The sequence below is a fragment of the Amblyraja radiata genome, chromosome 20 (assembly GCF_010909765.2).
Source record: "Amblyraja radiata isolate CabotCenter1 chromosome 20, sAmbRad1.1.pri, whole genome shotgun sequence".
Taxonomy (NCBI): domain Eukaryota; kingdom Metazoa; phylum Chordata; class Chondrichthyes; order Rajiformes; family Rajidae; genus Amblyraja; species Amblyraja radiata.
This window is the reverse complement of record NC_045975.1, coordinates 19,634,130-19,706,218: the sequence shown is the minus strand read 5'-3', so window position 1 is coordinate 19,706,218 and position 72,089 is coordinate 19,634,130. Positions and strand designations below refer to the sequence as shown.

At 42.6% G+C, this 72,089-nt stretch overlaps 1 protein-coding gene across 7 annotated transcripts; it reads left to right on the top strand.

The window, feature by feature from the left end:
- Nucleotides 1-15,158: 15,158 nt before the first annotated feature.
- kmt5b (lysine methyltransferase 5B) lies at nt 15,159-61,303 on the top strand. Of its 7 annotated transcripts, none has more exons than XM_033038941.1 (11): nt 15,159-15,282; nt 16,789-16,857; nt 29,470-29,714; nt 31,542-31,695; nt 35,463-35,628; nt 38,175-38,284; nt 40,772-40,938; nt 47,083-47,102; nt 47,208-47,344; nt 48,941-49,128; nt 58,795-61,303. In XM_033038941.1, exons 3-11 carry the CDS (start codon nt 29,552-29,554, stop codon nt 60,417-60,419), a joined length of 2,730 nt encoding a protein of 909 aa, XP_032894832.1. In that variant the 5' UTR covers nt 15,159-15,282; nt 16,789-16,857; nt 29,470-29,551; the 3' UTR covers nt 60,420-61,303. The 7 variants fall into 7 exon arrangements, with proteins under 7 accessions (XP_032894832.1, XP_032894833.1, XP_032894830.1 ...); XM_033038944.1 differs by lacking the exon at nt 15,159-15,282 and adding an exon at nt 15,616-15,871 and having other exon boundaries at nt 31,542-31,686; XM_033038938.1 differs by lacking the exon at nt 15,159-15,282 and adding an exon at nt 15,617-15,871.
- Nucleotides 61,304-72,089: the final 10,786 nt, after the last annotated feature.

The window sequence follows — 72,089 nt, the reverse complement described above, 5'->3', positions numbered from 1 at the left end:
GGTGCGGCATGGACTTACCATCACCCCTGGAGGGGAGCTTCGACCGCCGGCCCTGCGGTGCTTCTGGCTGCGGCGGGGACTTTAAATCTTGACCGCCGGCCTGCGGCCTACAACAATCTAAAGCCGCGGTCTCCGGTGAGGAAGAGCCGATCCTGGACTGGCTGGACTCTGGTCCTGTACACGGGGGGGGAATGGAGGAGGACTGGCCAAATTTTTGTGCCTTCCACCACAGTGATGAATGCTGTGGTGGATGTTTGTGTTACAGTTTTATTGTGTGTTCTTTATTATTGTACTGCTGCTGACAACCCAAATTTCCACCAACCCTGGTTGTGTGGCAATAAATTATATCTATCTATATCTATCTATCTATCTATCTATCTATAAACATCCACCACAGTGGATTCCCCACATTCCTCACTGTGATGGAAGGCCAAAAAGTCAAATCTTCTTCCTCCTTATTCTCCTGCGGTTGGGGCAGTCGAACATCCGTCGGGGCGATCGAAGCTCCCGCAGCCAGCTGTCGAAGCCCCCGCGTCGGGGCGATCGAAACTCCCGCATCGGAGCGATCAAAACTCCCGCGTTGGGGCGGTTGAAACTCCCGCGGCTTGGAGCTCCCGAATTCGGCCTCTGACCAGAGACCGCGGGCTCCGTGATGTTAGGTCCGTAAGCACCCACGGTTGGAGCTCCGAGGTCGACCCCTAGCAAAAGGATCGCGGGCTCAGCGATGTTAAAGTGCGTAGGCTCCTCGCGGTGGAGTTCTCAAAGCCGGTCTCCACCAAAGGCCGCCCACTCCACGATGTTAGGCCACAATGCGGACGGAGATACGATACAGAAAAAAAATCGCATCTCCGTCGAGGTAAGAGATTAGAAAACGTTTCCCCCAACTACCCCCCCCCACATAAAACAAGGTAAAGAACACTAAAAACATACATTTAACATACAATTAAAACACAAAGAAGGAAAGGACAGACAGACAGTTGGCGAGGCAGTCATTGCTGGCACCACCCAGTGGTCTAGGTGTAAGGTCAAGTGTTACATCCCCTGTGGTTGCATGTGAAAGTCCTATAAAACTGAATGGTGGGCAAGTAGAAGCATTTCATAGTTATTCCAGACCCACTGAGTTCCTCCAGCGGTTTGTTTTTTACTCAGGATTCCAGCATCTGCAGTCTCTTGTATCTCACTTTTACTTCCTGGTCTTCACTTCCCTCAAAATTAGCTGTGGGAAAAAGCTTACTACACAGGCATCTATGGAAAATTTGCAGTCCCAGTGAAATTCTGGCAGCAAGTTAAGATAGAAGATCCTGCGAAAAGATGAAATAGCGGTACATTTGGATAGCAGTAACAGGATCGGTCCAAGTGAGCATGGATTTACGAAGGGGAAATCATGCTTGACTAATCTTCTGGAATTTTTTGAGGATGTAACTAGAAAAATGGACAAGGGGGAGCCAGTGGATGTAGTGTACCTGGACTTTCAGAAAGCATTTGATAAGGACCCAAGTAGGAGATTAGTGGGCAAAATTAGGGCACATGGTATTGGGGGTAGAGTGCTGACATGGATAGAAAATTGGTTAGCGGACAGGAAACAAAGAGTAGGGATTAACGTGTCCCTTTCAGAATGGCAGGCAGTGATTAGTGGAGTGCCGCAAGGCTTGGTGCTGGGACCGCAGCTATTTACAATATACATCAATGATTTAGATGAAGGGATTCAAAGTAACATTAGCAAATTTGCAGATGACACAAAGCTGGGTGGCAGTGTGAACTGTGAGGAAGATGCTATGAGAATGCAGGGTGACTTGGACAGGTTGGGTAAGTGGACAGATGCATGGCAGATGCAGTTTAATGTGGATAAATGTGAGGTTATCCACTTTGGTAGCAAAAACAGGAAGGCAGCTTATTATCTAAATGGTGTCAAGTTGGGAAAAGGGGAAATGCGACGGGATCTGGGGGTCCTTGTTCATCAGTCAATGAAAATAAGCTGCAGGTACAGCAGACAGTGAAGAAAGCGAATGGCATGTTGGCCTTCATAACAAGAGGAGTTGAGTATAGGAGCAAAGAGGTTCTTCTGCAGTTGTACGGGGCCCTAGTGAGACCACACAGAGTATTGTGTGCAGTTTGTCCCCTAATTTGAGGAAGGACATCTATATAACTAAAAGTCTCATCTTGACCACTTCCTGTCTGCGCTGTATATTGATTTTAGAAAAAATGCTACCATATATCTCTATGATTTTTGGCCATCTTACTCACAATCCTCTTCCGCTGAGGCAGTCCCGAGAATTTTTCCGATCGATGAAAAATAAAAAAGTTATGAGTGTTTAAAAAATCTTGAGATCAGCTGATTGGTCCTCTCGCCTGTCAATCACCACGATGAAGGTAACGCCCCTTCCGGGGGAGCAGTATTAAATCCCGGATGCCTGGACGTGAGTCAGTTACTCTGGAAGATCGCAAGGAAGAGTCCACAGTTGTGATTCTAAGCTGTGAATCAACTGAACTGTGAGTCTGCAATATGCTTGCAATAAATGATTTGTTAGCCCTTAATGACATGCAATGAGTTGTTTGGCAATTTGGTGGCCTGCACTCTGATTGAAATGCTATGAAATTGAATTTGGTGGCCTACACTCTGCCTTAAATGCTGTGAAATTGAATTTGGTGGCCAGCACTCTGCCTGGAATGCTATGAAATTGAGTTTGGTGGCCTGTACTCTGCCTGAAATAATATGAAATTGAGTTTGGTGGTCTGCACTCTGCCTGAAATAGAAACATAGAAACATAGAAAATAGGTGCAGGAGTAGGTCATTCAGCCCTTCGAGCTTGCACCGCCATTCAATATGATCATGGCTGATCATCCAACTCAGTATCCTGTACCTGCCTTCTCTCCATACCCCCTGATCCCTTTAGCCACAAGGGCCACATCTAACTCCCTCTTAAATATAGCCAACGAACTGGCCTCAATTACCTTCTGTGGCAGAGAATTCCAGAGATTCACCACTCTCTGTGTGAAAAATGTTTTCCTCATCTCGGTCCTAAAAGATTTCCCCCTTATCCTTAAACTGTGACCCCTTGTTCTGGACTTCCCCAACATCAGAAACAATCTTCCTGCATCTAGCCTGTCCAACCCCTTAAGAATGTTGTAAGCTTCTATAAGATCCCCCCTCAATCTTCTAAATTCTAGCGAGTACAAACCGAGTCTATCCAGTCTTTCTTCATATGAAAGTCCTGACATCCCAGGAATCAGTCTGGTGAACCTTCTCTGTACTCCCTCTATGGCAAGAATGTCTTTCCTCAGATTAGGAGACCAAAACTGTACGCAATACTCCAGGTGTGGTCTCACCAAGACCCTGTACAACTGCAGTAGAAACTCCCTGCTCCTATACTCAAATCCTTTTGCTATGAATGCTAACATACCATTCGCCCTCTTCACTGCCTGCTGCACCTGCATGCCTACTTTCAATGACTGGTGTACCATGACACCCAGGTCTCGTTGCATCTCCCCCTTTCCTAATCGGCCACCATTCAGATAATAGTCTACTTTCCTGTTTTTGCCACCAAAGTGGATAACCTCACATTTATCCACATTATACTGCATCTGCCATGCATGTGCCCACTCACCCAGCCTATCCAAGTCACCTTGCAGCCTCCTAGCATCCACCTCACAGCTAACACTGCCCCCCAGCTTCGTGTCATCCGCAAACTTGGAGATGTTGCATTCAATTCCCTCGTCCAAATCATTAATATATATCGTAAATAGCTGGGGTCCCAGCACTGAGCCTTGCGGTACCCCACTAGTCACTGCCTGCCATTGTGAAAAGGACCCATTTACTCCTACATCTTTGCTTCCTGTCTGCCAGCCAGTTCTCTATCCACATCAATACTGAACCCCCAATACCGTGTGCTTTAAGTTTGAATACTAATCTCTTATGTGGGACCTTGTCGAAAGCCTTCTGAAAGTCCAGATATAACACATCCACTGGTTCTCCCTTATCCACTCTACTAGTTACATCCTCGAAAAATTCTATAAGATTCGTCAGACATGATTTACCTTTCATAAATCCATGCTGACTTTGTCCAATGATTTCACCACTTTCCAAATGTGCTGCTATCCCATCTTTAATAACTGATTCTAGCAGTTTCCCCACTACCGACGTTAGACTAACTGGTCTGTAATTCCCCGTTTTCTCTCTCCCTCCCTTTTTAAAAAGTGGGGTTACATTAGCTACCCTCCAATCCTCAGGAACTACTCCAGAATCTAAAGAGTTTTGAAAAATTATCACTAATGCATCCACTATTTCTGGGGCTACTTCCTTAAGTACTCTGGGATGCAGCCTATCCGGCCTTTAATCCATTCAATTTACCTAACACCACTTCCCGGCAAACCTGGATTTCACTCAGTTCCTTCATCTCATTTGACCCCTGGTCCCCTGCTATTTCCGGCAGATTATTTATGTCTTCCTTAGTGAAGACAGAACCAAAGTAGTTATTCAATTGGTCTGCCATGTCCTTGTTCCCCATGATCAATTCACCTGTTTCTGACTGCAAGGGACCTACATTTGTTTTAACCAATTTTTTTTCTCTTCACATATCTATAAAAACTTTTGCAGTCAGTTTTTATGTTCCCTGCCAGTTTTCTTTCATAATCTATTTTCCCTTTCCTAATTAAGCCCTTTGTCCTCCTCTGCTGGTCTCTGAATTTCTCCCAGTCCTCTGGTAGGCTGCTTTTTCTGGCTAATTTGTACGCTTCATCTTTTGTTTTGATACTGTCCCTGATTTCCCTTGTTATCCACGGATGCACTACCTTCCCTGATTTATTTTTTTGCCAAACTGGGATGAACAATTGTTGTAGTTCATCCATGCAGTCTTTAAATGCCTTCCATTGCATATCCACCGTCAACCCATTAAGAATCAATCGCCAGTCTATCTTGGCCAATTCACGTCTCATACCCTCAAAGTTACCTTTCTTTAAGTTCAGGACCCTTGTTTCTGAATTAACAAAGTCACTCTCCATCCTAATGAAGAACTCAACCATATTATGGTCACTCTTGCCCAAGGGGCCACGCACAACAAGACTGCTAACTAACCCTTCCTCATTACTCAATACCCAATCTAGAATAGCCTGCTCTCTCGTTGGTTCCTCTACATGTTGGTTTAGAAAACTATCCCGCATACATTCCAAGAAATCCTCTTCTTCAGCACCCTTGCCAATTTGATTCACCCAATCTATATGTAGATTGAAGTCACCCATTATAACTGTTTTGAATGCTATGAAATTGAGTTTGGTGGCCTGCACTCTGCCTGAAATGCTATGAAAATGAGTTTGGTTGCCTGCACTCTGCCTGAAATGCTATGAAATTGAGTTTGGTGGCCTGCACTCTGCATGAATGCTATGAAATTGAGTTTGGTGGCCTGCACTCTGCATGAATGCTATGAAATTGAATTTGGTGACCTGCACTCTGCTTGAAATGCTATGAAATTGAGTTTGGTGGCCTACACTCTGTCTGAAATGCTATGAAATTGAGTTATGTGGCCTGCACCCTGCCTGAAATGTTATGAAATTTTGTTTGGTGGCCTGCACTCTGCCTGAATTACTATGAAATTGAGTTTGGTGGCCTGCACGCTGCTTGAAATGGAATTTCAAGGAATAGCCGTGAGTGAACTGCTAGCCCACCAGCCCTGAGCAACTGAGCTGCCAGTCCACCAGCCCTGAGAAACTGAGCTGCCAGCCCACCAACCCTGAGTGGCTGAGCAGCCAGCCCACCAGCCCTGAGTGACTGAGCTGCCTGCCCACCAGCCCTGAGCTGCCAGCCCTGAGTGACTGAGCTGCCAGCCCACGAGGCCTGAGTGACTGAGCAGCCAGCCCAAGAATCCATTTGGCCCACAATATCCATACTAGCCCTCTGGAAACCAGTCCCTTCGGCCCACAACACCCACACTAGCACTCCAAAAGCACTGGCCACCAATATTGGAATTGGTGGAGAGGTGGAATATTGTGTTGGGAGACAAGCCCTCCCATGTGAACATGGGACCCAACCGGTCCCACTTTATCTAGTTCTTGCTATTGAGGGAGTGCAGCGTAGGTTCACACGGTTAATTCCCGGGATGGCGGGCCTGTCATATGCTGAGAGAATGGAGCGGCTGGGCTTGTATACTCTGGAATTTAGAACGATGAGAGGGGATCTTATTGAAACATATAAGACTATTAAGGGTTTGGACACGCCAGAGGCTGGAAACATGTTCCCAATGTTGGGGGAGTCCAGAACCAGGGACCACAGTTTACGAATAAGGGGTAAGGCATTTAGAACGGAGATGAGGAAACACTTTTTCACACAGAGAGTTGTGAGTCTGTGGAATTCTCTGCCTCAGAGGGCGGTGGAGGCTGGTTCTCTGGATACTTTCAAGAGAAAGCTTGATAGGGCTCTTAAAGATAGCAGAGTCAGGGGATATGGGGAGAAGGCAGGAATGGGGTACTGATTGTGGATGATCAGCCATGATCACATTGAATGGCGGTGCTGGTTCGAAGGGCCGAATAGCCTACTCCTGCACCTATTGTCTATTGTTGTTTTCTGCACTCACGTTTTGCCTCAAATTAATATCGATTTTGAGATATCACTTGTATCACTTACTTCCTTACTTTTCTTATGTTCCTCTATTCCCCCTTATTTTTACTATATGTGTAAGTTACATTTGTTTTTAAAATTAAATATTTTTTTTTAATACAGTATTATGAATATTTATCTTTATCTTTTAAGGACAATTATTTATTCTCTTTCATTGAAAACTTTTCAAAACATTTGTGTTAATTACAGTCGTCTGTGATAAATTTTTCTGGTGCAAATGCAGGTGAGTCTCTCTCTGTGCATTTGGTAAACCGTTGAACGTACAAACAATGACATGCAGAGGGCTCATAACAATACAGTGGCAGACATGTAGACACCTGATCATCCATATCTTGCATGAATGACAGCTGCATGTGACAGCAATTGTGCTTTGCAATCATCAGCAGATGCAACACTGGGAGACCAGCACTAAGTAGGATTGAAGATCTGTGTTCCATGAATTTTGTGATGCTCTTAATGTGTCAAAGTATGGTAAAATATAATTAATGTTTCCTTCGCTTCCCTTTCTTCATGTGCCAAAATACTACACATTTTGTGCTCTCTGTCTCCATCAAACTAATGAATGGAAGTGTGAAGCTCTTGTTCCTGTAGACCTATTTCCAGACAAAACTGTAATCCTCTTTAGCCAAATTGTTGCCTTGGGTGCTATCTGGTTGGAGTTGCTCCAATGCCCTCCCCCATCCCAAAATGTGTGAGTTAGTAAGTTTATTGGCCACTATAAATTGCCCCTTGTGCACACGTGAGTGATAGAATGTGGGGAGAGGTGATGACATAGGTAGAAGAATTTAAAAAATGGTATTAATGTTGATTTGCACGGGGATTTCAAGAGGAATCAAAAGGGAAATGATGGGCGTTTATGAGAGAGAATGATGCAGGGGTGCATGGAATAAAGGAGAGGGGGTTGGAAATAATGGGATTGTCCCTTGTAAAATAATGTAAACAGATGTAAAATAACTTGATTTTTTCCAATTCTATCACGCAATAAACCAACCTTCTCATGGTTTATTGGAAATATAAGGAAGCATGGTGGTGCTTGTAGTTCCTGCTGTTGCCTTACTGTTCCAGAGCTCTCTTTGTGGAATTTGCATTTTCTCCCTGTGACCATGTGAGTTTCTCTGGTTTCCTCCAAATCCCAAAATTCCTACTGGTTGACAGATTAGTTGGCTGTAAATTGTCCCTAGTGCAGGTGGAAGGTAGGAAAATTGGGAAGAGTTCATGAGCATGTGATCAACAGTAGGTTATAGGGGAAAATGTAGGGAATTGGATTGATAGTATTGCTCTGAGTGGTAGGCTTCATGATCTTCTATGTTGTATAAAAAGGCTCAGAACTGTAAGTATAAAAATAAGAGGATTCATAGATCAGCTACTTTATGTAAATATCTGGTCAGAAGCTGTTTATCCTGTTGAGAACATCTTACTTCATGACTCCCTGAAACATTACTACCATATTATACCTCACAAATGATGACATTCTCTCTATTCCCATGGATGAGTCATAATAGAGGATAATGGAGACTATTTGATTGGCATTGTAACCCTAATTATTCTTCCTCTCCATCAACAGTACACTGCAGCTGCAGGCAAACAAATGTATTGCAGTTGCTTGCCTTGACTTCTTTGATAACATGCATCAAAACTGTTATCTCTGTCTCTCAGGATATCATAAACATTATCTCCTGTTATAAACCTTCTAAAACTTGGAAATATATTGCCATTCCTGGCCATTTACAGGATGGATAGTATGGATGTGTGGGTCAATGTGGATGAATTGGATCTAAATCCTGGAATTCCCTCTCCAAACACACTGGGTGTACCTTCACAATAGGCACTGCAACTGTTTAAGAATGTAGTTTGCTGCCTCCACTTCACTTCAATTTACATTCCTACTATTTTTTTATTTTATATGCAAATCTAGCATTATTAACTCAATAGGTAAAGATCTGTCACCATTTGATGTATTCTTGATCTTGTTACTTTATTGGCTCCTGGGTCTGGTCCTGTCTGCATTATAATCATCTCCACAGCTTAAACCTTTTCATTTTGTTAAAGACTATTATCAACTCACCCTCATTTTTTTGTAGACAAAGAGCCTCATCTTGTTAATCATTCGCTAAAGATATAATCTCTAGTGTTATTCTAGTGAACCATTTATGTACCCTTTTCAGTGCTTTATACCAAAGATCTTTGCTTTATACCTTTTCTGCAGTAACAGAGAACAGACCCATCCATAATTTTCCAAGTGTGATCTTGTTCCATCAAATGTAAAATAAACTCTTATTTTCAATTATATCACTCAACTAGACTAAGTGGGACCCGTTGGGTCCCAGCATCACACGGGAGGGCTGGTACCCCAACGCAATATTCCATCTCTCCACCAATTACAATATTGGTGGCCAGTGGGGGAGGGGGGGGGGGGGGGGCTTTCTGGAGTGCTAGTATGGCTGTTGTGGACTGAAGGGACTGGTTTCCAGAGGGCTAGTATGGACATTGTGGGCCGAATGGATTCTTGGGCTGGCGGCTCAGTCACTCAAGCCTGTTGTGCTGGCAGCTCACTCACTCACGGCTGGTGGGCTGGCAGTTGACTCGCGGCTATTCCTTGAAATTCAATTTCAAGCGGGGTTCAAGGCCACCAAATTCAAGTGTTGTTTCTTACCACTTCAGGCAGGGTGCAAGGCCACCAAATTCAAGTGCAGTTTCATCCCATTTCAAGCAGGGTGCAAGGCCACTAAAGACAGCGAGTCATGACCTCTCCCTCCTCCATCTTACAGAGATTGAGCCACGTCCACACTTCTGGGTTTTATAGTCCCTCCTCCCCTCCCACCAGAAGGGGCGTGGCCTTCATGGCATTATTGACAGCAGAGAGAATCTCAACATTTTTTAAACACTAATAACTCTTTTATTTTTCATCAATGGGAAAAATCCTCAGCACCTGATGAGCGGAGGGGGACTGAGTAAGATGGGCAAAAATCACAGCCGTGCGTGGTAGTGTCTTTTCTAAAATCAATATAAAACGCAAACAGGAAGTGGTCAAGATTAGATTTTTAATTATATAGAAGGCAAGGCAACTTTAATTAGGCAAGGCAACTTTAATAAGGCAAGGCAACTTTAATTAAGCAACACAGCTTTAGCATTACCAAACCAAAGGCAACACAACTTTAGCATTTCCAAACCAAAGGCAACACAGCTTTAGCATTTCCAAACCAAGGCAACACAACTTTAGCATTTTCAAACCAAAAGCAACACAGTTTTAGCATTTCCAAACCAAAGGCAACACAGCTTTGGCATTTCCAAACCAAAGGTAACACAGCTTTAGCATTTCCAAACCAAAGGCAACACGGCTTTAGCATTTCCAAACTATATTTTCAAATCACATTGAGGGCACTGACAGGTCAGTAAAACCACTCACAGTTTAGTAGACATGTGTTCAGTGTTATTCACAGCTCAGACTGAGAGACGTGACCCTCTCACTCCCCCATCTTGCAGAGACTGACTGAGGCACTCAGCACTTCCGGGATTTATAGTCCCTCCGGAAGGGGCGTGGCCTTCAGGGGAGAGAATCTCAACATTTTTTAAACATTAATAACTCTTTTATTTTTAATCGATGAGAAAACTCCTCTTGCCCTGCGCAGCGGAGGGGCTCTCTGAGTAAGATGGCCAAAAATCACTGCCGTAAGTAGCAGCATTTTTTCTAAAATCAATATACAGAACAACAGGAAGTGGTCAAGATCAGACTTTTAGTAATATAGATAAACTCCAGTGCTTTGTTACATTTTCCAGTTATGTGTATATTTCCACGAGTTTATTCATGTCTGCACGGAGTTTGCACGTTTTCCCTGAGACCAGGTGGGTTTCTTCCAGGTGCTCCATTTTCCACTCACATCCCAAGGACGTGCAGTTTTAATGTGCGGTAGACCTTAAAACAACAAGACCTTTGCTAGAAAAAAAAATACACAAAGTGCTGGAGTATCAAAGTGGGTCAGACAGCATCTCCAGATTCTGCATGACCTTCGGATCCAGTCCCTTCCGATCTACATCTGAAACACCTCACACTCTTCAATAACTCTTCAATAGGTTTCAATTCCTAGGCCCCCATCGCCTCAGCTTTACCATGGGTGTTAATTCTCTTTACACCTCCAACCCCCACCTAAACATTAATCATGCAGGTACAACAGGCAGTGTGAGTGAAGAAAGTTAATGGCATATTGGCCTTCATAACAAGAGGAGTTGAGTACAAGACACAAGATACATTTATTTGTCACAGGAGCAAAGAGGTCCTTCTGCAGTTGTACAGGGCCCTGGTGAGACCACACCTTGAGTATTGTGTGCAGTTTTGGTCTCCAAATTAGAGGAACAACATTCTTTCAATTGAGGGAGTGCAGCGTATGTTCACCAGGTTAATTCCCGGGATGGCGGGACTGTCATATGATGAAAGAATGGAGCAACTGGGCTTGTATTAACTGGAATTTAGAAGGATGAGAGGGTATCTTATTGAAACATTAAAAAATATTAAGGGATTGGGCATGCTAGATGCAGAAAACATGTTCCCGATTTTGGGGGAGTCCAGAACCAGGGCTGCGCCTTTTAGAACTGAGATGAGGAAAAACCTTTTCACACAGAGAGTTGTGAATTTGTGGAATTCTTTGCCTCAGAAGGCAGTGGAGGCCGATTCACTGGATACATTCAAAAGATAGAGCTCTTAGGGCTAGCGGAATCAAGGGGTATGGGGAGAACGCAGGAACAGGGTACTGATTGTGGATGATCAGCCATGATCACATTGAATGGCGGTGCTGGCTCGAAGGGCTGAATGATCTGCTCCTGCACCTATTGTCTATGTACCTATGTTTTGTAAGTCAATTGGCCTCTGTAAATTGTCCTTGGTGTGTAAGGAGTGGATGTGAAATTGGGATAACAGAAGTAGTGTGAATGGGTGATCAATGATTGGCATGGACTTAGTGGGCCAAAGGGCCTGTTTCTATGGTGTATCGTCCAATCAATCTATGTAATCCTGTATGTCACATTATTTACTCCATTTGGTGTTATCTGCAATTTTTATGTGTTTCTGATGCCCAAGCCTACATGATGAACAATGTAGTGCCTGCCTTGGTCCTCTTGGAACACAACATTTCAACATTTGCCAATCCAAATAATTGCCTTTAATTCCAAATCTCCTCTTCTTCCTTTGTAGGAAACGTTATTTTGTTATTTTACAATATTGTCCTTTCTTTTCCCCGATTTCACTTGTGCTGCCCATGTTCATGAGTTCGTTGTTATACGATCAAAAAACCTTTCTGAAATCCTGAAAAATGTAATTACAATAAACCCTCATTTTTATGAACCTCTTTATAACAGATTTCAGTTATAGAGTACGGACCTACTGACACCTCCTCCAGGGTCTTCCTCGGCCATGCCTGCTGATACCACCCTCACCCACAGAGCTTCTTCGACTGTGCCTGCCGCTGCCACCACCTGTATTACTGTATTTATGTAGCTGTAGCTTTATAGCTTTGGGCAGGTATGGCTTTGCTTTAATGTTTCAGCTGAAATAAGGTACCTATGGCAGTTCTTGCTCAGCTATATTTTATTGTTGACTCCCTACACATGAAATGCCACATATTACACTTGGTTATCGTGCACAATCGGTGATAACAGACACCATCCCCCCCCCCCCCCCCCCTGCTATGGTCTGTTATATCAAGAGTCTTTTGCAACATGGTTTTTGTTGATCTTTTTAATTCGTGATATAGACTGAAAGAACTGAAGTCCTTCACCGTCTGATACAAATATGTCTAACTGGTGCAGAAATGAAACAAAGATGGAAGAATGTTGAACATCTATGCAAGCAGAATTATATAAACTCAGAAGAAATATAGTTTTTATTGTGCTCCAGTGAAACCCTTTGAATTCTGAATCAAGATCTGATCACCAAATATTAGAACCATATTTGGCAGAAGAGATTAAAAGTAATGATTCCAGTTCTATTTCATGTCTTTTTAGGAGGTCACTTGAACGCATTAGCTTTTGTTTGTACAGTGCATTCAGAAAGTATTCAGACCCCTTCACTTTTTCCACATTTTGTTACGTTACAGCCTTATTCTAAAATTGATTCAATTAATTAAAAAAAAATCATTAATCTACACACAATACCCTAAAATAAAAAAGCAAAAACAGGTGTTTAGAAATTTTTGAAAAGTAATTAAAAAGAAATAACTGAAATATCACATTTACATAAGTATTCAGAACCTTTACTCGGTACTTTGTTGAGGCACCTTTAGCAGCGATTACAGCCTCAATTCTTCATGGGTATGACGCTACAAGCTTGGCACACCTGTATTTAGGTAATTTCTCCCATTGCAGATCCTCTCAAGCTCTGTCAGGTTGGATGGGGAGCGTCGATGCACATCTATTTTCAGTTCCCTCCAGAGATGTTCGATCGGGTTCAAGTCCGGGCTCTGGCTGGGCCACTCAAGGACATTCACAGACATATCACAAAGCCACACCTGCATTGTCTTGTCTATGTCCTGTTGGAAGGTGAACCTCCGAGGCCCAAAACGCTCTGGAGCAGGTTTTCATCAAGGATCCCTTTGTACTTTGCTACGTTCATCTTTCCCTCAATCCTGACTAGTCTCCCAGTTTCTGCCACTGAAAAACATCCCCACAGCATGATGTTACCACCACCATGCTTCACCGTAGGTATTGGCCAGGTGATGAGCGGTGCCTGGTTTCCTCCAGACATGACGCTTGGCATACAGGCCAAAGAGTTCAATCTTGGTTTCATCAGACCAGAGAATCGTGTTTCTCATGCCTTTTGGCAAACTCTAAGCTGGCTGTCATGTGTCTTTTACTGGGGAGTGGCTCCGTCTGGCCACTCTACCATAAAGGCCTGATTGTTGGAGTGCTACAGATATAGTTGTTCTTCTGGAAGGTTCTCCCATCTCCACAGAGGAACTCTGGAGCTCTGTCAGAGTGACCATAGGGTTCTTCATCACCCACCCTGACCAAGGCCATTCTCCCCCGATTGCTCAGTTTGGCTGAGCGGCCAGTTCTATGAAGTGTCCTGTTCCAAAGGTTCCAAAGTTCTTCCATTTAAGAATGACAGAGGCCACTGTGCTCTTCGGGACCTGCAATGCTGCAGAAATTGTTTTATACCCTTCTCCAGATCTGTGACTCGACACAGTCCTGTCTCGGAGGTTTACATAAATTCCTTTCTCTTCATGGCTTGGTTTTGCTCGGACATGCACTGTCAACTGTGGAACCTAATATAGACAGGTGTGTGCCTTTCCAAATCATGTCTAATTAATTTAATTTACCACTGGTGGACTCCAATCAAGTTGTAGAAACATCTCAAGGATAATCAATGGAAACAGGATGTACCTAAGCTCAATTTTGAGTGTCATAGCAATGGGTCAGAATACTTATGTAAATGTGATATTTCAATTATTTCTTTTTAATTACTTTGCAAAAATAAAAAATCGCAAAATTTTATTTTTAATTACTTTGCAAAAACATCTGTTTTTTGCTTCTTCATTCTGGGGTACTGTATGTAGATTGATGATTTAAAAAAAATGAATTTAATCAATTTTAAAATAAGCCTGTAATGTAGCAAAATGTGGAAAAGGTGAAGGGGTCTGAATACTTTCTGAATGCACTGTATATGCTTACCTCATATGTAGCAATGAATTATACTTGGAAGGAGAAAACATGTTTAAGAAATTATTTTAAAGCTTTAAATAATAGTAACCTACTCACATTTAAAATATTTCCTGATGCTGAAGTCAGCATTTGAAAGTATAAAATGTGCAATATTGGGTCTTATTTCATTTTAGGTTATAAATGTAATCTTTCTAAACACAAGACATCAAGGATTATAGATGAGAATCAGATATATTGAGATAGTTGATCAACTGTATTGAATGGCAAAGTGGGCTTACGGGGCAAGTCCTGCTCCTATTTCCTGCTCCTTATTTTTTTATAATTACAATCCCCAATAGTTAAACAGGTTACAGCAATATAGTACTTTGCATATTAGCATGCAATGAACAAACCTCTCCTAAACGTCTGCCTTAGGCAGATAAACCTTTGGGCCAGTTTTCCTAAATAACTATTTTATTTGTTGATTTTGGTAATCTTCTCCTTCCATGTTATGGACACCTCTAGATCGCCACATGGTAACATATAACTGAGCTGAATTTTTGAAAAGTGATAGCAACTTTAAAAAGCAAATCTAAAATGTCAAAATGTATTATTAATAACCTCAAATAATCGTTTGGATATAATCTTGTTAGATGCAATACCTCTTGAATAAACATGATAATGCCATCCTAAACCCCACCATAGTTTGCCATCACAAGAGTTTAGTAATTTTCATATCTAGATTTATAACCTACAGTGGTAGATGGAAATGTGATCGTTAACTCGTTTATTTGAAATGTTCATACTTTTAGTAATTAAAACAATTTCCTGTTTTGTGACTGGTCCAAATGTATCTTACAAATTCTGGTTAGGGGTTTAATTTACTTTGCAACTGTACCAACCAGTAGTTGCTTTTGGGGAGGAGTGAAGAAGGAGGGGCAGGGTGGGGAATAAACCCACGAACAACCCTGAAAAAAGGGAGATAATAATCGACACCTTGTCGGTTTCCTGGCAATGTGATGCAACTGAGCGACGACGATACAAAGGTTTTTAAAAAGATTTCTAACTTATCCTTCTGAAATGCATTAATTGAAAGTAAGATGAGTTGGAGCGTGAAGCGCTGCTATCTTGTCACCATCGAGCGATGTTAAAGGGAAATGAATTGTTTGCAGAGGTGGGGAGGCAGGCAGGAACTTTTTTGTGTACATCCGCAGTTAGAACAGAGGGGATTTAAACATAATTATCTTTCAAAAAACGACTCCTCGTTGAAAATATCGGTCGGTGAAAATCTTTCCCATTGGCTATTTTTCTGGAGGAGACAGCTGGTTTTGGAGGGGAGCTGCGACGGTGTGATGGCGGTGGTCCGGGCAGGGGGCGGCGGACTATTTTCCGTGTGCAGCGGGAGCCGCTGTCCGCCCGCCCGCCCGCCGGCCGCCATGTTGGATTTTAATGTTAATTTTGTAAAAATTGTCCCAGAAATTGGGATCGAGAACCCCGGCTCACACTGAGCAATCAAGCCAACAAACAAACAAACAAAAACAAGCGAGTTTAAATTAAAACAAAGGAATAAAGGACGACTGTGCGTTTATGTATTTATGATTCCATCCCTACGGCCGCGGAAAGCAGCGAAGTTGGGTAAGGTGTGAGAAATGGTGGCCGGGCTTGTCTCTGTTTATAGATTTTTACAAAAAATTTAACTTGTGATTGTGCTGTTTCGTGAACGGGTGAGAATAGGGACCGGCTGAACGGGCGAGAAGGAAAGGGGAGTTGGCGCCTGCTGTCATGTGGATGGGTTTGTGGCGAGGCTTTGCTTTCGGCCTGAACATTTGTCTTTTTCCTCTCTGTAAGCGCACAAAATGGAACCGGCTTTAACTTCACTTTCTGTCGTTTGCTTTTACTGTGTTTTTTTGTACCTGTAACTTTTAAAAATCCTTCCCTTTTTTGTGTTCCCTAGAAGGCTATGTGATTTCTTTATGTTGACAGCTGTATGTTTATATTTCTGCTATCTTTTTATATATTGGTGATTTAAAGAGACGAGTCTCAGTTGTAGAATAAACGCACGCGCCGCCAGGTGGAGGAGAAAGGAAATGTATCTTTGAGTAGAATTAGATTAAATGTTGGCAATTTGGTGCTCAGAGCATTTTCGTACGTTAAAAAAAAATCGCTTTTTTATTCCTATGATGTGTCGATTGCCGATAAACATAGGCGATACGGATTTAATTCCCTCTGCGTCCTAGTGTTTCTTTTGGCTGGCTGCAAAGAATCTGGGTTTTAGGTTTTGTACTTGAGGTTTTGTTCAGTCGGAAGGGGGCAGTGAAAGATCGTAGGAGTTAGAAAAAAAAAGGCTGCAAACTCTGGCAGGCCTGACGTCTGCATTTCGTCTTTGAGGTCAAGGGTAAGAAATTATTCAAAAAATATGCATTCAGTTTGATTTGTGAATTTGTTTATTGCAATGGTTTATGTTTTATATTGATTTTTTCTTTGCAGTGGGTGGGTATTTTTTTTGTGAATTAAGGAGAGTATTTCCCTCTAACCTTCCCTTTTTTTCTTAGAGCCACTGTAATGACTCGAGCTTGTTTGAGAAGTAGGATTCAATTTCCTTTCCACAACTCTAAGAATTGGTATGTGGAAGTTTTGACTATTTTTGAAGGGGTGCTTCCTTAATATTTTTGTTCAAAATTTATTTACTCTGTATGTGGTAGGCACATAAGAGGTGATCCTGTTTTATGCAGACGCAAGGAACTTACAAAAAAGCCACAAAGTGCTGGAATGAGTTAAGCGGCATCTCTGGAGAGCATGAATTGGTGATGTTTCGAGTTGGGATACTTCTTCAGACTGATTGTAGTAGGGAGGAGAAAGTTGAAAGGGTGGTGAAACAAAGCCTGGCAAGTGACAGGTGGATGCAGGTGAGGGGGGTGATTTGATAGGCTTCACCTGTATCCACCAATCGCTTGCCAGGCTTTGACCAGCCCCCATTTCTCTGCTTTCTCCCCCTTCTGCAATCAGTCTGAAGAAGAGTTCTGACCTGCAACATTGCCTATCCATGTTTTCCAGAGATGCTGCCTGACCCTCTGAGTTATTCCGGCACTTTGTCTTTAAAACAGTTTTATGTTGGCTTTGCATTGAGAGAGAATACTTTTTGACAATAAAATTAAAATGTCTGTAGCATGTTTATTGGTACTTATGGCAATGGCTCAGATATTTATGTTTAAAAAGGTTTATATATTTGATGCTGGAGAGCTGTATTTTGGTCTGAGAAGAAGTAGGGTAAATCTGGATAACTGCCTCAATCAAAGCCAAAGCAAGAGGCACAGGTTCGCAGTACCAAAGGGGGAAACTTTAAAATTCTACAGGGAACAATCATAAATAACATTGGCTTTTTGAAAGGGTAACAGTACCTTTTAAAGGAGCATTATCCATGATAGAGGGAGGAAATTATGATATTTCTATATTAATACTGTTATGGATCAAATCATTTACTCTACCTACTTCTTAGACCTGGGAAAAGATGTCAACTTGGTTTAATGATAGCATGACTTTAGATTATAGAAGAAATATTTAGATTGAATACACAATCCAGATGTTTGAATAATTAATTTATGCGTAAACTGTATTGCAGTCGTGAGGGATTGCTTTGCTGGTGGTATATTCTGATTGAAATGTCATCCCAAGCCTGCCCTAAGCAGGTAACGTTAAGGTCCTACATCTCTGGACAACAGGAATCGGAGTGCCTTGACTTAAATAATTTATTGAGTCATTATCTGTCTTTCTGTTAACTTGTTGAATATAGTTCAGCTACTGTTTTTTCTCTGGAGAATATTTTTATTTGGTCACAAAAATTGTGAAAAATATGTGTTGTAATTGGCATTTTGGCTTACCCTAATTTCTCAGTTGCTAGCATTGAGATGGTTTGCGGTTCTGATCTGAAATCTTTTCTTACAAGAGTTGGATAGTGATGCAAACTGATCTGGTGGTTCAGCTAGATTTCAAAATTATAGCTGTTCAAGCATTTAAAGTTTCAAAGTAATGTATCAATAGACAATAGGTGCAGGAGTAGGCCATTCGGCCCTTCGATATGATCATGGCTGATTTGGTATCAATTGCATCAAATTGCCAGAACTTGCATATTCGTAAGTTAAACTTGGTCACATAAGAGATGAACGCTTGTGGGAAGTTTCTGACTTTCATATAAAATACTAAAATCAACAGGTGAGGTATCATTCATCTGCTGAGATGAATCACATTCAAAGTATGGAATAACTCTCCCAGTGACTTGGGAAGATTTTTTCCTTTATGCGGTGCCACCAGAAGCAGCATTTTTGTTAGACCTTGATGCAAATTCAATGCTGTATTTGCCCATAGTGCATATGTATATTACAAAAAAGTGTAGATGATTATTAATTTAGTTGTTGATATGTGGGATCAATTAGATTTTCGACAGTCAAGAACATAAAAGAATGAGTTGAGACAAATGGATAGATTAAAGATACAGATCAGCCATGGACTTGCAAAATTATAGAACAATCCTGAGGAGTGGAATGTCCTACTCCTGTTGTTTGTTTTTATCATTAAATGGGGTATGCAGTTTTGCTGAAATGTTTATTCAGAATAATGTCCATAAAATCATGGCATTTAATTTGAATTTACAATCCAGTGCTCAACTACAGAAACAACGTGTGCTTAAAAAGTACATTTGAAAGTAGATCAACTGTATCAGTAATCTTGCTATTTTTTTTCGTGAAGAGTGTGAATATTAACACCGTCCTATTCAAATTGTTATCAATATACGAACCATTAATCTAAGAAATCATATTTGGTTTTAAAAAAATGATTTCTAAAACTTTACAGCAGCATAATGAAAAAAACATTGAACTTATGAAAGTTTAATGACTTGAAATTGCGTTCTTTCAGCTACAGTATATGTTAAAGACAGTGCCCATCTATGACAACAATTAATATTAAACAAACTAGTGAAATTTTTTAACTTTAAAATCTACCCGTTTAAAATCATAGATTGTACATAGGTGCCTTCCTGAGCAAGTCCCATTTGTCTGCATTTGGTCCATGTTACTCCAAATCGTTCCTACCCATGAACCTGTAGGCACCTGCGCAACTGCTAATTTTGAGCCCTGATATAGCTTACCAAACAATCAAACATGCTGGTATGATGCTGCATAATCATGCAGGTGCTCTTGGTAAATGTCACATAAAAGTGAGTTGTCACATACAACTTTAAAAAAAAAAAAAAAAAAAAAAAAAAAAAATCACCCAGTGTTACTATTGTTGAGCCATGCTGACTAGCATGACTGGAACGAGTTCTTAGTTTAATGTCACTCGGCATGCTGGCATGATGCTGCAAAATCATTCAGGTGCTCCTGAATGTAGATTGCCATTTACCACTACTTCTACTAATGCAAGGGCATTCGTTGGCCTTAGCCGATATGCCATCCTTGGTTCCACGAACATACCACCTCAGACCGCTTTATCTAGCATGGCAGTCCTCAGTTTGTTAATGCTGTCAAAGCATGTGTCGTTCCGCAGTACACTGAAGTAGGTGGCCCTACTTCTACCTCTTCTTGCAGTGCCCCGTTTGGTCTCCCAAAGTGTGACTTTATCTTTCATGGCAGTCCTCAGTTCGTTAATGCGGTACCAGGCCTGTGTCATTCTGCAGCTAGTAGACTGATCTAGGTGGCCCGACTTCTACCTCTTCTAGCAGTGCCCTGTTTGGGCTCCCAAAGTGTGAGGGGATTAGCAGACAGTTCAGGGTTCCTCTCACAGACTTTGACAACACTCTAGGCAGACCAGCATATATTGCCATTTAGTCGTAAATCACATTTTCCAGTTCCATTTTCCGAGAATGTAACTGTGCAAACCTAGTCCCCACTTTGTCCAAGTCATGGGCAAAGTCATAGTGAATGTGCATTGAGGCAAGTGCAGACAGCCTGTCATTGCTCATGGAAGTCCTGGTCTTTGCTTCTTCGCGGATGTGAAAATGTATTTGTCCTCTTTGGCTGGGTCAAAGTAAGATGCCGAGCGAGATCGCGTCCACTGCAAGCATGCCGCCCGAGGCGAGCGTCTCTGCCGCTCAGGCTCCTGACCAAAGGTCCTGGCTACCTCTACAGTCAAATGGAGGGGGACAGGCAGGGTCGGCAGAGCACCGTGGAGAGACTGGCTGTGGACAAGGCCAAGTACTTGAAGAGCCAGACGGCGAGGGGGTGCAAAGTGGAGCCCAATGGTTTGGGCAACTCTGCCTCCGAGGAAGGTGGCAGCCGGGCCAGCAGCAACACAAAGACTTACCTGGGCTCTGGCAGCCCCCAGCAGAGGGGGCAGCTGGGGCTCCCGCCTGACATTGTGCGTCGCTCCAGCTCCAAGAGGCAGCGACTCGCTGATCATGTATCGGCAGAAGTTCGAGTTCGTGCGGGGAACGGAGGCCACCAGCAGCGCCCGCAGTTTCAAGGGCAGTGGCAACCTGCTCTAGCGGCCGGGGTGACAAGCAGCAGGGGCCGGCAATGGGAGCAGCAACATCGGAAGGGGGAGAGTTAGCAGAGGGTACAGAGGCTGCAGCACCCCAGGGTGCACAAGTAACCACACCAGCAGCACACCAGGGTTCACGAGTAACCACACCAGCAGCACTCCAGGGAGAAACAGCAGCCTCGCCAGCAACACCCCAGGGTGCACAAGTAACTACACCAGCAGCACCCAAGGGTGCACAAGTAACCACTCCAGCAGTGCCCCAGAAAGCACCAGTCGCCACGCCAGCGGTATCCCAGGGTGCACAAGTAACCACGCCAGCAGCGCCGTGAGAAGCAGCAGCAGGTCCCCGAAGGAGCCGTTCAAGCGACGGGTTGGTGAAGGTGGATTACAGCGCTCGCACTCCGACCTCAGCTGCCGCTTCTCCAGAGCCTGCTCGGGCTTGGGCAGTTTCTTCGAGCACTGCAGACTCGAGCCCGAGGCGATCGAGAACCTGGCCAGGGAGAAGTTTGCTGCCGACGCCGCCTTCGAAAGCCTTGCCCATAAGTTTTGCAGCATGAAAGGCCCACTTAGGCGACATTATCGGAGACAGCCTGAAAAGAGGTTGTAGCGTCGTGGTCGGGTCGTGACACGGCGTGATGCGTGGTGACGCACGTAGTGACGCGCTGGTGGCTCCCTGTTCATCCCCTGGATTTGTCATCTGGATGTCTCATCATGTCATGCGCCCTGTCACATGCTGACGTATGCTGTCGTGCGAGTGACGCCCGGTTAGGGTCCACAGATGGGCTGTAAAATATTCTTCCTTCAATGCATGGATTTTAAACAGTACAGGTGCACAACCTTTTATCCGGAGTTCCGGAAACCGAAAAGCTCCAAAAACCGGACATTTTTACCAGGATGGCGTCTGCACACCAAAGCTCGCGTTTGGCGCCAAACTTGACCCGAAACGACCCACGGTCAACCCAGGTCTGTACTACTGTAGCGGCTGCCTCCTCCCCGGAGACCGGGGAGACACTTAAACATCTGTAAATCATTGCTTAAATGTTAGTCAGTTAGTTTGGAGGGCTTTTATGTGAAGGGGGGGGGGGGGGGAAGGGGGGAACCTGGTCAGAGAGGCGGGGAGCGGGCAATGCCTTACCGGGTCGCCGTGCAGTAAGCTCCGGAGCGCTGTGGCCGCCGACTCCCAACATCGCGGAGCTGGGGCTGTGGGCGTCCGGCCGCGGGCGGCGCCGGTTGTAGCTCCGACCCCGGCAACTCTACCCCTGGCTGCGCGGCGCTCCAAATCCAGCGCCGCCCGCGGCCGGACGCCCGCAGCCCCAGCTCCGCGATGTTGGGAGTCGACGGCCACAGCGCTCCAGAGCTTACCGCACGGCTGGTATCCCAGCGCTGTGGCCGCCGACTCCCAACATCGCGGAGCGGGGGCTGCGGGCGTCCGGCTGCGGGCCGCGCTGGATTTGGAGCGCCGCGCAGCCAGGGGTAGAGTTCGCCGGGGTCGGAGCTACAACCGGCGCCGCCCGCGGCCGGACGCCCGCAGCCCGAGCTCCGCGATGTTGGGAGTCGGCAGCCACAGCGCTCCGGAGCTTACTGCACGGCGACCTGGTAAGGCATTGCCCGCTCCCCGCCTCTCCGACCAGGTAGGGGACTAAGAATTAAAGTTTCCCCCTTCAACCCCCCCCCCCCCCCACCACATAAAATCCCTCCAAACTAACTGACTAACATTTAAGCACGGGGAGGAGGCAGCCGCTCCAGACTTTTCAAGCCGCCCGCGCTACTCTACCTAATCTACGCTAAAAATCTTCCATTCCGAAATCCGAAAAATTCCGAAATCCGAGAAGTGTCTGGTCCCAAGGCTTTCGGAAAAAAGGTTGTGTACCTGTATATTAAAATTAATACAATAAAATCAATTGTGCAAATGAAAAGATGTCTGAGTCCAGTTTTATTTACAGATGTATTGGTCTGCTTACAGATCCAATCACCATATCTAACTTTTCACAGGGATGGATTCAGTGAATGTAGACTGAACTCCCCTGGCCCCTCCACGCCCTCTTCCCTCCTCCCACCCCAATCCCTCCATCTCCACTCCCCCCTGCCCTTCTCTCCTCACCTCTCCCCCCACCCCTTCTTCCCTTCCCCCCGCTCCACTCTTCTCCCCCTTCTCCACTCCCCCCCCTCACATCCCCTTCTCCCCCTCTCCCATTCTCCAACCACCCCCCCTGCCCCACTTTTGCCGACGCCCCCCCATTTGTGGACCCAGCCTGTGACAGCTAGATCTCACTAATAGTACTGCACAAAGGCCTCATCATCTGTTTTAGTAACATTGACTATGGGATAAATGCAGACTTTGGGAACTACACCCCCCCTCCCCCCCACAGTTTAGTTGCCATGAGGAGCAGGCAGAACATTGGGGGTTCGAGTCCAACCCGTGGGGCCCCTGGGTCATATTTAGTTCAGAGTTGCAGTGCCCTTCGGCCCACCGAGTCCACACCGCCAGCAATCCCCTGCACACTATCCCACACAGTATTGGGACAATTTATACTTATACCAAACCTATCAAGCTAGAGTTAGGGTTAGGGTTTCCTCCCGCACTACAAAGGTGCACAGGTTTGTATAAATTGTCCCTAGCGTGTGTGGGATAGTGTGCAGGGGATCACTGGTCACAAGCCTGGGCCCTGCGGGGGGAAGGCTGGGGCGGGGAGGCGTGAGCCCGGCGGGGGCCCTCTCTCTCTCTCTCTCTCCCTTCTTTCTCTCTCTCTCCTCTCACCTCTCTCTCTTCCCCCCCCCCTCTCTCTCTCTCTCTCTCTCTCTCTCTCTCATCTCTCTCCTCCTCTCTCTCCCTCTCCCCCATTTCTCCCTCCCACCTGGCTCTCTCTCCCCTCTCTCTTTCTCCATTGTCTATCTCCTCTTTCTCTTTGCCCCCCATCTCTCTCTTTCCCCCTCTCTCCCTCTTCCCCCCTCTCTTTTACCACCCCTCTCACTTCCCCCTCTCTCTCCCATTCTCTCCTACCATCTCCTCCCTCTCCACCCCCTCTCTATCTTCCCTCATTCTTCCCTCTCACCCCTCTCTCTTCCCCCCCCTCCCCCCTCTCCCTCTTCTCTCTCTCCATTCTCTCCCCCTCTGTCTCTCCCCTCTCTCTCCTCTCACCCTCTCTCACTCCCCACTGTCTCCCAGTCTCCTTCCTCTCTCTCTCTCCACCTCCCTTTGAGTCTGTCCCTTCGGCACAGAAACTCTCGCGGCAGCTGTGCAACGCTTCCGACGCCCCCGACGGCACTGGGGCTGCTCCATGGCCAGAGCTGCAGCGAGCGACTCGCCAGCCCCGCAAACACTCGCAGTTCGGCAAACACTCGCCAGCCGCGGCTCCCCGCATCTGTTCCCGCCGCTCCTTCCATCCCTCCCTCAGCCCCGGCTCTCCAACACCCACGGACCATGCAGTTTATCCGAGTTTTGAAATTTTCGTTGATCACAGAATTCTTCACTACAGAGCGTGAGAAATTTCTGATCAGCGTGAGGGCGTGAGAGTTTGCTTGAGGGCGTAATTCTCACGCTCAAAGCGTGAGAGTTGGCAGCCCTGGATTAGTTTCATCAGAGACTGCAAAACTGAAAGGTGGAGTGGGGAGATTTGAAAAACAGATGTTACTTTTTGGGATTAAAAACCCCTGGTGGTGTATAAAATGAGGCAGGTAGAACAGCCATTTTGGAAAAGCTATGTTTAGTTTATTGTCATGTAAACTGAGGTACAATGAAAAGCTTTTGTTTGTGTACTATCTAGTCAAAGAAGAGACTACATGATTACAATCAAGCCGTTCACAGTCCACAAACTATTTGGGAGTAGCTGTGATTGAGGGCAAGCTTGTGAGGCTTTGGCGAGGCGGAAAAGCAATTATTATGCCAAAATTAAGATATAGGAGTGTCTTTATAACTTTAATAGTATACTATAATAGTATATAACTTTATATACTATTGTTGTAAGATGTGGGAGAACAGGGAAGCTTTCAGTGACTATACCTGTATCCAGCTGCTACTCCTGACTCACCGCATGAAGGAACTGAAGCTGAATGTACTCTGGATCATCTGGGATGCTGAGAGCATCATAGAAAGTAACTGGGATATCACCAGGCAACTTAAAGGAAGTAGACACTGCAGGAATCCTACGTGGCTATTCCCCGCAAACAAATATACCATTTTGGATACTGTTGAGAGGGCTGGTTGCTGTGGAAAAAGCAGCAGCAGCCAATTCCCTAGCACCTAAACTGGCTCTGAGGCACAGCAAAAAGGAGTCGTCAGATACACCTATAATGATGGGAGTCTCGATAGTTAGGGGTATAGACTTCTGTGGCTGCAAACTGGATTCCAGGATAGCATTATCACCCTGGTCTCATGTCCACGATATCTCAAACCGGCTGCAGTACATTCTCATGTGGGAATTGCATGGGGGGAATTTTGGGAAACTGCATTACATCCCTACTTAGTTGTTTAGTGGGGATGGAGGAGTGTTCCAGGAATACTGGAGGGATGCGAATATTGTGCCTTTACTTAAGAAAGAGTGCAAAGCAGAAACTGGGAAGTATATATCAGTAAGTTTAACATCTTTTTGCAGGGAAGTTTCTGGAGACGTATCTGAGGGATAAAGGGAGATTTTAATTTTGAAAGACAAGAGTTGATCTTCTCCTTCTTCTTCTTCTTCTACTTCTACTTCTTCTTCTTCTTCTTCTTGCGTATGGCGTGCACAGCCTAAAGTTGTAGGACAACTTGTTCTATTTGATCTTATTTGATTGTGCATGCCAGGTTGATTGCATTATTTGAAACAGGGTGGACCACGTGAAGGTTGCAATCTCCCACCCCACAAGAGTTGATTAAGCATAGTCAACGGGATTTTGTGTGAGTGATTGTGTCTCACGAATTTGGCTGAGTCTTTTGAAGAAGTAACCAAGAAGGTTGACAAGATCAGAACCATGGACATGTCGATATCAACTCCAGTAAACCCTTCGATAATATTCTGCTTAGTAGGCTTTGATCACATGGGATCTTGGGAGAGCTATCTAACTCGATATAGGGTGACACAACGGTAGAGGTGCTGCCTTGCAATGCCAGAGAACTGGGTTCGATCCTGTTTGCACAGTGTTTGTACGTTCTCGCTGTCAAACCATGGGTTTTCTCTGGGTGCACTGGTTTCCTCCCACATTCCAAAGACATGGAAAGAGGTTAATTGGCTTCTGTAAATTGTTTGTTTAGTTTATTAACATGTGTACCGAAGTACAGTGAAAAAACCTTTTTGTTGCGTGCTCTCCAGTCAGCGGAAAGACTACATTATTATAATCAAGACGTTCATAATACAGGATAAAGGGATTAACGTTTGGTACCGGATAAAGTCTGATCAAAGATAGTCTGAAGGTCTCCAATGAGTTAGATGGTAACTCTGGATTGTTCTCTGGAAGTGGCGGCGCTGTTGAATGGCTGCGGCTCGCCTGCAGTCCGTCTGTCTTTACTTTTTTTGTTGTTTTATTTTTGTCTTGTTTTAGTCGAATTTTAGTTATTAGGCTGTGTTATGTGTGGGGGGGGGGGCTGAAACATGGTTTTCTGTCTCTCCCTTCGGGGGAATGCGACTCTCCTTGTCGTATCCCCCTTGGTGTGTTTTCTTGGCCATTAATTCAACATGGCTGGTCCAGGACAAGTTGCTGGTGATATTTACTCCTAGGAACTTCAAGCTTTTAACCATCTTTACTTCAGTTCCGTCAATGTATACCGGGTATGTGCACCACTTTCTTCCTGACGTCGATCACAATCTCCTTTGTCTTGCTGACATTGAGGGAAAGGTTGTGCTATTGACACCACGTTACTATGTTCCCAATCTCCTCCCTGTACTCTGCCTCATCATTATTTGACATCCAGCCCACGAAGGTGGTTGTTGTCTGCGAATTTGCGCAAATTGAGTTGGATTTGAGGGCCTCAAAGTGGTTGGTGCATAAGGAGTAAAGAAGGGGGCTGAGAATGCATCTTTGTGGAGCACTGGGATTATCATAGGAGAGGATGATTTATCACCTATCCTCGCTAATTGTGGTGTGCCTGTCAGGAAGTCCAGGATCCAGTTGCAGAAATGAGTGCTGACTATGAATATGGAGATGTCCCTGGTGTGTAGGATAGAACATCTGTACAGGTGATTGCTGGTCGCTGCAGACTCGGTGGGCTGAAGGCCTGTTTGCATGCTGTATCATTAAACTAAACTGGATATTGAATTGGCTTCATAATGGGAAACAGAAGGTGGTAGTGGAAGGTTGTTTTTCAGGCTGACGGCCTGTGACTAGCGGTGTCCCACAGGGATTGGTGCTGAACTCATTGCTGTTTGTTGTGTGCATCAACCATTTGAATGAGAAAGTGCAAGGCACAATTAGTAAGTTTGCAGATCACACTAAAATAGGTGGTATCATACACTGAAGATGGCTACCAAGGGACCTAGATCTGCAGGGCAAGTGGGTCGTAAATGGCAAATCGAGTTTAATGCAGACAAGCGAGTCATGTTGGATTTTGGAAAGTCAAACCAGGGCAGGAACTTTTCAGTGAATGAAGTGCCCTGGGGAGTGTTGTAGAGCGGAAGGATCTTGGAGTGCAAATACATAGTTCCCTGAAAGTAGCGTCACAGACAGATACAGTGGTGAAGAAGACTTTAATGGGTTGACATTCATCAGTCAGAATTAAGTATAGTTAAGGTTCTGTTTCATGGTACAGTCCTTTATAATTGATAATTGACCAATAATTCTCAATCAGATTTGGGTCAGGCGAGTTACCAGATCAGTCCAAGACACATAACTCCTACTGTCCTATCCCCAGCCCTCACCCCTGTCGTGTTTTCACCCGCCACCTTCATTGCAAGGAGTCATCACCGCCCAGTGATGACACCTTCTCGTGTCTCTTATTCCTCCTACTCATGACCCCGGCCCATCTTCTACTCTCTCAGGACCTTTTTTATATCTAACTGCTGGCGAGACATCAACCATCTTTATTTCTCTACTTTACTTACCCACTCCAGTCTCACCCCCTCCGAATGCATAGCCCTCCGTTCACCTTGCTACAATCCCAACATGTTCATAAAACCTGCCGACAAAGCAAGTGCTGTTGTAGTCTGACGAGCTGACCTCTACCTTGATGAGGCCTTGCTCTCGATTACCTCCTTATACCTACCCCTTGACCATGATCCCACCAATAAATACCAGGCCATTATCTCCCTGACTGTCTTTGATTTCATCACCCTCCATAGCCTCCAACTCGCTATATAAATCCCATCCATTATTATTATTATTATTATTATTATTATTATTATTACCTCCTCCCCAGAATCCACAAACAGAACTGCCCTGGCCGGCCCATCGTTTCCGCCTTCTCCTGCCCCCCTGAACGCATCTCCACATACGTGATTCTATCCTATTTCCCCACCCCCACCCTCTTCCAATCCCTTCCCACTTATGAAAGTTGAATTCTCTCATTTTAGGTCACTTCAGTAGAACTGTAGTAAGTCGGGCTGCTTAAGCTTTTCGTCTCCTTTTCATATATTGTATAACTTCCTGTTTTCCAATAGTTATCAATATTTTGCATCAAAAATTGCTGAAGAAATGGCACTTTACCAAAGGGAAGACCATCTTGAATTTACTTTCATTATTTTCCAATGAGAGTAATAGAATGAAGTCAAATTTGTCCATTTCAATTTGGAGCTGAAGCTTGCAACTCTTCAGAATACAATTATGTGCCATTGTTTTTAACAAATCAGTTTAGGCATCAAATACGGGCATAGTTTTTTTTAAGATAAACACAAAATGCTGGAGTGACTCAGTGAGACAGGCAGCGTCTCTGGATAGAAGGAATGGGTGATGTTTCGGGTCGAGACCCTTCTTCAGACTGAGAGTCAGGGGAGAGGGAGATGGGGATAAGGAAGAGTAAAGTGTGTGAAAACGAGACATCAAAAGAGAAGAAGTTCCAGGAAAATGTAGAATAGATCATTGTTAGCTAGGAGAAAGTGACAACAAAGCAAACAGATAAAATGTAATCTGGGACAGTCAGACCAGTAGGAGAACTGGGAAGGATAAAGAGGGAGGGAATCAAGGGTTACGAAGTTAGAGGTCAATATTCCTACCACTGGGCTGTCCCAAGTGAAATATGAGGTGCTGTTCTGCTAATTTGCACTGAGCCTCACTCTGACAATGGAGGAGGCCCAGGACAGAAAGGTCCATGTGGAAATGGGAGGGGGAGTTAAAGTGTTTAGCAACCGGCAGATCAGGTAGGTGTCGGTGGACTTTGGTTTAGCGGAAGATAATTATTAATGGAATATTTATGAACACATTCTTGGTTGCTCATGAAGCTTTTGAAATTTCAAATCACTCTGCAAAGTCCTCAACCAGTTGGGCATTACGGGGCTGGCAAAGAGGAGGGCCATTCAATCCGCAAGCGAAGCCGCAGAGAAAACCATTGGGTGGCTTTGGATTAAGAGGATTGATCCGTGGGCGGTTGCTGCTGGGACGCTAGTCGGGCCTTGATCAACCCCGGCTGAGTCGCCTGGGTGAGGGTATCTGATGTTGTGAGACTCGAAACACCCGATGACCCCAGGTCACATCACTGAGGATGCATCCCAGCGCATCTAGAAGGTGTATCTTTCACACAATGAAATTGGTTGCTCATGAAGCTTTTGAAATTTCAAATCAGCTTTAAATTATTGCTAATTTTGCAGGTTATTTATTAAAATAGTCTGGTTGATGTAGTAATTTATTTTCTTCAACAGGAAGAAGATCAGAATTTCTTGTAAAGAAAGCTGCCTTGTTCTGATACAGGCTAAATGCAACTGCTTCAGCTAGTTTGTGGCTATGAAGTGGTTCGGAGAAACAAATAATATGTTTGTAAATGGCGCCAGGAGAAATGGGGGAAGATTTCCCAGTGAACATCATCAGAGTCAATCGAAGTTGCAGCATTCCGGAAGGGGAAATTCAAGGACCAACACAAGACTCGCACTTGGAAAACGCAGCACCCGTAAGTGACTTTTATGATTGTTCTGTTTAAGATGGAACTGCAGATGCTGGAAAATTGAAGGTAGACAAAAATGCTGCATCTATTAAGCGAAGGAAATAGGCGACGTTTCGGGTCTGAAGAAGGGTCTCGACCCGAAACGTCGTCTATTTCCTTCGCTCCATAGATGTAGCAATGTTACAAAATTTTGAGATTTTAAAAATCAAGTCTGTAATTTATCCCATCAGATAAAGCATAAAAATAAGTTTAATTTGACACCTAATTCACTTTCATATCTCAAGTATTTAAAAAGTTATGGCCATTTTCATACTGGGAAATGAGCATCTTGTTCCCTATTGATTTTCTATGGACATAACAAAAAAGCTGTGATCGTGAACAGTCAAAAGCCCATAACTTTCTTAAAAATTAAGAGAACTGAATGAAATTTTCAGTTATCATAGATTGAAGCATTCTGAAACAAATATAAAATAATCTTACTTGGATGACCTGAAATTAAAGCATATAATTAGTTAGTTACCTAATTGTAGCTAATTTCAGACTTCAATTACTAGATCTAAACATCTATCCATTTCTTAATAAATGATTAACATTTTTAAATAGCCTAAATGTCCAAATAATATTCACAAATAATTCACAATAAAACATGATTTTAAAATCTCATTTACATTAATTTATAGGCCAAATGGAAGGAATTTAGTGTTTAATTGCTGTAAATAAATGCCCATTTAAATCAGCTTTCCAGTGGGTCCCTGTGGAACGCGCTGGTTTAGAACGTTCACATTGCGGTAGATTTGTGCCCCAAATGCCGAGAAAAATACTGCGGGATATAATGGGCCCAAATTGAGCTACTCGCAATATTAAACTTAGTATAAAGGGATCTTTAGAAGCCCTTTTTAATGTAAAAATATACAACCTAACTTCTGCAATTTGCTTTATGAGACCCTGCGGTTGCTGGCGGTCGCGGGTTTAGAGATTGATTTTTAAACTACTATAACTATTATTCAAGGCCTTTAAACCTAATAATAGCTTTTGCGACGGGGTCTTCCAGCGATTTTTCGTTAATAATTAACTAGGCTGAACATTTTCGATTGGAACAGCTTAGAGAAAATCGCGTTTTAAACCCGCCCCCTCTAAACGGCGCCAAAATCGCGCACACCCTCAGCAGCAGATCTTCAACGACGCTTCAGGTAGGCTTTGCAACATACCTAATAGATGCTGCCTCACCCGCTGAGTTTCTCCAGCATTTTGTCTACCTTTATGATTGTTCTGGTAGTTAATTTTTGGAATTTAATCACACTATAATGTGCATGTACAAATTATTAGCTGCATTGTAAAAGTAGAACTTGAAGAGGAAATTCCTTGGAAATATTTAGTGAGATATTATCAAACTACTTAGTTATGTAACAAAAATGAGGGTTTTTACTCGTTATTTTCCTTGAAGTGAATGCCGTCTCTGCCTAGTTAATGTAACAGTTATAACTGAGGTTGTAATCTTTTATTCCAAATTGTAAATGTCATCCACTTAAAAGTTGACTCATAAAATGGAGTTGATGATGAAAAAGGACATTTGTATGATATTTATATTTTACACAAAAATCTTGATGGCAAATGTAAATAATGCAAATAACAACTTCAGTAATATTTTTGATCCAATGTAAATGTATATTTACGGATAAATTGGAAATGATTCAAACTTAGCAAAAATGATTACACATGCAAGAATACTTAATTGGCAGTAGAACATCCAGAGGTCGTATAGTGTTAAATAACTGCAAGTTCTTTCTCTAAATACCATTTAAGGCCACAGCCATTGTTATATTTTTGTTTTAGGCATTATGGGTTTTGAGGGTCACTGCTCCCGATATGTACCTTCCACTGGAATGACAGCAAAAGAGCTGTGCGAAAATGATGATCTAACAACAAGCTTAGTCCTTGATCCCTATCTGGGGTTCCAGACTCACAAAATGAACACCAGGTATGTCAGGCAAGTATCGACCACTCCAATTTTCAAATCTAAATAGATTGCTGAAGCATTAGCGGTAAACTATAATCTATTTATGGATGCGATACAAAATTATTATTTTTTTTCTCCCATTTTTCTCCTGTTGTAGGTTGCTCACCAACTCACAACCTCCTCCAACCAGGAGGGTGAGATGGTCTGGGCCGCGGACTTCTCGATGACCGCCAACAGTAACGACCCGTGTTTGGCAGGCAGGTGTGACTGAAATGGGGTGAGCCTGACGCTGTCAGTTCCTCCTACCTCCCCCGAGATGGAACGCCTCGCTTCTGCGCGACGCTCTTGCAGCCTAGCCAAGAACTGACCAAACTGACCCGATTGAGGTAGGGGGATTCAAGTAGCAGGCAGTCCTGGGACTCGAACCCGCGACCTCCTAGTTTGGAGGCAAGCGCTGTATGGGCAATGTGACTTAAAATGTTCACTATATAGTTTTACTGAAATGAGGTTCAGTCCACACTACTCCAAAATCCAAATCATTCCCCAAACCCCCACCTTTTTGTTATTTTAAACAATTTTGCTTAATTTTAAAGGAAAGCTGTTTGGTACAAACGGCTGTTGAAGGTACCTTTTGGTATCAAAAGTCCAGACTCCCAATTTTATTTATTTTTTATTCTAGCAATAGTTTTCTTGATCTAAGTATGTTTTGTCCAAAATAGCAGAAAAATAAAATGTTATGCATCATGGTCAGGCATTTTGACTATTTTCTTACCTGTGCTTTGCAAAAAACAAAATTGTATAGGACGTCATTGAGGTTTCTCATACATCAAAATGTGTGTCAAAATTGGCACTTACAGAAAATTTGTCATTGACATGATTATGGGAATAAAAATCTGTTGTACAAGAAGAATCCTGCAACTAAAATGTTTCAGGAAATGTTACATATATAAAAGGCTGAAGAAAATATTAAAGTCAAATGTGTGACCATTTGATGCTGAAACTTGTATTGAAGTCAAATGTGTGTGCTCATTTGATGCGGACACTCTCGAATAAAGTGTCTCACAACCTGGAGGTGATCAGATAAGTAAAACGGAATGGTAAGTCAAAGATGTTATTAGGCTGTATGTCATTTTGATATACAAAATGTGTTGTGTTTTCTAAATGGTGAGTATTATTTTTAATGGTGCAATTTGTACTTTTATGAAGGCAAACAATTATGGGTGAGTAATTGAAACTCGCACATATTTATTGAGATGGTGTCCGATAATTGGCAACAGTTTTTGTGAATGTTGTTGGATATTCTGCTTTTCTCCAGCCTTTATTTTCATTATTAGCTGCAGGTCTATTTTTTATTGTGTAATTGTGAACTTGGTCTCATTGGAACTGAAGAACATCAAAAAGAGATTTAAGTTTAAAGGTTGATCAAACTTGTGGATGAATATTAAATATTAATTTAAGCTAAATAGAATGTTGGTCTTTAGATCCAGGGGATTGAGTACAGAGGATGTCGGGTGAAATACACTGAGAAAACCAATGGTTTAAGTTCATTTGAGTATTGTACTTTGGAAAAGATGCATTGGTTTAGATCAGGTTCCAAATGATCTGGGCTATAACTGATTAATTAGAATAACTAGTTGCATAGGCCTGACATATTTTGCTCACTATGTATTCATTGACTGGATGTCAAGAGAGTGAGTCAAGGATGTTTTATTTTCAAATGTTCCAGATAAAACAATGAAATTCTTACCTGCTGCAGCACAACAGAATATGTAAACATAGTACACTGAATACAATATGATAAACGAGAGAGAAAAAAGTTCAGTGTGTATATATACACGCATTCCCAAGCACGTGCGCACACACACTCTTGCACACACTCTCACACACACAAAAATAAACAATTGTAGTGCAATAATAATAATAATCTATTGTAGTTCAGAGCTTATTTGAGGTTGTAATGTTTAATAGCCTGATGGCTGTAGGGAAGAAGCTGTTCCTGAACCTGGGTGTTACAGTTTTCAGGCTCCTGTACCTTCTTCCTGATGGCAGTGGTGAAATGATCCCGATGGATTTGACTGTTATTATCCTTTCCTAATTGTTGTAGAAAACTCTGCAATTTGGTAAGTGGTGATGCCACATAATGGTGTAGCCATAAAACCTGCATTTTATACATTAATGTTATCTATAGCCATGGTGCACCAAATTTCGAGGGAGAGTGTATTTAGGAAATTGGATGCTAATTCGGCAGGCTCATTCAGCCTGGATCGGTTTGAACTACTGTGCTATTGAAGCAGAACTCATCCAGACAAATGGAGAGCATCACATTATGCAGTATTCTTGTGCTTTGCAGACGTTGGGAAATAGTTGAGGTGTTATTACCTAGCAAACTGGTTGGTCCCGTTAGGTTTCTGGTCAATGTTGATGGTAGGGGACTTATCAATGGTAATTCCGTTGAATGTTAAGAAAATAAGTTTGGAGTCTCCGGTTGGAGATGATCATTGCCCGGCACTGTGACTGGTGGGCTTTCAATCTATGTTTGAATATTATCCAAGTTTTGCTGCATGTTGGCATGGGCTCCTTCAGTTGTGAATAAAATTGAACATTGCGCAGTAATTGGAAAACAATGATACTTCTGACTTTAATAAAGCCAGGTCAGGAACACTGCCTTGGGAAACTACGTTATTAGTGTCTTGTGATAGAAACGATTGAACTGATAACCAGCAGTTGCACAGAGCAGGTCTCAAATCTGTGGAGAAATTGTTCTTATTTCAATTCAATAATTTTACAGAGAATACTTGGTACTTCACTTTTGTGAAGTACTGTCATACTCATCTTACTTTGAATCCAGCAATTCTGTCCGTGATATGACCAATGAAATCTGGAGCTGAATGGCTCTAATGTTTACAGTTTTTCTTTTCTATTTAACCCTCAAATAAGATTCCAAACAAATGTTTGCTCCATTCAGAATGCTGTCTTCCACAAAGTCATCCCTTTCCAGCCCTGCCTTGGCTCCTCAGCTACTGAGAACGTTGTATGAATCGTTGTTTCCCCCCCCCCCCATACCTTTTCCAATACAAAGTCCCAAAGATTATGAGAAGCAGTTGGACAGTCCAGATTCCCAGCCTGATGACATTGATTAATTAAAATCTATAGATAATTGGTGATCAATTACGATTGGGTCAATGTTATTGAGGATATATACTAAAATTTTAGCCAAACGATTACTAATGCTAATATTTATTTGTTCAGCCTTTCATATAACACATCCAGAAATTTGTCATCTAATCCACTCATTGTTATTCATATGCTTGGTGACCTCTGCTCCTAGTTACGTGATACTTTGACTTTGAAATTCTAATCCCTGATTTTACATCAATCTATTGCCTTTCTCCCTCTTTCTCCACCCCACCCCCCCCATAAATCAATTTTTATTCTTTCATTATTCGTGAAAGAAATGAATATAAAGCCGATTCTTCTGCCATTGCTATGAAAATAAAAAGGAAATCTCCCGAACCTCGCTGCTTCAAATTCTGAGACGGCTTGTCCAACATTTTGGTTATATAATTAAATACCTCCTTGTGGCTTTGTTATTGTGCTGGGAACAGGCCTTGAGATTTATTACTGCATTAGGAGCTCTATAAATACGTTTCTAAAAAGTAGTCATCGTAACTGTCCATAAAAGGAGGATAAAGCATATATGTTTTGATCTTCCAATAGCATTTCTCAGTTCAATGCTGCATTGTATAACCTTTATACGATGAATATTAAAACTTACACTTCAATTTTTTTCTCTTCAGATTTCGACCTATAAAAGGAAGACAAGAAGACCTGAAAGAAGTAATAGAGGATTTCAAAAAGAGAGAAAATTTAGAAAAAGCGTTCAAAGCATTAACTACAGGAGAATGGGCGCGACACTATTTTCTCAACAAAAATAAAAGTCAAGAGAAATTATTTAAGGAACATGTATGTGGTGTTTTCTTTATTTGAATTTTTTTTTCCATTCTAACTTTTTCAGATAATGATATTTGATTAAGAGAACTAATTATTCCAACAACATACTCTAGTTCTCAAAGGTTTTGATATAATTTGTTGAAAGTTTATATTTGTAACATAAAAGCTTTTTAAGATTTAAGGTTTCTACTTTGCATCTTTTCACATTATCAACTGTTAAACTTCTGAAGAACATAATTATAAATGACTTCTGTGCAAAATATTTGAATGTGCTTTCATCTGTTATTGAATAATAAAACTCTGATTGTAAAGCATGCTGTTTTGTATTGTCCATATGGCCCTGTTTCTTAAGCAGAATAACTTTTAGGAGGTCAAATTGACTCAATAGATTGCTTTTGGAACAAATGTCATTTGTCAGGGTAGTTGGCTTGAATATGTGGTTTGGGGGGAACTACCACTCTGAAGGGTACCACATGTGGACTGGTTTGTGAATATGGAACATATTTTCAGCAATAGATTTGAGGATGCAAATAATTTTATGTTGTAGATGACTTCACTTTCACGGTGCACTCCACACATGGTCTTCCATGAACCCATTTAAGAAGTGTCTACCTTAAATTGCTAAAGTTAATGCTGTGGATTTATATTTCTTACAGACTAATAGAGATGATAATCTTATTTGGCTCCTTGCCGTCCTTTGCATTGAAAGGAATCAATCCTCCATGTCTGTGTAGTACAATCAAAAGAATTTAAGAAATAGGAGGAGGAGTGGGCCATCTGGAGCTTCAAGCCTGCTCTATTATTCTCTAAAATCATGGTTAATTTTCTACCTGTACACATTTTCCAGTACTTTTTCCATACGCCTCAAATCCCTTAAGGCCCTGGAATCTTTTGGTCTGTTCTGAATGAGGATTAAAAATTGAGCTGACAAAAACAGAGAATTCCAATGGTTCTGAGTGAAGAGATTTCTTCTACTCTGTCCAAAATGCTTTATTCTGAAATGGGACCCGTAGTCCTCAGCTGGGGAAATACTTTCATTGTATTCAGCCCCGTGGGGGAAAAAAAATATTCTCCAAGAGATCTCATTTTTCAGAGAAATACAGCCACAATCTACTCCATCGCTCCTTGTACATCAAACCTGCCATCCCTGGAATAATTCGAATGATTCTTGCTACAAAGGATTGCATTGCCTTTGTATATATTTTCTGGGGTAAGAAGATCAAAATTGTGTCCAATACTTTGTGTAATTTCACAAAGGTGGTATAAATTTGCGGTACAACTTCCTTTCGCTTGTGTCCAAATTCTCTCAACTTTGATTCAAGTGGTTTGTTATATATTTATGGTCAGGGTAAGTTTGAGCAGTGCTAGCCCCTTCCATTCTCACCAGTACTAATTACGTAGAATGTATACGGAGAGTCTACATCAGTCTGAAGAAGGGTCTTCGCTCAATAGATGCTGCCTCACTCGCTGAGTTTCTCCAGCATTTTTGTCCACATAGAATGTATATATTCCTTTTTTGTAAGAGTGGAGTGGGAATAACATGACAAAGGGTTCTGGATTCAAAAAATAAATTGGATGAGGGGTGTAGCCTGTGTTTTGCATGTGCAGTGTTTTGCTGAATTATAGGCCTGAGTCACACAGGTCTTTTGGTCCTCCATGTCTATACTGACCATGCAATACCTAACTATACTAGTTAGATTTACCACTACTTGGCCTATAATCTGCTATGCTTTAGCAATTCGGGTGCTCATCCAGACGCTTCTTAAATGTGAGAATACCCATCACCATTACCTACTCGGGCGTTGTGTCCAGATTGCAACTGCCCTCAGATCCCTCTAACACTTCTTGCTCGACACCTTCAATGTGTGCCCTTTAGTCTTGGACTCCTCAGCCATGGGGAAATATTTTCCCTATTTATTCCCCCTCATAATTTTGTACACCCCGTCAGATCCCTTCTCAGCTTCCTCTGCTTCAAGGAAAACAAACTTATGCTATCATCTCTACTAATAATTGATGCCATCCCAAGCAACATGCTGGTGAATCTCCTTTTGCACCCTCTTCAGTGAAATTACAGAACTGCCCACTGTATGCATAACCACAATTTCTTATAAGGCTGTACCAAGACCTCCCAGTACTTTTATGCCCTGGCAAATAGAAGTAATGATCCCATACGCCATCTTTGCCAATATACATACTTACCTTGCCACTTTCAGGATTCTTAGACAAACACCATTTTTTCTTTGTTCTCAATGATCTGTAGAGTTCTACCATTCCTAGTCCATATCCTATTCTTATTTGACTCCACCAAATGCATCACCTCATGTTTATTAGGACTAAATTCCATCTGCCACTACCCTACCTGTTAACTAACTTCAATCTGTAGACAATTGAACTCGCTATCAATAACACTGTATCTTAAAAGCTTTGTTGGATTAATATTTGAGATTGTATTGGAATTTATTGGAAATAGTGATTCATTGAAGTTGGTTAAAGTTTAGCTGTATAAAATTAACATATAAAAAAATTGACCCACAAAATGTTTAATGTATTTTGGGCAGGTTTTTATTTATCTGAGAATGTTTGCAGCTGAGAGTGGATTTGAACTCTTACCATGTAATCGGTATTCCTCTGAGAAAAATGGAGCCAAGATAGTTGCAACCAGGGAATGGTAAGACCTGAACTAATGTAAAATTATAGATTAATTTTTGCATGTAATTATTTAATATCTGATGCTGATATCATGTTAGGCGGTCACAGTTGGGATTTGTTTAATAACACCTGCAAAGCACTTTGGAACGTTTTACTGCACTGAAGATTGTATTTAAAAATATTTACTTTTTAAAGTCACAAACATTGATTCTATTGTTTAAAAAAAACCTATTCACTTTGCTACAAGCAGGATATTGCTTCAAATTGGAAACTGGTCTTGAGTAGAAACAAAATTCAGGTCCATGACCATTCGTTAGAACTATGTCAGAGATGAATAACATTTAATCAAGTTCAGTGTTGGAAAGGAAGATGGATGATTGAACAAAAGATCAAGTGTAGGGCTGGAGGGTGATAGATTGAGTGTAGTCATTGGTAAATGGAAGTGAAAATATGATGCATAAGAACAAGAATTGGTATTGATGGGTTAGCCATTTTTTTAAAAAATAGAGACATTTTTAAAATTCGCATTGACTTTATGATGCAGTGCCCAGAGCCTTGCCACCTTGTTAAAGGCACAAGTAGAGTGTGTGTTGGAATGTACTCCATTTGCTATCCAATGCAAAATATCTCACTTTCAGTGGCAGAGTAGCTACCACACTAAAATGTATTCCCTTTTCACCCTTTGGTCATGGTGTATACATATATCAAATGATTTGCAGCAACTCACTACAGCTTCTTCACATACATTTCCTACACCCTTGACCTCTGCCACTCAGAAACCAAGGGTAGCGAATACATATGAATTTCATTACCTGCAATTTCTTTAAATGCATCTAAATTCTGAAGTATCTCCATTCTGTCATTATTTCCAAATTAAAATCCTGGAAGTCCTTACCCATCGACACTTTCTTCTACAAGGTATCAATACTGTTTGATGAATTTAAACAGGTTTCTCATTGCCCTTAGGAAAGTGTGCTATTTCTGAACAGCGCTTAAACCTTGTGGAGAATTTTTATTTAAATAGAAGAAGGCACAGAAAACCTGGCAAGAGATTTGATGCTTCAGTGACCGAGTAATGCTGTGGAATTAAAGCAGATAGATCAGCTTGTTTAAACATTGACATTATATTCACAGATGGGAGATATGGTTGTCAGATCAGTATCCCTCATTATAGAACATTAGTACATGTGAAATCTTAGAAGTTAAAACTTGAGAAATAAACCTGAGTTAGGCACAAAAAGCTGAAGTAACTCAGCCGGACAGGCAGCATCTTCGGAGAGAAGGAATGGGAAACGTTTCTGGTTGAGTCCCTTCTTCAGACGTCTGAAGAAGAGTCTCGATCTGAAACGTCACCCATTCCTTCTCTCCAGAGATGCTGCCTGTCCCGCTGAGTTACTCCAACTTTTTGTATCTTTGGTTTAAACTAGCATCTGCAGTCTTTTCCTTCACATAAGCTGAAGTTCATGTACTGCTGCTAAAGTTAGAAAATATATTTTGAGGCAATTAACAGGGATTTAGCAAAAGAAAGATGTTTAATTTTAACTTGGATACAGAGGCAGGTTTTAAGGAGGAGTGATTGGAGTATGTAAGTGCAGTCATCATGTTGCTGAGTTATTGAAATATGATCTGAGAAGAAGTGGGCCTATTTATGATTGGAATAGGGAGAATTTCTCCTGAGTGCTGTGATTCTTTGGAGTTTTTTTGCTACCAAGACTTGCAGGAGCAGAGACCCTAGATATATTTAGGGCTGAGACAAGATTCTATTCTGTAAAGCAATCATGTTATATAGGATGATGACAAGAAAGTGCACTTGGAATATCAGATCAGCCGTAACAAAGCATTTTCCCCTCCCGCTGGTTTATAAAATGGGAACAATTTAAGTAAACATGACAATTAATAGGAGATAGAGTACCGGTAATTTAATCGGAAGAGAGTCATGAGGATATGAAAATAAAATAGATGGTCAAGGTGAGCTCAGAAACTGAGAGCAAGATGGGGTTTCAAGTGTGAACTTGATGAGCAAACTGATAGAAGACCTTGTATGTTATCTGGTATGTTAATTAACTATTAGGCAGGTCCTCGTTCAGTATATTTTTGTTTAGAGCTTTGAGTCCTATAATTTTTTTTGAGGATGTGCTTAAAATATATCTCAATGTGAAGTGGTTTCCATTTGCCTAAATCTAAAGTTAAAAGCACCTTCTCCACAGAGTGAACCTTCAGGTAGTGCTCTCTCGGCCTTAAATGCTCTGTTTAAATCTTTCACTATGCACATTTAGTCCCTCACATAATTTATGCTCAGTTTTAAAGATAATTCATGTTTATCTCCAATATTAGCACAGATAAACTACATGGGTTAGCATTTTGTAATGAATGATAACTTTGAAACGTAATAATATGTTTTCCACATACTCAATCTAGCAGGAATTATGTTTGTCGATTCTGTTAGTACCCATGCGTTTCATATACTAAAGATATTAATTCTATGCAATGTATCATTTGCAAATAGGAAGAAGAATGACAAGATTGAATTACTGGTTGGCTGCATAGCAGAGTTGTCAGAAATAGAAGAAAACATGCTACTTCGGCACGGAGAAAATGATTTTAGTGTTATGTTTTCTACAAGAAAGAACTGTGCTCAACTATGGCTAGGACCTGCTGCATTTATCAACCATGGTATGGAACCCTCTAAGTAATATACATTGCATTATTTTATGAGTAGCGTACCTTGAAGAGTAGTTGTATTCTTTAATTTTTTATCTAAACCACTTCCTCCAGCAGTTAATACCATATGCATACTTTTTCCTCTGTGTGGAAAAAGTTGCTCCTCAAGTTGCTATTAAAGCTTTTCCCCTCTCACCTTAAACCCAAGCCTTCATTCTCGACTCGCCAGTCCTAGGAAAAAGACTCCTTTACCATGCCAATGCTGATTTTGTATACCTCTCTATATAATCAACATTCAGCCACTCCAAGGAAATGCTTCCCAACTGCCTACCCATGCATGGTCTTCAGCTCGAGCCTTGTGGAAAACCCAACACGTGCCTGATGTCCCCATCTCCAGCTGTACACAGAATGTCCAATCCTGTTCTGACCACATAATCAATCATATTTCCATTCTCAATCCCCCGACTTTGATCGTGTCCCCAACCATTTTCCCGTCCTACAGCTGCACCCAGTGATATGCTGTAATGTAGAAAAAATAGCCATTTTTTATATAAAACATGCTGGAAACAGAAGTAGGCCAAAAATCCCTGAGCATTTGCATTTCCATTTCATTGGATCATCGACACCTCTCTTACCTTTCTTGATCTCTCTGTTTCCACCACAGTGGACAGACTATACTAAAATCCTACCAACTCTCTCAGTTATCTGGTCTGCATTGCTCTCACCCTGCCTCTTCCCGTATTCTGAATTTCTCTGACTTCATTGCACCTGCTTCCACGATGAGGTTTTCCATTCTTAGACATTCGAGATATTCTCTTCTTTAGTAAACATGGACTCCCCCCTGCTGTCATTGATGTCTATCTCCACCCCGTCCACCTTCTGCAGAGACCGCTCTGTCCGCAACTCCTTTGTTCACTTATCTTCCCGCCCAAACCACCTGCTCCCCAGGTACTTTCCCCTGCACCCACTAGAGATTTAACACATGTTCCTATACCTCCCTTATCTCCATCCAGGGACCCCAGCAGTCCTTCCAGGTGAGACAGAGATGTACACATTGGCCTCGTATAACCACATCTACTGCATCTGGTGTTCCTGATGTTGTCTCCTTAACATCAGCGAGACAAGTGAAGACTCGGCGTCCGCTGCCCCGTATTCTTGAGCTCTGATGGATCTGATGGATCTCCCAGTTGCTAACCAAATCTGACGACTCTTCCCATTCCCGTATTGACTTTTCTGTCCTGGTCCTCCTCCATTGCCAGAGTCAGGCCAAATGCAAACTGGAGGAGCAACACCTCATATTCCATTGGGTAGCTTATAATCAATGGCCTGAACATGAATTCTCCATTTTAAGTAACTACAAAGCCCTCCCCCTCTCCCTTCTTTTCCGCGTACCTTCTACAAGGTATAAATACTGTTTATACCTTGTAGAAGGTATAAACCGTATACCTTCTAATGATAAAAAAACAAATTCCACTTACCATCTTAATTACCTACACTGTAATGTAATTAATACTCTGGTTTTCTATTCGATAATCGGTGAGTTATAAATATGAGTTCCTAACATTGATCCCTAATGTACACCAGGCATTGTAGCTGACCAACTTGAAAATAATCCCCATGGGTTAATGCGCAGAGCACAACAAATATATATACATTATCCTCAATCCCAGGAATCATCAATCACCTTATTGAATGCTGTTTAATAATTGAGAGCAGTAGATCTATTGGCTCTTCTTTGCTCCCTGGGTTGCATCATCCAAGAACTCTACTGCATTTGTAAACAGTATCCATCTTTCATTAACGATATTAATTCTTCTTGATCAAGCTATGCATTTATTCATGTTACCAATAACCTGGTGATGGATTCCATGAATGAATCTGAATTACTCGCTTTGCCAATGAGTCAACCTATTTCTTTAACTTTCTCAGAGCAAGATCCACAATCAATATTGTGATAGATTAGATAATCACCTGTCCTGTTGCTGGCTTGAGGGCCAAATGTTAGCCAGGACACTACAAATACTGCTAAACGTGACTAAGAACAGCAATCTAACAAGCAAATTAGTTATTAGTGGGCAGTAGAGAAAGCTATATTTTTGATAAAAACACATCAATTGATGCTCCTGAACATCAGTGATGTAACCTGGGGTCATTGGGTGTTTCGAGTCTTTCAACATCAGACACCCTCACCCAGTTGACCCAGCCGTGATTGATCAGACCACGACTTGTGTTCAGGTGGCATTCGCTCCTCCCCATGGACCTCCTCTCCTGAACCAGAGCAATCTAGAGGCTTTCTCCGCTGCCTCTGTGGTGTTCTTGATGGTTCTTCTCTTCCCATTCCGTTGATGCCCAGTGCACTCAAGGCTTTGTAGAGCAATTGCCCTGCAAAACCTCTGCAGCCAACCTTGATGGGCATACACCTTGCCTTCCAGCCCTGCTTATGGCAGTCTATGACCAGCTCTTCGTACTTGGTCGTCTTCCTCTCGCGGGCCTCCTCCAGACGGCCCTCCCACGGCACTGTCAGTTCCAACAAGACGATGTTTTTGGTCTGGCCTCAGGGTGGTCGTGGCAATGTGCTGTGGAAACTTCAACTGTTTCACCAGGTCTACAGAAAGCTGCAAGTCCTGCGCAGTCGCCAGGATTCCTGACGGATTCCTGGCTGCTTTGGTTCTTGGCAACTGCACTCCGGCATTCACAAAGGTGATCATCTGGGTGGTGAGCCGTGCTCGTCTGCAGCTGCTGATTCCCATGCTGATGGGTGTAAGAACCTAGTTGTGACGCCAGGTGTACCGGCCCTGCCCAAGAGCCTTTGGGCAGCAGCTCAGGATGTGTTCCAACGTCCCCTTGCCTGAGCATTGCGGAAAATCCGGAGATTCCGCTTTGCCCCAGATGAAGAGGTTCGATGGGCTGGGCAAGACATCATACGCTGCCTGTACCAGGAACTTGATGCACTGTGGTTCAGCCTGCCAGAGCTCAGTCTCTTTTCGGTCCATGGCCTGCTCCCACCTTGTCCAGATCCCCTGCTGCCACAAGCCAACTGCTCTGGTAGACCTCTCCTCCTCCACCCCTGCCCTCACTTCCTCCTAGACCAGCCTGCACCTCTCCTTCCTTTGGCCTTGTCAAACTGGGGAGTTGGGAAGATTCCCAGACCAGCTCTTCCTCAAGTCACTGCTCCCACCAGGATTCTGTGACGTATCCAAGACTCCGCTTGCAGCACGGCTTTGCCGGCTCTCCACTTTCTCCCAGTTTTCACCTCCACCCGTGTCTGAGCAGGGAGTCCCTGTACAGCATCACCTCTCTGACCCGAGTCACCTTAAACTCTCCTCCAGGGACAGCTGGAGCTTGGTGTTATTTCCGTAAAGGGCGATGCTGCTAAGGCTCCTGGGCTGTCCCAGCCGCCTCCTGAGAAAGCTGCCGACTTTCCTCTCCAATTTCTCGATGATGGACATTGGGACTTCGTAGACAAACAGTGGCCAGAGTATCCTTGGCAGGATACCATACTGGTAAATCCATGCCTTGAACTTGCCGGGAAGCCCCGAGCGGTCCACTGCTCTCAACCAGCTCTCCAGCTGCTGACAGGTTGCCTGGACTGATGCTGTATCCTTGCTGTTAAATACCTTGCCAAGACTCTTCACTGGCATTTCGGAGACAGTTGGGATTGGTGGCCCTTCGATGCTGAAGCGGAACCTGTCCATGACTTTGCCTTTCTTCAGCACCAGTGACCTTGCTTTTCCTAGCTTAAACCTCATCCTTGCCCATCCAATCATTCTCCAACCCCTGCAGGATCCACCTGCCTCCTGGCACTGACTCAGTGGTGACAGTCAGGTCGTCCATGAAGGCTCTGATTGGTGGTTGGCGCATTCCTGACTTGGTCCGAAGGCCCCGGCACTCTGGCTCAGCAGACTTGACGATCATGTTCATCACCTAGGCAAAAAGGATCACAGAGATGGTACAGCCTGTGATGATCCCAACTTCCAGTCTGTGCCACTCTGATATTAGTGACCGTGCTGAGACTCTCATGCTGAACTGGTTGTAATAGTCCAGGATGAGATCTGCCCCTTGGCCCGGCACATGATGCTTGGCCATGACTCTCTGGATCAGCTTGTGTGGGATGGAGCCGTATGTGTTGGCCAGGTCAAGCCAGAGCACTGTCAGGTCTCCCTTGTTCTCCCTGGCTTCTCTGATGAGCTGGGTCACCACTCCTATGTGCTCAAGACACCCCGGCACTCCAGATAAACCTCCCTTTTGCACTGAGCTGTCGATATCGCCATTGCTGGAGAGGAGGTTGGTTAGCTCTCACCTCTATGCCGAAGAGGATCTGCCTTCAACGCTTAGCAAGGAGATGATCTTGAACTAATCGATCTTCTTGGAATCTTCTTCCTTTGGGATCCAGACTCCTTCAGCGAATCGCCACTGCTGTGCCACTTTCCCTCTCTTCCAGCTGACTTTCAGGATCTTCCACAGCCGTTTCAGTAACAAGGGGCAATTCTTGTAGACCCTGTAGGGGACTCTGCTCGGGCCAGGGGTGAGCCAGTTCTTGCTCTCTTCACGACATCCTGGACCTCTTTCAGGAGTGGCTCTCTACTATCGAACTCCTTTATGGATGTTGCACTGGCCCAGCTCCTGCTGCCTGATGGGGTCGCTGTAGGTCGTCTGGATGTGCCGGTCGATCATCTCCTCAGAGCAGAGCTTCTGCCCTAGCAGTTGTTTGGTGAAGCCGAAGGGATTGGCTATGAAGGCTCTGCGGAGGGCCAGCAGCTTCGGGATGATTCGGAAGGCTCTACGGAGGGTCAGCAGCCTCGGGATGATTCGCAGTTCAGCCAAAGGGGGGGGGGGGGGGGGGGGGGGGGGGTGTTGCTCTTCGCTAGCCTTTTTGTATTTCTTCTTGATGGACTACAGCTCCTGCCAGATCTTGTGGATCTTTGCTGCTCTTTGGTTCATGGTGAAAGGTGTTCTGGCTGGCTTCTTCTCCACTGCTCTAAACCTTTCCATAGCTAGGCTGACGATGATTGTCAGCCTAGCTCCTCGTCGAATTGATGCCAGACTGCCGTCTTGTAGGCCTGTGACCATTTTACTAGAACCTTCTCCGGAGGTCTGTTCTGAGTGAATAGTTGCGCCACTTGGAGGCTTCGGGCTCTAGGGGTGCTTCCGGGCCCGGCTCCTCCTGCGTCTCACCAGGTAAAATACCTGTGCGATGTGACACTCCCTCTCCCTCCAAACACTTCATCCGGGTCTGGTGAATCTTCAGGCCTCTGCTGTTCTTGCAGACTTTTCCACATCTGCATTTCATACTCGTAGTCGGTTGTCCATTGCCATTAGTCGTTAGCCTTTGATCCATCAAATTGGGGTGCTCATCCTCACCCCCCCCTCCTCCCCTCGGGTGTTTTCCCATGCGTTTTTCTGTAGCTCAATTTGGGTCTTCTCTCGGAGGATGCTGTTTGAGCTGCCAACCCGCCCCGCCCTGGTTGCCATCGTTCCGAGCTGTCCTCCGTCTCTCCAGTTGTCACCACCCTATTCTTGGTTGTCAACCAGTCTATTCCTGGTCGCCACTGGTTTCGCCAGCACAGTGATTGATAAAAATACATCTATTGATGCTCCTGAATACATCATCAGTGATGTAAAAAAAAAAAATCAGGTTTCTTTACTAACAAGATGCTCAGTGTACACTGGGGCACAACTCCAAACCAACATTTGTGACTCTAGTTGGGGTCAGCTGGGAGGCATTGTAACTAAACCACATTCAAAAATACTCTGATAACATGCAATTTCATATTTCAGAAATTCCTATGGTATGACATCTAGCTCACCAGGTAATGCTGACTGCACTCTGTTCCAAATTGTCAAAACCCTGGTTCCAGTGAGCCCAGTCTCCTGGGACCGCCTCGCCCGAGGGTCCCACTCCCTGCCGTCTCGGTTAAGCCGGTAATTCTGCCCCCCAACTGCTGTCTTGTACAGCAATGTTAACTTCATGACAGTGTTGCACATAGAGCAAGGCATATCTGTTGGAAAGTGAGAGCCTTTCAATCAGACCAAAATTTTAGTAGGCATGCCCATGCATTTTACTCTGAATAAAACTCAATTTTCAAAGTTGTTTTAATCTTAATTATGAATTAATAATTTATTCTGTTTTCTTCCTCAATTTGATGTTCCTTTAAGACTGCAGGCCAAACTGTAAGGTGAGCCATAATTTTACTTTTTGCAAATCAATTATTTTCATGAAAATCTAAATCTGATATTTATTGAACAAGAATTTATGTTTTATTATTTCTTTCTAATCATAGTTTGTGTCAACTGGTCGGGATACAGCTTGTGTAAAAGCGTTGAGAGACATTGAACCGGGTGAAGAAATCTCCTGTTACTATGGAGATGGTTTCTTTGGGGAAAATAATGAATTCTGTGAATGCTATACATGTGAAAGGTAAAAATACTGATTCTTAATTTAATTATTTAATACGAATCAGTATCTCTTGAAAGTTGGATAAGAGCTCTGTATTTAAAACTCCATATTTCAGACGTATTTCACAAATATCCATTTTGTTTTGGTGAAGTGGTTTGCCGATGACATCTGAATTAAATTCCCACTTACTCAGATACTTCAGTGAGAACTTGCTGGACAAAGATAGACAAAAGTGCTGGAGAAGCTCAGCGGGTGCAGCAGCATCTATGGAGCAAAGTAAATAGGCAATGTTTCGGGCCGAAACCCTTCTTTAGACTGATGTAGGGTGGGGGGGCGGGGAGAAGAAAGGAAAAAGGAAGAGGAGGAGCCCGAGGGCTGAGGGAGAGCTGAGAAGGGGACGAGACAGCAAGGGCTACCGGAAATTGGAGAATTCAATGTTTATGCCACTAGGGTGCAGACTGCCCAAGCGGAATATGAGGTGCTGCTCCTCCAATTTCCGGTGGTGCTCACTCTGGCCATGGAGGAGGTCCAGGACAGAGAAGTACAAAGGCAGCTTCATCCTCAGAAACAAAGCCCTTTGTCAAGGCAGGTGCTCCGAAATGTAAATCTTGTCATTTTAGTGGGGAACTAGCAACAAAACAAGCACTGTCCACAAATCAAATGGGGAGGATTCTGACTTCTAACCAACATGCTGCCCAGCTTGGATAGCTATCAAAAATGGAATATTCCTAATGTTTAGAAACTTTGAAAAATAAAAGTTCAAAAAAATAATCTCGTGCCGGCACAATGGCACAGGAGTGATTGATGCTGTCTCAGCTCTGGGAACCTTGATTAGATCATTATCTTGGGTGCATCCTGTGTGGAGTTTGTATGTGTTCTTGTGATCACATGGATTTCTGTCTTGTATTCTGGATTCTTCCCACATCCCAAAGATGTGCTGGGAAGGTTAGTTGGCTGCTGTGAATTATTCTTTTGTGTAGATGGGCAGCGAAGAATCAACTTGGGTTCTCAGAAATGGGCACAGGAGAGAAAATTAAATTGCATGGGTGGAGGAAAGTAGAGCCTGGGACGTGATTGAAAATATTGTTTTGCTCGGGGCTGGCATGGTCCGAACAGGCTGAATAGCCTACTGTGTTGCAACATGTCACTCATTTTTGTTTAGTTTATTGTCAGATGTACTGAGGTACAGTGAAAAGAAGTTAAAATATTCATAAATGCAAACAACTGAACATCTAAAAATATCGATGAATACTTGCATTCCTCAGCCGTTTGCCCCTTGAATTCGATGAGTAAGTTATTGCTGCTGCTTCACATCACTGGGGAGGATTGACATTTATTTCTATGTCGCATTAAGAGGAAACAAGTGGACGATTGATCCAGCTAAATAGCAGTGTTTGTTTCTTGCATAAAATAGACACAACCTTTGATATATTCAGTCTTAGGTTATACAAAATAGGATAGAGTACCTTAGAGTTTTTATCTATTTATATTTTGGATAAACTTAAAGTTAAATCTCACCAGTTTAAAAAAAATTTAAGGTATTAAGTATTTCAGTAATATATCTACTTAATTTATATAAATATGTAACATTGGAAGGGACATGCTTTTGTATTCTAGGCGTGGCCAAGGTGCATTCAGATCAAAACCTGGACTTCCTGACCCTGTGCCAGTTATAAACAGCAAGTATGGACTCCGAGAAACAGATAAACGTTTAAACAGATTAAAAAAGTTGGGGGACAATGGAAAAAACTCTGATAACCAATCTGTGAGCTCAAACACTGATGCAGAGATTACTCAGGAAAAAGGTAGTGATATGTTTTGCTTTCATCTTTCTTGTATGTAGACGTTACAAGAGTTTTCTGCAGTAGTATAATTCTGCCTGCATTAATTTCCTTGGCCTTTCCTCATTTCTATTTTTCTGTGCCTCTTCAATTGGCCATTTTTCGTGTATGGGAATGGGCCTAGTGTACCCAGCTGTGTTTGGAACTGGAGCCATCATTACCTTGTCCTTGCCTTGCAATTCCATTAAATAATATTAATGATCATAATCTACAAAGCTTTGATAGTTTCCTTAACCCAAGAGGAACTGTCAGTGTAACATTACATCTGATGCCATGAGAGATGGAACATTTGTTCAAGAACATGAACAATATACAACACAGTCTAGCCTGTTTTGCGTTTTTCTTGTGTAATCAAGAAACAGTGACATTGCCATGCTTTCTCTTTGCATGTCTATTTTAGTTCTTCCTCTTTTATCTGAAGTGATCAACCACTTCATGCAGCAGAGCAATTTTACAGAGATGTTCTCGGGCCTTTTCTTTTATTATCTGGCAATTTTAGATTGATTACCCATTGTCACTAACTGAATGAAGAATAACGTTCCAGTAATTATAATTGCTTTTGAAACATGACATGCTTTGGCAATGTACAAAACTAGAAATTCCAGCAAGTGAGGAATTTCCTTCTCAGTCAAATTTCTATCCCTTCCCATTCTTCATCTCTGTTCATGCACATGAACGGCTTCTCAAGTTTGTGTACCCTGTGCTGTGAGGTAATGAGTTTAGAAATGGGAAGGTATAGCAGTTAAATGCATGGCTATGAAGTTGGTGCAGGGGGGGTGGATTTCGGATATTTGGATAATTGGAATCCCTTTTTGTGCAAAGGTAGCCTGCATGAAAAGGACAGGTTCCTCCTAAACTGGAGGGAAACAGATATTCTGCCAGGGTGGTTTATACCCGTGGCACAGGGGGTGTGGCAAGGTTGAGACCCAAAATAACATGGTAGCAGGAGAAGAGAAGCATATATAATAAATTGAATAGGCGTTTAATGGGTGGGAGGGACGTAATAGAGACTTAACTGCAATTACTTTAGTGCAAGTAGCTATGCAGGTAAGATGGATGAGCTGAGAATGGATCAGCACATGAGATTAAGAAATTGTGGTAATTGGAGAAACACACCTGAGGAAAAGTCAGGAATGGCAGCTCAATGCTCGTGGATACAGTATTTTCAGGCAAGACGGTAAAAGAAGAGGGGTCAAAATGGGAAGAGGTGTTGGGCTGCTGATATGTTAGGCTCAGGAAGAGCATCCAAGCTGTGCTTGTATGCTTCATCTTTGCACTGTACTGCTTGATTGTATTTACAGTGCATTCAGAAATTATTCAGACCCCTTCACTTTTTCAACAATTTTGTTTCGTTACAGCCTTATTTTAAAATAGATTACATTCATTTTTCTGTGCCTCTTCAATAAACAAACAATCAATGACTCAAAGAATACCTTTGAGGGATTGACAAATTATTATCAAACTACACACAATACTCTAGAATGAAGAAGCGAAAACAGGTGTTTAGAAATTTCAGACCCTTTGCTTTGACACTCTTAATTGAGCTTAGGTTCATCCTGTTTCCATTGATTATCCTTAAGATGTTTCTACAACTTCATTAGAGTCCATCAGTGGTAAATTAATTTGATTGGACATGATTTGGAAAGGCGCACACCTGTATATATAAGGTCCCACAGTTGACAGTGCATGTCAGAGCAAAAACCAAGCCATGAAGAAGAAGGAATTGTCCGTAGACCTCCTAGGGTGGATTGTGTCGAGACACAGATCTGGGGAAGGGTATAAAACAATTTCTGCAGCATTGCTGGTCCCGAAGAGCATAGTGGCCTCCATCATTCTTAAATGGAAGAACTTTGGAACCGCCCGGCCAAACTGAGCAATCGGGGGAGAAGGGCCTTGGTCAGGGAGGTGACCAAGAACCCAGTGGTCACTCTGAGCTCCAGAGTTCCTCTATGGAGAAGGGAGAACCTTCCAGAAGGACAACTACATCTACAGTACTCCACCAATCAGGCCTTTATAGCAGAGTGGCCAGACAGAAGCCATTCCTCAGTAAAAGGCACATGATGCTGCCACCACATCACGGTGAAGCATGGTGGTGGCAGCATCATGCTGTGGGGATGTTTTTCAGTGGCAGGAACTGGGAGACTAGTCAAGATTGAAGGGAAGATGAACAAAGCAAAGTACAGAGAGATCCTTGATGAAAACCTGCTCCAGAGCGTACTGGACCTCAGACTGGGGCGGAGGTTCACCTTCCAACAGGACAATGACCCTAAGCACACAACCAACACAATGCAGGAGTGGCTTCATGACAAGTCTGTGAATGTCCTTGAGTGGCCCAGCCAGAGCCTGGGCTTGAACCCGATCGAACATCTCTGGGTAGGGTGAACAGCTTTAAATACCTGGGAGTCCACATCACCGAGGATCTGACATGGACAACACACATTGCCGCACTGGTGAGAAAGGCAAGGCAGCGCCTTTACCACCTCAGGCAGCTGAGAAAATTCAGAATCTCTCTGAGAATCCTTCAATTCTTCCACTCTGGTGCTGTAGAAAGCATCCTGTCTGGTAACATCTCGATCTGGTTTGGAAACATTTCTGCCCAGGACAGGAAGACTTTGCAGAGAGTAGTGAGTTCGGCCGAATGCACCATGGGAACTACACTCACCCCCCTGCAGGACCTATACAACCAGGAGGTGCAGATCCAGAGCCAGCAAGATAATGAAGGACCCCTGCCACCCCAGCAATGAACTGATACAGCTGCTACAGTCAGGCAAGCGCCTCCGCTGTCACGCTGCGAAAACAGAGAGGATGAGACGGAGTTTCTTCCCACAGGCCATCAGGACTGTAAACTCTAATCTCACTGGGGACTAATTTACTGTTGTGTCTTTTTGAAAATGTAGATATTGGTTCTGTTCTGTTCTGATTTGCACAATCCCGCAGGCATTGCCACTTTCATTTCACTGTACATTTTGTATGTGTATGTGGCAAATAAAGTTGACTTGACTTGACTCGAAGAATACCCTTGAGGGATTGACAAATTAAGCTATAAGGATAGAACTTAGAAATAAGAAAGGGGAAATAATTTTTGGAGGATTATATTGCAGGCCTCCAAATGTTCTGTTTCTATGTTCAGCTAGATTTAGAAGAACAATTATGTAGACATGTGGCAGGAGGATGTAAAAGCAATGGGGTGGAGCAGTGAACGATTTTCTCTTTCCCAAATCCAAATTCTCTTTGACTGAGATTGCATTAGTGTAAGGAGCTTGGGTGTGCTAGAATTTGTTAAATGCATCCAGAAACTTTCTAAAGCAGTATGTAGAGAGTACTACATACTGAGAATGAGGATGGGCAAGTGGAATGTCTGTGAAAGAACACTTTGTGAACAGTGACCACGATTTGGTAAGCTTCAAGGTCGTCATAGAAAAGGAAATATTTGGATCTAAAGTCATGGTCTTGGCAAAAGCTTGACTTTAATCCTATGGATAAAATGTAAAAGTAGACTAGGAGAAGCTGCTAGAGGGAAAAAAAAACAGAATAAGAGTATAGGTAAGAAGCAAAGATGGTAAGATTAAGGAACCTCGGCTAACAAAGGAAATCGAGGATATGATTTGGGAAATGGAAATGTATAAGTAGAGGGGAATTCTTATCAAGTGAGTCTTTTGCATTTTTGGAGGATAAAAGTGAGATCTTAAGAGAGCAAGGCCCCCTTCGGTCATAGCTGACCATGGGTGTCTCCAGGGTGCTATTCCCTATATGGAGGATGCCTGTGCGTGACTTTGTTTAACGTGGGAGACTGATGCACAGACAGCCAACCCACTGTCCTTGACAGATCTGGGCCAGGATCCAGTAACATGGAGTCCAAGACGACTAGAGACCCTTTTCTGCTGCAGCCTTCATCCACCTTCCCAGCCGTTGTGACGCTCCACTAAGGTCAGCCATCGTCCTCTGCTTGTTCCACTGTTGAGGTCTTGGTTGGATTGCTCTTTGTCAGGGACCTCCCCATCGACCTTACCGCCATGGGTGGCCCGACCAGGAACAGCTCCAGACGGCATCGCTCTCAGGATCTCAGGACCACACAAGCTTCTCCACCACGACATGGTGACAATCCACGGAGAAGTAGAGAGCAATTCGGATGATAAGAAGATGAAATGAAGTGGCTCTGGACAACAGAAGTAGAGAAATTCAGAATATCTTGTACATATTAAATGCAAGAGGGTAGCCCCCCTCAGGATCCAAAAGGGAAGTCATGGTGTGGGGCGTTTGTGGTGTCTCAAATGAATACTTGACTGATGGTCAGACTTGACCTCCGGTTATCAAATCCACGCTGACTCTCCTTGCCATTTTCTCAGAATGGAATTTGCTCACTCTAATGTTGAACCAGTTGGCCTATAATGGAAACTGTTATTACCCTTTCTCTTTGGCTGGTTGCATAGTTCTCCCCTGGACTATTTTATGCTAACAAGCTCAAAGGCCAGTGATTTTGAATTTGATACAAAAATTGGCCACAAGATTGCTTGTGAGGAGAAAAACTTTAGCAATTAAGTAAATCTGGAGCCAGTCGAATAGTCTGGGGGAAAAACAGCCATATGGAATTTAATCAAGAGAAGTATAAAGTAAAGCAGAGATGCAAAGTGATCTGCTACCCCAAATATAGATTGTTTCATTACTGCTCCTGGCACATTTCTTTACTCTCCCTGTACAACTGTGTTGACTATTGTAGTGCCATAGTGCTCTTTCTTTGCTAGCTACATTTCCTTCTCCCATCTATATTTCTGACTGAAAACTGCTTGGTGTGCAAGATGCTCCTGGGTCCCCTGAGTCTTTGTCTATCTGGCAATCATGCAATCCCTCTCTGCTAGTGCTTTCTTGAGAGGCAGGATGACCAGCTCCAGAAATGTGTAATACAAGATGCCTGAAACAATATGGGTGGACCACAGTGACAGTTGCTGCTCAAATTTCAAAGCCTAGAAAATTAGCTCCTTTTGAGTTTCAACACATATTCTGGTTGTGCAAGCCAGGAGAAGTGTTCCAGATTTGAGCATTAGATGCTGAGCCATGTCTCTATTAGATTAACTCATTTAGCGGGATTGAATTTTCAAGGGAGAGTTAGATATAGCTCTTGGGGCTAATGGAATCAAGAGATATGGGGAGAAAGCAGGAATGGGATACTGATTTTGGAAGATCAGCCATGATCATATTGAATGGTGGTGCTGGCTTGAAGATCCGAATGGCCTACTTCTGCATTTATTTTCTATGTTTCTAAAATAAAAACACTCTTCCAGTACTTGGTCTAATTCCCAATATTCCCCACCAAGAGTATCATGAGAGTACCTTCACCAGAAAGGACAGCAGCAATGCAAGAAAGTGGCTCCTCATCACCTTTGAGGGAGTTAGGAATGGGCAATAAATGTGGACTTGCCAGTGATGCCAGTACAAATGTGCACATGAATTAAGAACAGGAATTTGAGTATAGGAGCAGGGAGGTTCTACTGCAGTTGTACAGGGTATTGGTGAGACCACACCTGGAGTATTGTGTACAGCTTTGGTCTCCAAATCTGAGGAAAGACATTCTTGCCATAGAGGGAGTACAGAGAAGGTTCACCAGACTGATTCCTGGGATGTCAGGACTTTCATCTGAAGAAAGACTGGATAGACTCGGCTTGTACTCGCTAGAATTTAGAAGGTTGAGGGGGGATCTTATAGAAACTTACAAAATTCTTAAGGGGTCGGACAGGCTAGATGCAGGAACATTGATCCCGATGTTGGGGAAGTCCAGGACAAGGGGGTCACAGTTTAAGGATAAATGGGAAATCCTTTATGACCGAGATGAGAAAAACATTTTTCACACAGAGAGTGGTGAATCTCTGGAACTCTGCCACAGAAAGTAGTTGGGGCCAGTTCATTGGCTATATTCAAGAGGGAGTTAGATGTGGCCCTTGTGGCTAAAGGCATCAGGGGGTATGGAGAGAAGGCAGGTACAGGATACTGAGTTGGATGATCAGCCATGATCATATTGAATGGGGTGCAGGCTCGAAGGGCCGAATGGCCTACTCCTGCACCTATTTTCTGTGTTTCTATGAATGGGCCACAAGGTCCCACAAGGCTACTCTGCTATTCGTAAGATTATGGCTGATCTGATTGTAATTTTATTTCCTCATTCCCCTTCTACCCATGTAACCCTTCTTCCCCCTTCCTTATCAAGAAACGATCTCTTCCTTAAAAATATTCAGAAACACTGCCTCGACTGATCCTCTGAGAGAAAATATTTGCTTCATCTGTCTTAAATGGGCGACCCCATATTTTTATGAAGTTCTCCTTCATTCGCATTCTGAAGAAGGGTCTCGACCTGAAATGTCACCCATTCCTTCTCTCCAGAGATGATGACTGTCCCGCTGAATTACTCCATCTTTTTGTGTCTATCTTCTCTCATTCTAGAATCTCACCATGGAAATGTTCTCTCTAAATCCACCCTATCGACCCTCAGATCCCCGTTTGTTTCAATCATGTCTCTGATTGTCTCTTAAACTCCAGGAGATACAAGCCATGACTATCCAACTTTTGATTATAACACAGGAACAGTAGATGCTGGATTCTTACGCAGGACACAATTCTTGCGCATTGTTGGAGAAACTCGGATAGCAACTCGTGCCTCGATCCAAAGCATTACCTATCCATATCCCCCAGAGATGCTGCCCGACCCAATGAGTTACTTTGTGTTCTGCTCTTCTACTTCCAAAGCATTAACATCCATCCTTAAATAGGGAGACCAATGCTTTACATGTGGCCTCTTGAATGGCCATTTTAGACTGAAGATTAACCTCCCAACTTTTGTGAACAACCCATTTGTATGATCAATTAATTTTCCAATTTAAGCTAACCCACGCCACCAGGTTTCTTTCCCACTCGTAGCAGCCCATCTTTGGTTCCCTCTCCTTTTGTTCACTTTTTCCATTCTCTCTTCTCTTTCCCTCCCCTGTTACATAGATTTCAGACCCTTCCCCACCTGGTTTTACGTGCCCATCACTCACACACCTACCCACTCGCTTTTCTTCTCCCTTGGCCCACCCTTATTCTTATCCCCTCGTTTGGCCCATAATTTCTCCCTTATCTGTTCCCACTTATTGCCTTCCAGCCTCTGTCTTTACCTACACCTTCCCATCCCCCACTTGGGTCCATTGATTTTCTTTCCTGATTTGTTTCTGCCGATCATCCACTCGCCTCTGTCTCAAACCTCTCCCCTTCCCATCTGACGCCATCTGGCCAACATTCCTATCTCATTTGGTTCCACCTACCAGCCCCTATTTCACAGTTACATATTTTTCATTTTCATATTCCTATTTCCTTATGAGTTAAAAGGCCATCATGACTGCAGGCTCTCAAAGCAATCCCATCAATACTATTTGCCCTTATTTTCCTGCAACCTATTCTCTCACCCATGCCCATTAATAACCCCCTGATCCACCCTCCACTCTCTGCACTTTACAGTACTTATTAAACTACCATCCAGGATGTCTGTGGAATGTGGGAAGTTTTATATTTTTGGGTTGTATAATGTTAAGCTTTCCCTATTTGAATCACTCATTTATTGTCATACTCTTCTGATTCTGTATTTCATTTTGTAAAAATGTGAACCTGTAGTTCCATGCATTGGACACCAGGGATTGCTGTGGAACAAAGATTTCTAAACTTTGCATCATCTCTGACCTACAGATTTATTTTGTTATTTTAGTAATTAAATTGTTTTTAACGTTAAATATTAATGGACTGGATTTTCCTGGATTGGAACTATTGACATTTACCTACTTAAACGGGAGCAAGTCTGGAACAGCAGATACATTTTAGTGACTGATTTGGAATGTTTGCCCTGCTACTGGGTTCCCTCAGCTTTTTCCTACAACACTTTTGGTCACCATATATGTTAGAGAATCTGGTCCTGCGTCATTTTGGAGCAAAGCAGGATACGTGGTCTTGTGATTTGGATGGGGATTGTGGGTATGTGATGCCCCTGTGGAGGAAAATGAACAGTTGGTGTTTTAGGTTGGGGGCTTCATCAAAACAGAGGTGGGGGGGGGTGAGATAACTGGTAGAATGAGGTGAGGGGAAGGGGTGGGGGAAGAGCTGGCTAGTAGCGATGGTTGGCTCAGCTAAGGAGGGGCGGATTGGCAGATGGAGAAAGGGTGGAGATAGTCAAAAGGCTGGGGGTGCTAAGTAGAGAAATCAAAAGGCTACAGCTGGTGGAATCTGATTAAGAAAAGAAAGGTGAGGAGTCAAATGTATAAACAGAAGGAGGGATGGTGGGAATGAGGGAAACTGACTGGAGAGAAATAGGGGACCCGAAGGAGATAGCAGTAGGTGAAGATCAGATGGAGAAGGTGGAGGGGGAGGAAAAGGAACTGAATGTTAGGGCAGATGGAGTGGAAAGAAAGTGTGCATGAAAGGAGAGTTAAATTTAACTCTTGGGGCTAAAGGAATCAAGGGATATGGGGAAAAAGCAGGAACGGGGTACTGATTTTGGATGATCAGCCATGATCATATGGAATGACGGTGCTGGCGCAAAGGGCCGAATGGCCTACTCCTCCACCTATTTTTCTATTGTTTCTATGACCCGGGGAGATTGGAAGGAGAGAGAGAAGGGGGCCATGACCCACTGAGTTCCCCAGCAGTTTGTTTTGCACTCTAGATTCCATCTGCAGTCACTTATCGAAACATTTTGGAGGTAAATGTTCCTCAGTGCACTATTGGAGATCATGTTGAATATTTAGGCTCTCTCCCCCCCCCCCCCCCCCCCCCCCCCCCCCCAAACTTAGGATGCTAAGATCATCAAGATAGGCCGGATCTATAAGTACAGACTTGGGGAGATGACAAAGTGCAGGCCTTCGCCTGTAAGACTAGCCGAATATCTTCAAGTTTTCATAAAGTGAAGCCCATGAGTTCTTTAAAAATTAGCAAGATTTCTGCTGAAGCTGATGTAATCATAACTAACGAATGATTGCTCTTAAGCTCATGACTAGTGCTTTAATATTTCCCTTGCTCTTTTGAGAAAGTTGCAATCCTAATAAGGATTTGTGATCCATTTAGACATCCATATTAAAATCTCTTTTGTAATCTGTCATGTGAAATCATTTTAATGTGTTCACCTGAGAGTTGTTGATGCTGATTAAAAGCTGAAGCTCCATGTATTGAAAGGAACAGTAAAAGTTTGAGTACATGCATGACAAGCAAAGTGTTCAAGTAAATATTGTAAATTCTATAAAAGTTTTTTTTTTTAAATGCTGATGTGCATGACACAAATCTTCCTTGTAACTACTTGACAAGTGGATGGGGTAGGGAAGGGGAAATTATACTGTCCCTAAGAGAGTCACGTTATTGTTTTCTTTGCATTTTGAATTGTGTAAAAAGTAAACAAAAGTAATTTAGTCATGATCACACTGCTGATGTATCTACATTTCCTGTAATTGTAGCTTGTCGGTATTTAAATGATAGAAATGTATAGTGATGAAAACATTGAAAAAAGTCCTGCAGAAATCAATTCAGTATTTGTGATCCAACATTATGTTTTTCTTGGGAAACAAGAAAGTAGTTTTTGTTGGAAAATCAGCATTGCAAATTATAGTATTTATTTCTCTTTTTCAGCTGCAACTAGAAAATCAATCAATATAAAAAAGGATAGTAAAAGCAGAACAAGGCAAATGTTGCCCAGAACATCAACTGCCTCTAATTCTACCTCATCCTCCTCAAAAATGTGTTCTGTGGGTAATTCAAAGGTACCAAAGAAATTGAAAACCTCAAGGCCGGTAAGGTCTTTGCCCTCAAAATCAAGATTAAGAAGTGAATCTAGGAGGTCGGAACAAAAGACAACTTTTGGAAGTCTTGAAATGGACAACATTGTGCTGAAGGAACCTAAAGTAGTTCTTTATAAGAATTTGCCACTTGAGAAGGACAAAGTCTTGGAGGGGCCAGCAAAATTTGAAGGTTCGGGTAGGTGTCTGACTAGACATGCTGTTGGAGAAAATAACATCAATTCTGTAAAAGAACTGCATAAAATTTCTCGCTTACGTAATGGGACAATTCCTTGTGCCTACTTGACCCGGCGGGCAAAAAGAACAAGACTTTCCCTTAGAGGGTCCTGTGAGATTCCTCCTTTACTGGATCTTGAACCAAATAAAGTAGACAATGAAAGTATTCATTGCACAGAAAAGAGTGAACTTGTGGACTCAATTCAACATGTATGTGATGGCACCCGTGTAAATCCATTAATTCAAGAATCTGATGTAGGTTTAAACTGCCAAAAGAGTGGGGTATGTTTGAGTAGGAGGAAATCACAAGGAAAACTAGAAAAAATTGCTGCACAATTGGATAAATGTGAGCGCACGTTGTCTTGCTCTGTAAAAGAGGATACAAAGGGGGAATCTATACCAGCGTTGTCAAGTCCTCCACTTCGCAATCTTAATGGGGCTGAAAAGGTTGACTTGGTTAATGTTTCTGGTGTTTACAGAGACTGTGTTGGTTCATCAAAAGATGGCACTTCAGATTCATTCATGGCTTCTCACAAATCAAAAAGTTCACAATCTCACAAAATAAAAGGTGATTTATCCAGAGCAACGGGAGAGAGAAACAGAAAGAAACGACGAATCACAAGATATGATGCACAATTAATACTTGAAAACAGTACTGGAATTCCCAAGTTGACTCTGCGTAGGAGACGTGACAGTAGCAGTAGTAAGACTAATGACCAAGAAGTGGATGGAAAGAAATCCAAAATTAGTATAAAACTGAGCAAAGACTATGAAAATGACAAAAGTAACAATTATGTAGCAAAGCTCAGTAATGGATTCACCACAGGCTCAGGAAGTAATTCTACAAAACTCAAGATACAGCTGAAACGTGAGGAACAGAATAAAGGAATTAAGCGATCACAGTCCATCATGGAAGACCTCTGTGACAGCGGTGTGTGTTGTGACAATGCTGTTTTTTTGAGACCTAATGGGGAGTTGTGTCAGCACAGACAACACAGAGATGATGAAGAGGAAGAGGAAGATGATGATGATGATGATACTTCCTCATCTTTGACGTCATCCTCGTCATCATCTTCATCTTCCTCGTCATCTGAGGATGACGATTATGATGATGAATTTGAAGATGACTTTATTCCACTTCCTCAGGCAAAAAGACTACGACTGATTGTTGGTAAAGATTCCATTGATATCGACATCTCATCAAGGAGAAGAGAAGATCAGTCATTAAGGCTTAACGCATAAGTTTTGGTTCTATACTCACCATAATGTACAGTACTTTCCAATCAATTATTCCACATTTGAATGAATTTACTGTAAAATTTTGATGGCACTTCTGTATTCATTATCAACATAAATATTGTAGAAAGTGTACAGTATATTGACTCATTTGATTTTGTTTTTGCAGATTTTTATTGTACTATTAATAGCCTTACCATGTGCAATTCTGAGTTTTGGAGGGAACTCGCTCTGTGGTAGAATTAAGGTATAAAGCAGAATTGTTGTACATAAAGACCAGGTTTCTTCTCATTTATTTCTCCTTTTGAGCCTCAATATTTTGAAACACAATTATGGTGGGTATTCTGATGTTTTAAAATGAAACTTAAGCAGTAGCTTGCTGTGCTTTATAAATGAAGGTTGAAGAAAACTACAAAAAATAGTGGCAGCAAGTACAAACAAGCAACACAACTTTCTAATAGCTGTCTGATCACCAGCAAAGGAATTGTAGATTTTAGGTTCGCTCGTTTTCCCCCAGGTTTTGTCCGTTTTACACTGTATGCTGTCCCAGATGTACTGTTCGTGGCCTTTGTTAGTAGCCAGCTATTGGTTGGAAGTTTAAATAAATGGAGTTGTTTCAATAAAATAAGTGTGAGCAATTCGCTGATAATCTTGGAATACAGAATGATATATGCAGGGTATAGTTCTTTACAGCCTTAAGTATGGATATAGTTTATATAGCACCTATATATGTAAATATTTAGAATCCATGAATTCACTTTTGACTGTTGATATCACTGCAAAACAATATTTGTAGGTTTCCTGGGGAAAAAATGGTCCTGTGATTAACTTTTTAAATCTAAGTCAACACCTTTTTGTAATGATTTGGTATTAAAGTCATAAAAATTGAACTTAAATTTGAACTTTTTATATGAATAAGAATTGTATGTATTCTGTAATAGTAATGTTCATCCAGCATCTTTTTACACCTGCATTTCTTGGCACTTTTCAACCTATTGATAGATGTCTGAATTAGTATTTGAATTTCAGTGTCAGGCTTATTCTGGCAATTGAATTAGGCCAAAGATTAAACAGCAATTTGCTTGAAAATAATTATTATCACACATTACTTGTACATAAGGTTTGTGCTTGCATTGAGTGACTATTTGCTCATGTATTCTCATTACTGGGATAACAGTGAGTTATTCTGTAAGTCTCTTGACCTAATGTATAGAATGATATAATGTCTGTCAAATTCTGTTCAGCTAAGATTTGTTGTGAAAGCACACTGATGCTGAAATGAAAAACAATGTAAAGCTAATCAAAATGAATGTAAATTGATTTTTTAAATCTCAAGAACTAGAAATTTAATAAATAAATAGGGACTGGTTTACACAATATGTGTCCTGGTAACCAGCTAGTCCTCAAGACACCCAAGAACTAAGCACTAGACAAATTTGTTTATTTTGTAGAAGCACTTGAGCCCAAAATGCATGTTCTTTTTTTTTAAATTCCTGTCATGTTATGGAGGTTAGAGATGGTATACTTGCAAAATAGTTATTCTTCACGTATTTGGATTAGATTTATTCTACTCAAATTTAATATTATGGTTTTGGCTGTCAAGAGTTGTAATCCAGTTCTGAACCTAATATTTGTTTGATGATTCCCTGTCCATCTGGACTAATTTTTTGCCTCCATTTGTATGTGCTTCTGTCACTATTTCTCAACCATAATAACATATGGATATTGTTTTGTTTCTCTCTGTCTTTCAACCTTCTGGTGTGAATGAATTATGTGGATGGAGTTTGTCATGCTTTACTTTTGCTCTTGTAGTCTTTGCCCATCAAAATCCATTTTTCATTCACCTTTGTCTATGCGATGACATCCATTTTGAAGGCACCCCTCTTTCATTCACTTGTTTCTCTTCAGTTTTGTCTCATGCCCATTTTGCATTGCCACTCCAGTTTTTTGTTCCAGATTTTACACTGCAGTGTCCTCTGTCTCCTTATGAAATTTAGTTCTCCAAATATAAAAGCAAATCTGTTTAGTGTTTTGTTTCTTTTGGCCATACTTTAATACTCTTATTTCTGATATTTTGTTGCCTCTTAACCTCAGGTATTTTGCTGTCCCCTTTTGCTCACACTTTGTTGTTGAACCAGTCTGTTTATGCTTGTTTAGGGTTTACAGGTGGCTGAAATAACCTTGTTAATAAAGAATTACATTTATTACTTTGGTCAAAAAGGGCACTTTTCCCTATTTGTAATATTTGTTGTTTGAAGGAAGAATAATCTGATTATTAAGAACCCTTTTATTTGTGTGTATCTTTATGCATTTAAGGAACAGTTACTGGTTGGCAGGAAAGAGGAGTCATAGGTAGAATGAGTTGCCTAATAGGATAAGGAATGGGTGTAAGACTGACTATGGTTTTGTAGACTGCTGACCCCCGAGGCCATAGATGTGCTTGGTTTGGATTCTGACTATCTATGTTTATGTCTCTCATAATTTAAAAAAAAACCTCTATCTGGTTTCCCCTCCTTTGATGCTCCAGAGAAAATAATCCAAGTTTATCTAACCTCTCCTTAAAGCTGATACTATCTAATTCAGACAGCACCTAATAAACCTCTTCTGCACCCTATCCAAACCTCCACATTCTCTCTGTAATGGAGGAATCAGAGCTGCACGCAATGCTCCAAAAGCAGCCTTACCAAATTCCTATAAAGCTGCAGCATGACTTCCTGTCTTTAATACTTAACACCCCGACCAATGAAGGCAAGCATACCTTTCATTACCACTTGATGTACTTGGGTGGCTATTTTCAGGCTACTTTCACATCAATGCTGTTGAGGATCCTGCCAGTAACTATGCTTTCCCCTCGTATTTCATGTCCCAACGTAGTGCACCACACATGTCAGAATTAAACTCCATCTGTCATTTCTCTGCCGATATCTGTAGCAGATCTATATCCTGTTATATCCTTTAACCACCTTCCTCACTGTGCCCAACTGCACTGATCCCTGCATGATCTGCAGTCACAGTAATCCCCTTCCACTACTATCTTCTGCCTTCCATGAATCTGTTCGGTTAGCCTACCATAAGGGGCCTTGTCAAATGTCTTAGTGAAAGTCCATTTTGGCAACATACAATGTCCTACCCTTATTAATCACTTTTGTCATCTCAAAAAAATTCAAACAAATGTGTAAACTTGGCCATCTCTGCCTGTTCCTTTTTAAATGTGAGTGAAATCTATCCCTCACTTTTGTAGCTACACTACCACTTAAACTGGGCTTATTTCCTTAAACCTTATTTCATATCTTAAACAAAGGAATATTTACTACTCTCCACTCCTGCGGGATCTCGCCTATGGCTGGAGAGGACACAAAAATCATCATCGTCTCCACCGATCTTTCTTGCCTCTCTCAGATAGAACCTGTGACAGATTCTATCTGGACCTGGGGATCTATCCATCTTAAAGGTCTTCCAACACCACCTCCTCCATAATCTCAAAATGCTCTAGCATCTTGGTATATGCCAAACTGATCTCACTATGCTCCATGTCCTTGATGAAAAATGATCTGTTTTGTTACTTGCCTACATCTTCTGACACCAAGCATTAATTCCCTCTTTTATCCCTGAGTGGTCACACCCTCTCCCTTGTTGCCCTCTTGTCTTTTGTGTACATACATGATATTTTAATTTATATAAACAATATTCTTATTGTCTTTTGCCATCTGTGGAATCAGCCAAATAAATCTAATAGCATTAATTTACTAGCAGCCCTATAATATGTGAACACTATGCCATAATAAAGGGAGATAAATAATTCACTGTTTGCTGTTACTCCTTTTGCTGTACTTTTATTTTGTTTATATGGAGTAAATTTTTTTGCGTGTTAATTTCATTTGTTTATCATTTATTCAGTATGGACTTTGCTCATAGTAATTTTTATTAAAATAGGTGATATTATCTTACTTAAGAGGATGCAAATCATGTGCTTTTAGCCAACCATGTGAAGGTGATTGATGCTCCTGTAACTTTAAAATGTCCTGTTGAGAAAATATGTATAATGCACAACTACAAGGGAAATTATTAAAGTGCTCACATCGCCCATTGCATTTGATTCCAATGAAGGTTGGCACTTTCAGAAGAAGGAGAATTTAAACTCAAAGGCAATCATGATGACGTGACTTTCATAAGATCATAATGGTCCATGGTGTGCTCATGGATTGAATCTATTTACAGAATTAAAATGAAGCTGATGTCTACTTTTATTTTTATTAGGCTGTAGGCTGGCGGAAAGTCTTTTTAAACAAAGGAATGTGTGAATGAAGAAGGGTTGTTCAAGATTCAAGATACATTTGTTTGTCACATGGGCCAGTTGGCACAATTAAATGTGATCACCATACAGCCATACAATAAAAATAAAGAACACAACACACGATAGAGTTCAATATAAAACATCCCCACACAGCAGAATCAAAACGTTTCCCCACTGTGAGGGAAGGCACCAAAGTCAGTCATCTTCCTCTAATGTTCCTGATGTTCACCTGTGGTCGGGCCCTCCCCGAGCCCTCCACAGTCGCTGCTCCGTTCAGGCCCCGCTCGCCGGGTTGATGGAAGTCCGACGTCGGGACTGGAGGACCTCCTCAGCGGCCTGGACATCAGAGTCGGGCACCTCCTACCAGAGTCCGCGGCTCCAAAGTCCACAGGCTTTTGGGCGGAGATGCAAGGCTGGCGGCCCTCGGCAAAGGGCCCCGGGACTCCGCGATGTTGTTCAGCGCCGGCCATGCTGGGAGCTCTCCAAACCACAGCTCAGCGATGTTGGAGCAGCGGCCCAATGCTCCGGAGCTCCAAACGGCGATCCAGATAGGCATCGCCCGCTCCGCGGTGAATCCAGCGCTGTGCCGCCGCTGTTGTAGCTCTGGTTCGGTCCCCGGCAGGAAAGGCCGCGCCAATCCAGGTGGTAGGCCGTGAGGAGGGGGGCGAGGACGTGACTTGGAGACAGTGTTCCCCTTACTCTACCTCATATAGAAAAGTTAAAGATTCCCCCAAAACAGACTTTAAACTAACTAAAAGGTTTAAAAAGGATTGAAAAACAAACGGGCTGTACGCAGAGGCTGCCGTCAATGCGGCGTCCCTAGTGGCATTTGTGTCTTTGAAGAAGGGTCTCGACCCGAAATGTCATCTATTCCTTCTCTCCATAGATGCTGTCTCACCCGCTGAGTTCCTCCAGCATTTTTGTCTACCTTTGGACATAAACACAAGATGGATTTGTTAGTAAGTTTGAAGATGACATCAAGATTGCTGAGGTGACAGACTGAGGGAGGCTGCTAGAGTATATAGCAGGATATAGATCAGCTACAGAAATGGGTAGAGAAATGGCAAATGGAGTTTAATCCAAGCCAGTGTGCACTTTGGTAAGTTGAATGTAAATTATGAGAGGCAAAGATAGGATAGGCAGAAGTTTTCTCAGGATGGAAATACCGAATACTAGAGGGCATAGCTTCAAGATGAGATAGACAATGTTTAAAGTAGATGTTTCAAGGTCTTAAGATCAGTTTATTGTCAGGCAATTTTATTTTTATACAGAAGGTAGCAATGCGCTGTCGCTGGTGGTGGAGGTAGATATGATGGTGGCATTTAAGAGATTTGGATAGGCAGAGGGATATTGATTATGTGCAGGCAGATAGAGAGCAAAAGCATAGTTAAAGAAGTGAATCCAACCAAGGGCCTGGAAAACATTTTGCCGAGGTGGTAGAATCGCTATATTACAGCACAGAGCCAGACCATTAAGCTTGTCAAACCTATTTGGAAAATCACCTAAGCTTAGTGCCACAGGCACACTTTCTCTACACTTTTCATAATTGTCACCGTTATGTTATCTTGTCCTTCCATATTGGTCTCCCCTAAGCGTATCATGACATCCTTATATATGAAATTCCAACTTCCATGCCCTTAATTTGACTTCTCTGTCATATTGAAATCTGCAGTTTTATTACAATTGTTCTGCAGCTTCTGCAATGTTCAAAATGCCACTGGATATGTCTGAGTGGCTATTTTATGGAAGAAACAAATGAAACTGAAATGGGCCTAAAATTAGAGAAAAATAAGGAACTGCAGATGCTGGGTTGTATTTTTTGGTGGCCTAAAATTAAGCAGATTTAAGGGATTGTCCCAATTGGGTGACCTAATTGGCGAGTTTAGAAGAGTTTGAAAAAGTGACATGTTGAAGATCTCAGTCTGAAGAAGGGTTTCGGCCCGAAACGTCGCCTATTTCCTTCGCTCCATAGATGCTGCTGCACCCGCTGAGTTTCTCCAGCATTTTTGTGTACCTTCCATCTTCCAGCATCTGCAGTTCCTTCTTGAACAACGTTGAAGACCTCCTTTGATTATGCAGAAGACCTCCTTCGACTATATTGAAGACCAGCTTCAACTAGCTACGACTAACTTCGGGAAAATTGGTCACCGAATAGTGGAGAGTGAAGACGACCTCCTTCGACCTCCCTTTGACTATGATGAAGACTATCTACGACTACCCTTGATTACCTACGACTAACATGCCGACCTACTACGACTAAACCTACGAGTAAAAAAGTATCGATTTTTTCCCATGGCGACCTTTTTTTACTCTTGTTTTTTTTTATCATATTGAAAAAACGCCGCGACCTAGCTGAGGCCTCGAATACACAGAGACCACTCGAGCCTGAAGGAGAGTTGCGAAGATCTCTTATGACCTCATGTCGACCATGCTGCGAGTGTGAGCCGAGGGCAAACTCGCCAGAACTTGCGGATTAGGTCTCCCAATTGGGACAGGCCCTTTAGGCCTGTTGCACTGGAACCCCATTAATTTTGGACGTTTTCTTTATAAATCGGAGATCACTTCCTTTTTTAGCCTAGATCAAATTTGGGTAGTTCAATTGTTCTCTTATTATTCACTGCCAAAATGTTCTCATATGCTATTTGGAGCTCAAGTTTTAATGATATACCATGCAGTGTAATAGCTTCTCTTCTCCCTAATGGAAGCCAATGGATTAAGACCTAAACCCATATGGTATTGCCATTCTATTTATAACTAACATTCATCTTAATATCACTAATCTTTACCACTCCTTAATCCTTGGTAACCCAAGAATATTCCAAACCTATTCTTGACTTTGGTCAATTTCTCTGTTAATGCAACCACTTCATAATGTCTGTAGAAATTTGCATTTCCAGCTCCGAAAAGTCACACAACACTACATTAGTCACTTTCCCTAATGTTCTTGCACTTATCTCACCAATTAATAGCTGCCTATCTTCACTTGTAAAGTGTGAAATGCATCTAGCATTCTTGTTGAAAAGGAGCCCCTGGGAACGAATGACCAGAATTGGGTAAAATGTTAGATTGATTAAATCTACTTGATTTTGCACACAATCTAACCAAAGAAAACTGGAAGGTTTAGGGCAGGTGACAGTGATAGGTTTGGAAACAACATTATTATTTGATGATGGACAGGCACCAGTTAGCATTCGGTGAAATATTACATCACTCGCAACAAATATGCATTTTCTTCAGGTTCGCCCACAGATTGTAGGAGAAATTGCATTGTCTAAGGAAAATACATGAGAAAGGATGACCATGACATTGATCCTTTAAAAAAAAAAGAAAATGAGAATATACTAGAGAGAAATATAAAAGCATATTTTTGGAACTACTACATTGGTACCATGCTTAGTGATGCCCTGCAGAATGTTAATTTGATGTAATGCAGGGAACCTGGTCTGAGCCCAGGTTTTCACTGATGCACTCACTGCACAGGTTGCCTATGGCTCAGTGCCGAGAGGCTGATGTTAGAGGGGCTGGGCCTTTACACAGTCACTCGGTACTGAACTGCTAGATGAAAGGCTGCACGCTGGACGGCATAGTAAGAGTGGCTGTTGGAGATTTTCAGTGTGTGTTGACTGATTACCTGCATCCTATGAGTTTTTCACCTCTTGGTTGTGGTAGAAGCTGCAGTCTCATTGCAGTCAGGAGTCAAGCTCAACTGAATTGCCCTGGGATGTAGTTAAATGTAGACCTTTGGGCGACACAGTGGTGCAGTGGTAGAAAGTACCACAGCCCGCAGGGAAAGCCGTCGAGCCGGAGAACGACAGCGGAACGCAACACCCGGCAGGCCTCAGCCGAATGTAGGACCCCGGTGGTCTTGCCTGCAGCAGTTGGCAACCGAGCTGGCCCATGCTCAGAGGACATTGCAGACCACGGCCTGGAAGTGATGCCTGCCAAACTACCATTATTGGCCCCCCCTAAAAACCAGAGAGGGGAAGATGGAGCCAGCGACGACGGAAGTGACTGGAGAGGAGCAAGGCTTGTAGTAGAGGAGAGGAAACCAGGGTCTGGCCCACTACACCCTCAAAGTCAGCTGCCCTAGGCGCTCCTGGGGCACAAAAGAGGACGGGTGAGGAGAGGGACGTTGGTTGTTGGTCGATTGATGGCTGGAGGGCTGCAGCAGCCTGGGGTTTTCCTGAATCGGGCACCACTCATAACAACTGGAGTGTGAACTGGACTTGAGAATATCTCTTGCCTCTTGCAGTGGGGTCAGTAGACTATTTCTGTACAATTACTAATCGGGACTGTGCTTATGTATGTCAATACTCTACTGGACTGTTTGTAGGAAAATAATTTCACTGTTGTGCTTTGCTCATGTAACAATAAAGCACCATTGTACCAGAATAGAGATTTCACTATTGTGAGAAGCTCATTGATCAATCACTAACAGAGACCGCAGTCCCACCAAGTAAGGCACCACTAGATGTATTCTCCTTTCCAGGTGGTCCCTCGGAATTGAAATTTACTTGCTCCCATTCCAATTTTGTGATGACTCCTGAAGCCAACGTGGGAACTGCTGATTGTTTCACAGATGTGGCAGGAAGTGGATAGTTTGTGAGATGATGCCTTGCTTAAGCAGGATTTCTGCATACTCTCAATGCATGGATTGATGTTCTCAATATTTTCATGAATTCCCCTATTCCACTTTGAGCAGTCATAGGCTGGGATATCTGTGGGGATGTTGCACTTCAAGAAAACTTTGACATGTACTTGAATTATTTTCTCTCTGCCTGATAATTTTGTCTTGCAATACAGCTCAAAAGTAAGTATTTTGGCAGTCTGGTGTCTGGCATGTGAATGATGTAGCCAGCCCACCACAGCTCTTTGAGGATAACTCGGGCCTCAATGCCACTTGATATAGGAGGACAGTAGCAGTCAAATGCTTATGCTTCCTGTGAATTGGAGTACATGATATTTTTCCCGATGCTTTGAAATGCCTGCTACAGGTAGAACAGTTTTTCAGAACTTCATAAGAGAACAGAGATCATTGCTAGTTGTTTGACCCTGAGTTTTATGTACTCTCTGTTGAATTACACTACACGGAAACAGGCCCTTCAACCCACTCAATCCATGCTGACCTTCACACATCTATTAATGTGTCCGTATATTGCTAAATTAACCCTTTTTAGCAGCATTAGCACAAGAAATGCATCATGAGCTCAAAGTGAGGTACAAGAATCTAGGTATGTAAAAAAAAACATGCTTTGTGTCTGTCCTTGCATAAAATAAAATACATCATAGAGGTTTTGATCTGCAATTTGAGAAGGAGAAGGTTAAATCGAAAGTGTCAGTGATGCAGTTGGACAAAGGGGACTATGAAGGGATCCTAGCAGGAATGACGGTAGAACAGCAATGGCAGGAATTTCTGGGCATAATCCGGAAGACGCAGGATCATTTCATTCCAAAAAGGAAGAAAGATTCTAAGGGGAGTAGGAGGCAACCGTGGCTGACAAGAGAAGTTAGGGATAGAATAAAACTAAAAGAAAAGATGTATAACACAGCGAAGAGTAGCCGGAAGCCAGAGGATGGAAAACATTCATAGGACAACAGAAGGAAACAAAACGGGCAATAAGGGCTGAAAAGATGAAGTACGAGGGGAAGCTGGCCAGGAATATAAAGAAGGACAGTAAAAGCTTCTTTAGATATGTTAAGGGAAAAAGAGTAGCAATGTCAAATGTGGGTCCCTTGAAGGCAGACATGGGTGATATTATTATGGGGAACAACGAAATGGCAGAAGAGTTGAACAGGTACTTTGGATCTGTCTTCACTAAGGAAGACATAAACAATCTACCAATCTCTGTACTGGAGGACAGAGGATCTAAGGAGGTAGAGGAACTGAAATAAATTTTCATTAGGCGAGAAATAGTATTGGGTAGGCTAATTGGACTGAAGGATGATAAATCCCCTGGGCCGGGTGGTCTGCATCCCAGGGTCCTCAGGGAGGTGGCTCTAGAAATAATGGATGCATTAGTGATCATTTTCCAATGTTCAATAGATTCAGGATTAGTTTCTGTGGATTGGAGGATAGCTAATATCATCCCACTTTTCAAGAAAGGAGCGAGAGAGAAAACGGGGAATTACAGAACGGTTAGCCTGACAGGTGGTGGGAAAGATGCTGGAGTCAATTATTAAAGAGGTAATAATGGGGCATTTGGATAGCAGTAAAAGGATTAGTTCAAGTCAACATGGATTTATGAAAGGGAAATCATGCTTGACTAATCTTCTGGAATTTTTTGAGGATGTGACAAGTAAAATGGATGAAGGGGAGTCAGTGGATTAAGTGTATCTAGACTTTCAGAAAGCCTTTGATAAGGTCGCACACAGGAGACTGGTGAGTAAAATTAGAGCACATGATATTGGGGGTAAGGTGTTGACATGGATAGAAAATTGGTTGGGGACATGCTGAACTTCCTAAGCCTTCTCTGGAAGTGGAGGCATTGGTCTGCTTTCTTGGCCATAGCTTCAGTGTGGCTGGCCCAGGAAAAATTGCTGGTGATATTTATTCCTAGGAGCCTGAGGCTTTCAACCATCTCTACTTCAACACCATCAATGTAGACTGCGGTGTGTGTACTGCTTCACTCCTTGAAGTCAATCATGATCTCCTTTGCCTTACTAACATTGAGGTGGTTGGCTTGGCACCAAGCCACAAGGCTCTCAATCTACTTTCAGTAAACCGCCTCCTCATTATTTGACATCCGGCCCACTTCGAACTTGTAAATTGAGCTGGATTGGTATTTGGCTGCACAGACATGAGTGTACAGTAGGGGGCTGAGAGCACATCCTTGCTTGAAAATTATTGTAGACGATTTGTCACCTATCATCACAGATTGGGGCCTGTGGGTTAAGAAGTTGAAGAGCCAGTTGCAGAGGGGAGTGCTGACTCCAGGTTCCTCGCATTTGGAGATGAGCTTGGTTGGGATAATGGTACTGAAAGCAGAGCTATAGGAGTCTGACGCAAGTGTCCTTCTTATCTAAGTGCTCCAGGGATGAGTTTAGGGCCAGGGAGATGCATCAGCCATGGACCTGTTGTGGTGGTAGGTGACCTGCAGTCCATCAAGACTGCTTGGTGGGCTGGAGTTAATGTGTGCCATACCAGCCTCTCAAAGCACTTCATGATGGTGGATGTCAAGGACACTGGACAATCGTCATGAAGGCATGAGATCTTGCTTTTCTTTGGCACCGAGATCTTCTAGTGGTCTTCTTGAAGCAGCTGAGTACCTCAGAACAGATGTAGGGAGAGATTAAAGATGTCCGTGAACACTCCCGCTAGTTAGTCCACGCATTCCCTAAGGACACGACCAGGGACTCCATCCAGTTGCTTTCTGTGGGTTTAC

Excerpts from the sequence above, each read along its gene's own strand:
- kmt5b (XM_033038942.1), top strand. The coding sequence starts at position 29,552 with ATGAAGTGGTTCGGAGAAACAAATAATATGTTTGTAAATGGCGCCAGG. Across the intron at positions 35,629-38,174 it reads AGAAATTATTTAAGGAACAT|GTTTTTATTTATCTGAGAAT; the intron begins GTATGTGGTGTT and ends TATTTTGGGCAG. Across the intron at positions 47,345-48,940 it reads GAATGCTATACATGTGAAAG|GCGTGGCCAAGGTGCATTCA; the intron begins GTAAAAATACTG and ends TTTGTATTCTAG.